Source organism: Lemur catta, chromosome 15, assembly GCF_020740605.2.
Source record: "Lemur catta isolate mLemCat1 chromosome 15, mLemCat1.pri, whole genome shotgun sequence".
In the NCBI taxonomy this organism is placed as follows: domain Eukaryota; kingdom Metazoa; phylum Chordata; class Mammalia; order Primates; family Lemuridae; genus Lemur; species Lemur catta.
Window position 1 is genome coordinate 42,092,461 of NC_059142.1, and position 71,161 is coordinate 42,163,621.

Below are 71,161 nucleotides of genomic sequence, written 5' to 3' on the forward strand. Positions count from 1 at the left end.
TTTGATTTTCAATTCACGGGTTCTGAATCTATTCTAAAGGATGTATTCTGGAAACCTGAATTAACTGTTGTCCTTACCTCAAGGAGACAGAAAATTATAATCAAAATCATCACTATTACAGTCACAGATATTGCCAAGATGAGTTTGTTGTTATAGCCATATCCTGGAACTTTTTTAGTAAGGTAAAAAAAGAAGAATGTGGGATCAACATTATTACCGTTCATTAAACTGCTTTTTTCAAATGAACAAGATGGAGACAAGCCCCTGAGTCATCTGTAAAACAATATAAAGACCCCCTCTCTTCAACCTGCATCCAACAATCCAACTTACACAAATAAACTGAGGAAACTCTATTTTCTGAAAAATTTATTACATGCAGAAATTCAAGAAAAGATTGATAAGGTTAAAAAGAAAGAAAAAGCTACCATGCTTATGCAGTCCAGCCGTTTAGGTCCCAAATTTAAATGCCAAATCTTTCCTAAAATATTGGAAACCGCGCAACCACAGGAAAACAGCCTGGCAGAGACTGAGGGTACAGGAAAAAGGCGGCAGAGGATGAAGATAGTCCTCAAGGGGCCCAAGTGCATAAGGAAAAACTCTTAGAAGAGGAGAGAATCAGGAGGAAACAGAGTGCCTGGCCAGTTGCAAAGGAAATTGCCGAAGCCAGAAGGCTTGGGAGACCAGTCCCCAGTGAACTGGAACAGCTTCCCGGGGTGCAGAGCCCCAAGAAGTTTGTGGGAAGCTCCTTGCACACCAAGCCTTCGTTCACGCAGGAGCATAAGGCAGCTGTCTCTTCTTTACTGAAACAGGGCTCTGTGGGCGTGCCTGCTGCTCCCACCACTGCAAAACCCCCACCTAAGGTTAAAAACAGATCAAAAGGCTTGACCGACACCATTTTTGTTTCGAAGACCCAAATGCTAAAATGAAAAGTATGAAGGCTGCTAAGCCAATTGTACACTCCAGAATAAAATACCACTTTCGTAAAACTCATTCCCATGTGGCCCATGGGACACCCAAGGGCAAACTAAGTCAAGAGGTCAAAACGGAAAGTTTGCTCAAAAGACTGGTGTTTGCAAACAGGCCTCTGTTCTCTCCAGTCAGGAGCCTCATCAATTCCCCTTCACGTGAAGCTTTTTCATCTTCAGGAGACCCGAGTCATCAGGAGAATCCTTTTCCAGAGTTATTTTCCCTTTCAGAAGTTTCTACAGAACACATTGGTACATCCCCTGAAGGAATTACTTTTAAGCAAAGATTTCTGTAGGAAGCACTGCTGTGCCCGAAGAAGCTGTCCCTGAAAGCACAACCTATGAGAATCCTTCCACTGCAGGGTCCACTGGGCCTGCATTCAACATAATGCCAACGGTTAAAGAAGCCAGCGACACCCAGTGGGATTACCACAACACCGGCACTGACTTCACCCCCATGCCCCACGACTTTAATTATCCCGTGAGCTCATCCCCAGGTGATCAGTTTGAAATGCAGCTAAACCAGCAGCTACAATCCTGCATACTCAATAACGACATGCGAAGGCTCATTGTTCACGTCATCCGGACTTTGAAAATGGACTGTTCTGAGAGCCATGTGCACTTGGCCTGTGCCAAGCTCATCGCTAGAACAGGCCTCCTGATGAAGCTTCTCAGTGAGCAGCAAGAAGTGAAAGTATCCAAGTCAGAATGGATCTAGATTTCCCTTCTAGAATCTTCTAGATTTCCCTCTCAGAAGTAAGGCAATATGTAATTTAGTGCACTAATAACATCGCTTTCATCATTGAAGCCCAGCGGCTCGTTCGTGAAGCCTGACAAGCTGATGCCATGTTTATCCGAGGGTGCCTCTGGCTCAATAGTCAGCTCAGTGCTGGTGTGCTTCTTTCGGGCTTGTAATACCTTCATGAGCGATCCTTCTGTATTCCCTAGAGATGCTTCTTCACCTGTCAAAAAAGAAGAGACTGGTTTTGATCATGGAAGACTGATGGAACAGCTTTTTTTCAGGCCACAACCATATATCCAGTCAAAGAAATCATCAGTCACCAAACAGGTGAGTGCCATTCAGAGAGGAGAAAAACTAACCCAAACTTAAACCTACGAGGCGGCCACAGCAAAAGGAGAAAGAGGCATCTTTTGAAACAGTGGCTACCTACTGAGAACATTTCATAATGTGAAATACAGCAACTCTATGTAGGATTATTCCACTGGTCCGCAAGGGCCCAGCACTCAGCCCAAGCCCAGGGCGGAAGCCGAGCGCCCCCCACTGAGGCAGCCTCTCTGCGGATCTGCTTCCTCAGGCTCCCCTAGCCCGTGCTGTCCTGCTCACATGCAGGGGGCACGCCTGCGTTCTCGCTGCCATCACAGAGGAACAGGACGAAAGACAGTCCCCTGAGGGGAGCGAGAGCACAGGCCCCACGCCCACTGCTGAGAGGTCCTCCTCTGGACGCGGCCTTCTCCGCCTCCCCGCCAGTTCCCCTGCGAGGCCCCTGCGGCCATGTGTACTGGCACCCAGGGCAGAAGGCTCTCTCCACACAGAAACCAGTAGGTCCATCCCGGTTCTTTCCTTAAATTTGGGCAGGGATCTCGGGTGGACGTGAAGAGAGTTTTAATTTGCCAGATTGTATGCCTGTGTGGAATGTTCAATAAATTGAAGGAGTGACAGAAATTTCTGGATAAACAGTACTTGAGGGCCGGGCGCGGTGGCCCATGCCTGTAATCCTGGCACTCAGAGAGGGCGAGGTGGGCGGATTGTTTGAGCTCAGGAGTTCGAGAACAGCCTGAGCAAGAGCGAGACCCCGTCTCTACTAAAAAAATAGAAAGAAGTTAGCAGGACAACTAAAAATATATATAGAAAAAATTAGCCGGGCATGGTGGTGCGTGACTGTAGTCCCAGCTACTCGGGAGGCTGAGGCAGGAGGATCGCTTGAGCCCAGGAGTTTGAGGTTGCTGTGAGCTAGGCTGACGCCACGGCACTCTAGCCCAGGCAACGGAGTGAGACTCTGTCTCAAAAAAAAAAACACCAAAAAACCATTACTTGAGGTAATTACTTGAGGCAGAAGGGAAAAAGCAACTTTTGTCAGATGCCTACTTTGCTTTTATTTCATTTCTGTAATTTCCACCTTTACTTGGGGTACCATCCAAAGCTTCTAACTGCATGAAGGACAAGTGTACCATGGTGTAGCTGGGTTTCTTTTCCAGAATTAAAAGTTTTTGTGGTGGTGGTGAGGGTCCAAGGAGTAGGTAAGCACTATGAGAAAGAAGGAACATGGGCTTGTGGAGAACCCAGAGTTGGGGACAGAAGACCTGGCGATAGGCTACGGCACTTAACGCCTCTGATCTTGTTTGTCCTCATCTGTAAAACAAGATTAAAAATGTTTGTTCTGCCCACCTCTGGGGAAGAATGGAATAATATAATACAGTTGGAGAAGAACTGTTGTAGAAAGTGAGCAACACTGTGTTTCTATAAGTAGCAAAGTGTTCTTATTGATTATCTGCCCCGTGTCACTGGTAGAGACCCATATTCAGGTTGTCTGGACATGAAAGCAGTCGCATTTTGGAAGTCATGAAGTTAGCGCTAATAAACCCAATATGTAGAAAAACACTTGAAAGCACCTGAGTGTTTGCTCTGTGGCTAGAAAAGCTTAAGATTCAGAGCAAGTTCAGAGTTGGACAGTCTAAGAACGGAAGAGCCCTCCATTCCGTTAGAAGAGCCAGGTAGCATTTTCTGGCTGTGGAACCAGAAACTCTCAGGTTCCAAATAAAACAGAGTCACTTTTACTCTTCTATAAAATTATAAAAACAAACAAACCAAAACCAGATCTACACCTGTCCTATAAGGCAGAGGGCACTTGAGATCTAATGCATATAAAACCAGTTTATAAACTGCGATGTGCTGTGTGGACAAGTTGTCACCAGGAGGCAAAACACCAAGCAAAGGGCACAGTACACAGTTGTGGCCAATAATGTTATGCCCTTGCCCTTCCATTCCTTCCTCCTGGTCCTTTATGGACATGGAACAGTTATATTATTAAGTTACATAATAATAACTGAGAACTTGACTTTCAGCAAGGGAGTAGTTCAGAAATTTAGGGAGTTTAACTCTGAATGAATGAATAAAAATAAAGCAATGACATCATTAGCTTAAAAACTATCAATTAACAATTAAAAATTAAACAGCAAATAAAAATTTAAACATTTATCATCAGGCAATTTAGACTCACGACAATCTGTGGTGCTTGTCAGACATGAATTCTCACACTGTAGCTTCACTGTCTTGCAGACAGTCTCAATATTACTTTTAAATTGGCAGAGGCAGCAGGCCAGACGGCTAGGTAAGATCCTATAAATGGAAACAGAGAATTAAATTAACGTAAAGTAGGTACCAATCTTCTGTTGGTAAAAGAGGCAGGCCAAGGCTACCACAGGCGTAGGCAAAAAGGAGTTCTTGAGGCATATGGCCTGGTCAGTTGTTGGGTAGGAACCAGATGGCCGATAGGAAGGACAGAGGTGGGTGAGCATGGCAGTGGGTATGGTATGCCCAGAATAAAGGTGATAGAGATTAGAGTTGCCAGGAATGGTAGCTTACACCTGCAATTCTAGCCCCATGGGAGGCTGAGGAAGGAGGACTGTTTGAGGCCAGGAGTTCAAGACCAGCCTGGGCAACATAGCAAGAACTTGTCTCTTAAAAAAATAAAAATTAAGATAAAATAAAAGGGATTAAAATTGGGTGATTTGATTTGTAGTTTAATTCAGAAGTTATCTTCTCCCAACTCAAAAGTCTCAATTTGGATTGAGAGTACACAGCAAGAAGACCGACTTCTAAGAAGAGTCCAAATAAGCCCCCAACTTCTGAAGTCCCTTTCTCAATTACTGTTGAGAGTGGTAAATATTAGAAATTACTCTGGGCATAAATAACAGCTTAGTTTAATCCATATCGTGGGGTTAAACAATAATGGAGATTGCATTGGCCAAACCTGGACAATTTGGGCATTCAAAAGAATAATGATGATAACAAGGTACCACATAATTACTATAAAGAAGAATCCATGAATTCACATGGATGCTGTAAAAGAAAAGGGAGGAGTCCTTGTTTAATAGAATAATGCCAACTAATAAATGTAGAAGAATGACAGAATTAGAAAAGTGTCATTTTGCAACCACCAACATAATAATTGATTTAGATGAGGATCACCACGGATGCACAGTTGGGTAAAAAGATGTTTGAGAACAGGATCTTCACTGATACCAAAGTATCACCACAGAGATTATTAATTACCAAGGGAAAAGATACTTTTACAATGGAGACATCTGGAAGATAACACCTTAATCAAGTGATTAAACTTAGCATCATGGGTCCCCTGAAGTCATGAGGTAGGAAGGATACATCGCCTATGTAGTATTCGTCCCAAAAATGTTTAACCTGAATCTAATCATGAGGAAACAGACAAATCCAGATCATGGGAGAATTTATAAGACAACTTTCTTAGACTATTCAAAAGTGCCAATGTCACAAAAGACCAAAAAAGGTAGAGAAATGTTTTAGACAAAAGGAAACAAAGACATGCCATGCAATGCCTCATCTTTGATTGGATCCTGGATCAAAACAAAACAGACTTAAAGAATAGTATTGGCTTCAGGCCAAGATGGAGTAATAGGGACATTGAGCCTTGTGCCTGAAACAACTAAAAATACCAGATAAAATATATTAAACGACAGGTTTCAAGACACTGGACATCAGGCAATGAAGAACAGTGATCTCTGTGAGATGGGAACTAAATGAAGTGCGACCTGTGACTGCCCTAGCTTACCGCTTTGAGAGAGTTTCCGGGCCGTGGTGCAGGGAGAGGAAACTCAGGCATAGACCGGTGGACTCTCTGATTAAGGAAATGGAGCTGAGAGTCTGGGAAAACCAAAGTGGCAAGAATTCCCACCTTGCAAAGTACTAGAGAGAAAAGAGGCACACAGACAGGGAATTCCGGGATAGGCAGAGGGATCGCCTTAGCATTCAGCAAAGTACTGATTGGTGCGTGTGTGTGAAGAAACTCCTTGAGCCTAGGAAAAGAACCACCCAAAAGGATTAGACAGAAGAATAATCAGATATTGCACAGGATTAGGAATAGTGCCCGTTACCACAAGCTAGACTGGAAAACCTCGTGATTCATGGGGCAATGGGTACTCTCAACAAACTCAAATTCACAATGTCTAGGATCAAATAGAAAATCACCAAGCATGCAAAGAAGCAAGAAAATACGACCCATATTGAAGGGAAAAAGCAATCAATCAAAACCAACTCAGAACCTACACAGATGTTAAAATGACCAGACAAGGACATTAAAACAGTTATTTCAAAAACTTAAAGACTAAAAATGTTAAGTAGAGGCATAGAGGATATAAAACAGACTGAGACTGAACTAGGTATTAAAAACTACAATGTCTAGATGAAAAATACACAGGACACAATGAATGGCAGATTAGACACTGCAGAAGAAAAGATCAGTGAATATGAAGGCATTGCAATAGAAACTACCCACATGCAACATAAGAAGCAGCAAAACAAAGCAACACAAACAAACACAGCATCAGTGAGTTGTGCAACAACTTATATTCTGGGCCATAAAACAAATTTCAATATATTCAAAAGGATTCACGTCATTCAATATAGGCTCTCTCTTCTCTGACCATAATGGAATTAAATTAGAAATCAACAGAAAGATCTGAAAAATTCCCAAATATTTGGAAACTAAACAATACATTTCTTTTTTCCCTTTTTATTTTCTTCAGACAAGGTCTAGCTCTATTGCCCGGGCTATAGTGCAGTGGCGTCATCATGGCTCTCTTTAACCTCAAAGTCCTGGGCTGAAGCATTCCTCCAGCCTCAGCCTCCCAAGTAGCTAGGACTACAGGCACGTGCCACCACACCCAGCTATTTTTTCTAATTTTTGTAGGCATGGGGTCTCGCTGTGTTGCTCAGGCTGGTCTTGAATTCCTGGCCTCAAGCGATTCTCTCTCCCCGGCCTCCCAAAGTGCTAGGATTACAGGCATGAGCCACCATGCCTGGCCTAAACAACACATTTCTAAGTAACCCCACGGATCAAAGAAATCAAAACAGAAATTAAAAACCATTTTGAACTGACTGAAACTGAAAACACAATAGGTGAACATGTAGGATGATGCTAAAGCAGTACTCAGTTTCTTCAGCTTCTACCTCAACAAATCAGAAAAGGAAGAGCAAATTAATCCCAGAGTATGGAGAAGAAAGGAAATAAAGAACAAAGCAGAAATAAGTGAAATAAAATGAAAAACAAAAAAATGAAATCAGGCTGGGTGCAGTGGCTCATGCCTGTAATCCCAGCGCTTTGGGAAGCTGAGGCGGTGAGAGGATCACCTGAGCCCAGGAGTTTGAGACGAGCTTGCACAACATAGTGAGACCCCATCTCTCCAAAAAAGTTAAAAATTAGCCAGGTGTGGTGGCACATGCCTGTAGTTCCAGCTTTGGGAGGCTGAAGCAGGAATTACTCGAGCCCAGTAATTTGAGGTTGCTGTGAGCTGTAATGATGCCACTGCACTCTAGCGTGAGCAACAGAGTGAGACCCTGTCTCACAAAAAAAAAAAAAAAAAAATTAAAGAAATCAGTGGAACAAAAAGATGGTTCTTAGAGAGGATCAATAAAATTGGTAAACCTCTAGATGACCAAGAAGAGAGAAGACGCAAATTATTAATATCAGGAATGAAAGGGATAACATCACTATAGACTTTATAGATATCAAAATGATAAGGAATTATTATAAAATTCTTTATACCAATAAATTCAACTCAAGAGGAAATGGACAAATTCCTTTAAAGACATAAATTACTAAAGTTTACTAAAGAATCAATATGTAACTTAAGTATCACCGTTAAGTTAATTGAATGGGTAGTTTAAAACTTTCCCACAAAGAAAGTTCAAATCCTATATGGCTTCACTGGTAATTCCATTAAACATTTAAGGAAAAAGTAATATCAATTCTACACAAACTCTTCCAGAAAATTGAAGAGAAGGGAATACTTCCCATTCATTTATAAGGCCAGGTTTTACCTCATCAAAATTAGACAAGAAAAAACTACAGAGCAATATCCCTCATGAACGTAGAGGCAAAAGTTCCAGACAAAATTTTAGCAAATCAAATCCAATATATACAAAGACAATATATTGTGATGAAGTGGTGTTTATCCCTGGAATATGCAATGTTGGTTTAATATTTGAAAGAAAGAAAGAAAAGTATGTATGTTAACAATTGAATCCACATGAAGGTCTCATGGGTGTACATTGTTCTATTCTTTCATCTTTCTGGTAGGTTTAATTTGGTCGAAATATAAATTTGGGCAAAAAAGATAACCAAGATAATTGATTAGCCTATCGTTGTGGTTTACTGGGGCAGTTTCAAGAAGATACAAAGTAACTGGAGTAAATTCTCAAGGTTAACCTTAAGCAGTATAGCATGGTGATTAAGAATGCAGACTCCATATTAGGCTCAAATACCAGCTCTGCTAATAATGTGAACTTGGACAAATTGCTTAATCTCTGTTCCTTAGCCTCCTCATTATGACAGCACCTACCTCTAATAAGCTTTGAGAATCAAATGAATCAATACCTGAAAAGTGCCTGGTGCACAGTGAATGCTCAATAAATGTTAACTGCTCTAGTTGCTCACTTGCAGAGACTGCCAGAAAAGTAATGATGCTCTCCTACCTTGGGTTGTTTGGGGTATTCTCTGCGCCCTCCAAAAGGATGATTTTATTAGGACCACATTAGGACCATGGAAACAAGTGTGTTTCATGCATACATATAAGGCTGTAAGTTGGGAGTATGATATATAGAGTTTTAGATTAAAACTGCATCCAGTAAGTTGGCCTGACACATCTTTCAAATGTATAAAGGATTAATTACAGGTGACTAATATGATTCCTTTGGGTCCAGTGGAAGCCTCTGATCTTCATATAAAAAGAAAGGACCCAGAACAGTAACCTAGCATTTTATATATATACCCTTCTTAAACTTGACACAAAGTTTTTGTTATTGCTTTCCTGGCTCCAAATTTTTATTCTGAAAATTTTCAAATCTACAAAAAACTTGAAAAAATAGTATAATGAACATCTGCATACCTTTCACCTGGATTCAACAGTTGTTAACACTTTGCCACATTTGCTTTCCATGTGTGTATGTCTATACATTGTCTGGGCAAACCATCGGAGAGAAAGTTGCAGACATAATGACCCTTCACCACTAAATACTTCAGCATGCAGCCCCTAAGAACCAAGGCATTTTCCTATATAACCGTGATGCTATTACCACCCAAAATGAAATTTAACGTTAATATCATTTTTTACTATATATAGTCCATACACAAATTTTCCCAATTGTCCTGATCATGTCATGGCATTTAAAGAAAATCCAGAATCCAATCAAACATTAAATATTGCATTTAATTTTCATAATTCTTTAGTCTCCTTCAGTTTAGAATGCTTCCCCATCTTTTTAAAATCTTTTATGGCACTGATATTTTTGAAGCAGTCAAGCCAATTGTTTTATGCAATGTTCCTCAATCAACCTGAATATAATGACAAGGGAATATTTTTAGCAAGGACACTTCGTAAGAAGTATTGTAGTTTTTATTACTCATTAAAATGTATGAGCTAGAAATTATACAAGTAATGATAAACGTAAAGAATTGTTTTACTATATACTGACAGATCTTTGAGACTGCAAATGACCTGAGCTATAGAGTATCCTTATTTGAGAATAATAATTTTTCAATATGCATTAAAGATCATTACACAGCTGGGCGTGGTGGCTCATGCCTGTAATCCCAGCACTTTGGGAGGCCGAGGTGGGAGGGTCACTTGAGGCCAGGAGTTCAAGACCAGCCTAGCCAACATAGCGAGACCTGTCTCTCCAAAAATAAATTAACTGGGCATGGTGGTGCGTGCTTGTAGCCCCAGCTACTCAGGAGGCTGAAGCGGGAGAATTGCTTGAGCCCAGGAGTTGGAGGTTATAGTGAGCTATGATCATGCCATTGCACTCCAACCTAGGCAACAGAGTGAGACCCTATCTCTTAAAAAAAAAAAAAAAAAACAACCATTACTCACAACAGTTAAGACTCACATGAGCTGGCCTACTTACTTTGTATATAAGTGTGTAAACTCCTGAGGACTTCCGATAATGAACTTCCACATGGCAGTTGCTTTAATCTCTTTATGGCCTTGGTGGCAAAGGGCTACAGAGAATGAGAACACTTTTCCTATCCACTACTGGTCAAGAAGAAAGCAGAGAGAACCCCACTACCTCGGACAACTGAGAAAGCTGATTGATGATGAGGACTTTGACAACCCAGAGAGGAAGGCATCTAGCTAATGTGGAAGACGCTGCAAGACCTTGAGAAAGATGAGGCTAGAGCAGTAAGATGGGCCTGACATGGTGAGGATAAGAGAGTGATCTGGCAAAAACGATTGGAGCAGAGTGCTAAATGCGGGCCTTTTTCCATACTAAGCTTGTGTAGTCTTCTCACCTAGCCTTGGAATAACAGCAGGTTTCTATTTAGCTTGCCTCCATATTGGGGGGGGTGGCGGCACAATTTAAGCTGCAGTAAGTTGTATACCAAACTACCACACAGGACCCTAAAGAAATAGTTTTTAAAACTGCAAAAAATTGAAATACATCACACCATACATGAAAATTAACTCAAAATGAATCATAGACCTAAAGATATTAATAACTATACAATTTCTGGAAGGAAACATAGGAGAAAAATCCTTGTTACTTTGGATTAGACAATGGGTTCTTTGACAAAAATGTCTTAGCTAAGACACAGAAAAGCACAAAGCACACAAGAAAAAAATTGCTAAATGAGAGTTAATCAAAACTAAAAACTTCTCTTCTTCAGAAAACACTTTTAATAGAATGAAAAGACAAACCACAACCGAGAGAAGATATCTACTAAACACATATCTCAAATGACTTATATCTAGAGTATAGAAAGCACTCTTAAAACTAAAAAAGAATAAATATCTAATTAAAATACGGGGTCAGATTTGAACAGACAATTCAGTAAAGAAGATATTTGCACACGAATAGACATTCCACATCATCAGCTATTAAAGAAATGCAAATTAAAACCACAATGAGATTCCACTACACACCTACTATTAGAAAGGCTATAATTTTTTTAAAAAAACTGAAATATAAGGATCTGCTGATGCTGTGAAGCAACTGCAACTTTCACACTGCCCATGGGAATGCAAAATGGTACAGCCACTTTAGGAAACAGTTTAGCAGTTTCTTAACAAGTTAAATATGCACTTAGCATGTGATGCAGCAATCCCACCCCTAGGTATTTGCCTGAAAGAAATGAAAGTATATGTTTCATGCATATGAGAGTTTTTAGCAGCTTTATTCATAATTGCCAAAAAACTGGAAACAACCCAGATGTCCATAAACTGATGAATGGGTAAACTGATATATCTATACACCTGGAATACTACTCAGCAATAAAATGGAATGAACAGTTGTCCCTCAGTATCAATGGGGGATTGGTTCCAGGACTCTCTGGAGATACCAAAATCTGTGGATGCTCAAATGCCTGTATAAAATGATATGCTAGTTGCATATAATCTCCAGTATACTTTAAATCATCTCTAGATTACTTAGAATACCTAATACAGTATAAATGCTATATAAATAGTTGTTATACTGTATTTTTAAAATTTATATTATTTTTATTGTTATTTTATATTTTTATTTTTTCCAAATATTCCCCATCTGTGGTTGGTTGAATCTGTGGATGAGGAGAGGACCAACTGTACTTATGGATACAACAACACGGATAGTAGCATAATCTCAAAAACCTTATGCTAAGTGAAAGAAGCCAAAGAGAAAAGGCTACACACTATTTGATTTCATTTATAAGACAGTCTGGAAAAGGCCAAACTATAGGAACAGAAATTAGATTGGTGGTTGCTAGGGGCTGGTGGTGGGAGGAGGGGATTGATTGCAGAGGAACATGAGAAGCCTTTTCAGGGCGACAGGAATGTTCTATGTTGGGAATGTGATGGTGGTTACATAACTATGCATTTGTCACAACTCTTTGAACTGTACACTTAAAAAGGGTGAATTTTACCCTTAGCTAAAGCAAGAGCGAGACCTCGTCTCTACTAAAAAAATAGAAAGAAATTAGCTGGACAACTAAAAATATATATATATAAAAAAATTAGCCGGGCATGGTGGCACATGCCTGTAGTCCCTGCTACTCGGGAGGCTGAGGCAGGAGGATTGCTTGGGCCCAGGAGTTTGAGGTTGCTGTGAGCTAGGCTGATGCCTGGCACTCTAGCCCAGGCAACAGAGACTCTGTCTCAAAAAAAAAAAAAAAAAAAAAAAAGGGGAATTTTATTACATGAAAAGTATACTTCAATAAACCTGACTTAAGAAAATAGAAACCTAAAAAAACAACTAAGTGAAAATTAATTTAAGAAAAAAAGTAACTTACAGTTTTTCCAACTCAAGAGTTTCCATGAGGATGTTCTCAATTGTTGTAAGTGAGACTTGTGTTGTTCCCACGTCTCTGAAGGAGAAAGCCCAAACAGTCATGATATGAACCCCAATACAAAAATTCTATACTTAAAAAGATATTTCAAAGACTTATGATCACTTCAATTTTGGCTTCTCTATAAAACAAGCCAGCTCAAGAGTTTATTTGCCATTGAAGATAATTCTAGACAGCTCTTATTGAAGAAATGTGATTATTATGTTCATTTGCATCGTCAAATGATGCAATGCCAATTAATGGCATTGAATAATAGAACTTACATACTTTTAAACCATTATCTTCCCATTTTAGTATTGCATTCACCTCTCTTGATCATTTACTCTATTTTTTCTTTTTAAAATAGTGAACACCTATTCCTCCTTGCTTTCTGGGATAAATGATGTTCCTACATGCATCTGTGCATTCTATATCTGTATGTGTTCTTCAGCACTGCTCTCTTCCCCTGCTGGCTGTCTTGCCCATCATACATCCTTTCTTAATCTCTCGTCATTGCCAATAACTTTTTTTCAATAACCTAGTTAAAATTTAAATTATGACTTTTTAGCCTAAAGTCAAAATATTTGATCTTTGATGCAAATAAAATACAAGAGCAGAAATCATCCCATGACTCATGAGATTACTGTAATACTTACAGATATTTTAATGCTGGCAATTTATAAAGATATGAATCTTCAACAGTGGCCAGAGGATTTTGATTGAGAATTCTGAAAAAATGCAATGGAATTAAAATTACCTGCATTTTCCGTGCGCACGAGACTACATGAAAAGTTGATATTCATTTTTTAGTATGAAACTTGTAGGTAAAAAAAAATCATTTTCTGTCTTTACCTATAAATCACCCTTAGACTCTGTAAAACACTCTTCCTTTGGGAACTACCCACATTTCTAAAAGATAAAATGGAGACGAGAAAGAGAAAAAATAGGAAAAAAAAAGTGGATAGCAAGGAACAAATATGCCAATTATCCTCCATAATTCGAGGTGCTTGCCTTTCATCTCTAGAAATTAAAAAAATCATGGTTTAATACACACAGTTAAGAAAAATGTGGACCAAATCCTTGGCTTTAGAGCTAAAGAAAAAGAGATAAATCTAAGAGAAGGGAACTCTCATCACATACTCACACTGGTATTCTTGTATCACATCACAGCCTTGGTTACTTTGCACGTAATCACCTGTTCACTTGTCAGTCTCCTGGACTGTCAGCTCCTTGACAGCAGGGACCACACCTTATTGTCATTGTCATACCCGTGCCTGGCACAGTGCCTGAAATTTACTAGGTATTTAATAAATGTTCATTGACAAATAATATTGTGTTTAAATATCAGTAACATGAATAAATTCATTTTTTGATGTAAATTTTATTCCAAACTGCTGGAACAGATTTCCTTTTCAATTCTTTAAAGCAAACAAAGAAACAAATAAACAAAAATAAAACAAAAGAAATGGGAAGGAAGAGAAGGAAATCTGTCTTTAGGTTAACTCTACTCGGCCTGGCGTGGTGGCTCACGCCTGTAATCCTAGCTCTCTGGGAGGCTGAGGTGAGTGGATCGTTTGAGCTCAGGAGTTCGAGACCAGCCTGAGCAAGAGCGAGACCCTGTCTCTACTAAAAAAATAGAAAGAAATTAGCTGGACAACTAAAAATATATATGTAAAAAATTAGCCGGGCATGGTGGCGCATGCCTATAGTCCCAGCTACTCGGGAGGCTGAGGCGGGAGGATTGCTTGAGCCCAGGAGTTTGAGGTTGCTGTGAGGTAGGCAGAAGCCAAGGTACTCTAGCCCGGGCAACAGAGTGAGACTCTGTCTCAAAAAAAAAAAAAAAAAAAGAATAATAGGTTAACTCTACTCAAGAATCATCAGTATACTGCAGAACAATATAAAAATAACAATTATTACAACTGATATTTATTGCGCTGCAAGGCACTGGTGATTACCATTTCACATTTAATCCTCACAGTAAGCTCACATGGTAGATTTATTATCTCACTTTATAAATGAGGATACTGAGGCACAGAGAGGTTATATAACTTGTCCTAGATCACCAAGCTAGTTAGAAGCAAAGATGGAATTTAAACTCAGTACTGACTCCAAAGCCTGTGTTTATCTTCTATGAAGAAAAGAGGTTTAAAATAGTTGTTATTTTAACCTTAATTCTGAGAGAACTAAATATAAAATCCCTTTTCAAACTTCACCCACTCATGGGGAGAAGCTCTTGAGAATTACAGTTCTCTTTTTATTCATTTTCCCTAATCATTTCCTGTGATTAAGTATTTGATTAGCCCATGATCATTGAGGCTTTAGAAATTTAAAACCATGTTGTAGGTGACATCAGTGAAAATGGTGGAGTAAAGACATCTGAAAATTCATCTCTTCATAAAAGCAACAACAAAAGATATGGCAAAAGTGTCCAGAATCAACTTTTTCAGAACTCCGGAAATTTGCCTAAAAGCTTACAGCAGCCCAAGGAGCATTTATTCAGGGAAAATGGCTGACTTTCTGTAAGAACAGTGAGATTGGTGTTGTTTTAGCTTGCCCTAGACCATTCCTCACTCCCCAGCTCAGTAGTAGCCTTGAAAAATGGCTCACATCCGAAGTACCCGAGGGAACAGAATGGAGCTGGATGGAGCTCCTTCAAAGCCTCATCCCCAATGAACTGTCATTATTTGACCTATCTGGTGGTTCCATGGAAGACCTTACTTGAAACGTTTGTCTTTATTTGACCCAACTATGAGCTGTCAGGTGCTAAAAGCCTCTCCCCAGAGGGTGTCTGTGGAAAACAATTCCAGGAAAAGTGTTTAACATCACAGGTGCATGAGGCAATGGATAAAAGTTGGGGCAAAAAAAGAAAAAAAGCCTAATTCAAAACCTTAATAGAAAACGCTGAGGAATAAGATGTCCATAGGGGCTTTGAAACACTCCAACGTATCCTTGGGAAAGTGGAAGACCATGAAACATATTCCTGGGAATCTGGAAGGTCATGCACAGGTTTAGGGCTGTGGGCATGGTCAGGAAAGACCTGAGAAGTCCCTAAACTCTCATCTCTGGCTGATCCTGAGGTTCTGCACAAGCAGTAAGGGAAAGCTAAGGTGGAGCTGGAAACTACCTTGCTGAGTGCTGAAGCTATGCCCTAACATGCACATGATGAACACAAAATCTATAAAGACGTATATGTGACAATAACAGTATAAAGGGAGATGTGAGAGTGGAACTTTAGAGAAGCAAAATTTTTGTATCCTATTGAAATTAAGTTGGAATTAATCTGAACTAGAGTGTTATAAAGTACGATTAAATGACTAGAATGTAATCCCAGGGCAACCAGTAAGAAAAACGACTCAAAAAAATATAGTCAAAGAAATAAGGGAATTGAAATGGTATACTAGAAAATATCTATTTAACACAAAGAAGGCAATAATGGAGGAAGTGAGGAATGAAAAAGACATAAGACATAGAAAAAACAAGTAGCAAAGTGGCAGATGTAGATCCTACTTCATCACTAATTACATTAACTATAAATTTATTAGATTCTCCAATTAGAAGGCAGAAATTGGCAGAATGGATTTTAAAAAACATGATCCAACTATATGCTGTATCAGAAACTCACGTTAGATTGAGAGACACAAATAGGTTGAAACTAAAAGAATGGAAAAGATATATAATGCAAACAATAGCCAAAAGAAAAGCTGGAATGACTATCCTAATAACAGACAAAATAGACTTAACACAAAAATTGTTGCTAGAAACAAAGACGGACTTTTATAAGGACAAAAGACTCAATCCATTAAGAAGATAAAGTGATTATACATATATATGCATCTAAAAACAGAACCCTAAAATACATAAAACAAAAACTGACATAATTAAAAAAATAGATAATTCAGCAATAGTGGCTGGAGACTTCAATACCCAACTTTCAATAAAGGATAGAACTAGACAGAAGATTAGCAAGGAAATGGAAGACTTGAACAACTATAAATGACTAGACATAACAGACACCTATAGAACACTTTCCAACATTAGGAACATTAAAATAGCAAAAGACACATTCTTCTCAAGTACACACAGAACATCCTCCTGGATAGACCATGTTAGATCATAAGACAAGTCCCACTAAATTTGAAAAGACTAAAATCGTACAAAATAGGTTCTCCAAGCATAGTGAAATGAAATTAGATATCAATAACAGAAATAAATTTGGGAAATTCACAAACATGTAGAAAGTAACATATTCCTAAATAACCAATGGGCCAAAGAAGAAATCATAAGAGAAAGTAGAAAATACTTTGACATGAATCAAAAGGAAAATACATACGTCAATACAATGGGATGCAGCTAGAACAATGCTCAGAAGGAAATTTATAGATATAAATGCTGATGTTAAAAGTCTCAAGCCAATCACCTAAATATCCACCTGAACAAACTGGAAAAAAAAAAAAAACTCAGTAAACTAAATGCAAAGCAAGAGAAACAAAGGAAATAATAAAGATTAGAGCAGAAATAAATGAAATAGAGAACAGAAAAACAATAGAGAAAATCAACAGAATCAAAATTGGTTCTTTGAAAATATCAACAAAACTGATAAACCTTTAGCTACACTGACCAAGAAAAAAAGAGAGAAGATTCAAATTATTTAAATCAGAAATGAAAGAGGAGACATTACTACTGACCTCACAGACACAAAAAGGGTCATAAGGGAAAACCATGACCAATTGTTTGCCAATAAATTCGGTACCCTGGATGAAATAGAAAGATATAGACTACTGAAACTGACTTGAGATAAAAACAGACAACCGACATTAGGATCCTGCATTTGTGCCTAGTGAAATCAAAACAGGGGGACACTCCATGTTGTCCTATTTCTTCCTCCTGCTGTAGAGCTTTCTTGTTTTCACTATGTCTGTGCTGGGGCAATGGAGGGAACGAGAGGGAACTGACACAACAACTCAAGTCTGGGGATGCTACAAGCAACTCTTTTCCACAAACCAAATGATATGAATGCGTTTGGATTCCCAGTGGATACTGTCTTAAACCATTTGCATTTCTGGTTCAATTCCCTCATTTTACACATAAACTAAGGTGCACTGACACCTAATCTACTGCCTTTTTGATATCTTTATGGGAGTAAAATGTGGCACGCTTTTTATTTGCTTCAAAGTTTAAGAAATATCACTCTAAATAATTTTTTAAAATATACCTTATTAGAAGAGGAAAACCTAACTCTTTCTGTATAAACCTTTTGCTGTACAACAATGAGACAGAATAAAGGCAGCTCACAAAATAAGGGAACATTTCTTACCTGTTATTTTTTTTTTCTCCAAATTCTTCTATACGGTCCACACAGATGGGCTACATTTCCACTCTATTAACTGAGGAGACACAGCAGACTTGAGGGCTGAGGCATGCCATCACGGCCCTGAATGTACTGAAATCCTAACAGCTTTAGCAGAACAAATGTCCAAAGCAGGCAGTGAAAATAAATTTTAAATAGGACAAACTCCAAAACTACCTATGCTAGAATCCCAAGGCAGGCAGGGAGAACCGGTTCCTTGGCAGAAGGTAGACAAAGAACGAGGCAGAGTGACCTAGACCCTGTTGCGGTATGTCTGAAGGACTCGGGGATGGAGTCACCCTTTCCTTCCTTCATCCACACGGCTCCATGAGCCGTGAGAACACGTCTCCCACGCGAAGCTCCTCAATACGGGACCTCTGACGGCATCACCTGAGCCCTTTCTCGGGGGAAAGTCTAAAGAATCTGAAATGGGGACCTGTACTTTAATCCAACTTCTGAGCATAGCCTTGGAGAGGACTCCTTGGCAGTGAAGAACAACGGAAGCAGCGAGGGCCCTGGAACCAGGCAGACCTGGGTTTGAATTCGGGCTCTGTCACTTTCTGGTGAAGTGACTTGAACAAGGACTATCTCTGAGCCTTACTGAGTAGCGTTCGCCTCACAAGGCAGGTTGGGGATGAAGTGAAAGCCCGTGAAGGCACCTAGTGCGGCGCTGGCCACAGGGCCGGTCTCCGCGGTGGGGATGTCGTACCTGCGCGGGACAGGGCGCAGCAACCCTGGGCATGCCCAGTGGCGGCGCGGCCGGGAGCTCCGCAAGCGTGCAATTCTCAGAGGGAAATGCAGCTCTCTGCTCTAAAGGTCCTGTTCAAGTTAAAAACTAACTGTAAGATAAAACGCACAAAAAGGCAAATGGTCGTCATTCAGCTCCTATGACAAGGGAACGAGGAACTGTATTGAAAATTACTTGCAAAGCTTGTAAGTGGTTCCACCACTTACTAAAAGGTGTGAACCTAGGCAAGTTATCCGATGTCACTGAGTTTCAACTTCCTCATCTGCAAAATGGGGATAACAATATGTACATCACAAGAGTTGTTGGGAACATGAAAATGAGAGATCACAGGAGGCAACATGTATCCATGTTTAGCATGTGCCAAGCCCTGTTCTAAGAACTTCAGGCATGTTATCTCACTGTATATAAGTACTTAGGTGCCTGAAACATAAACGTCACCTATTAAAGTTATGGGGAAGAGGAAGAAATAACTCAGCTTCCAGGAGAAGAGAAGATAGCTTGTTATATACGTGGGAAGATTAAGACGCAGCTGGGAGAAGAAAAGTATAACAGCTGCTGGGTGTGACAATCTCAAAACTTTTGAACGATTACAAATTAAACAGCCATGTTAAATCGCCCCAAAGGACAGACCTGAATTGTTATTTCCATCTTTAATGTTTACGCCGCTCTGAATCTGAGAAAAAGCCGCCAGGATTCCAGTACATACCAAGACGTGATGACAATATCCCAACGATACCCTGAAGTGTGTAAGCTTTTGTGCATCTACAGCCTCCAGAGGAAGCTGATGTTAGTGGACTGGGGGCAAGGAGAGCATTGATCCAATAGGGATGAAGCTCGGAGTTTCCTCTTATTCTTAGTGTTTCCTTTCTTGGCCCAAGGTTGATGTACCGCTGACATGTCAGCATGTGAACGTGCTCTATCTGAATAAGGCTTTCTACACTGTAGAGTCAGTTTCTAAAATGATGGAGCTTGTACTATTAGAACCAATGAAGTGACTAAAAGAATTTTTAAAAATAAGCCATCAGTCTGGACCTGTGTAGGTGAATGAAGGAGAAGCACTTTAAAGTCAGGAAAAAGAAAGGATAGTAACATTTAGGATTATCAACCACTGCTGGTTTTCCACTAAATATTTCATCGGAAAGAAATACGATTATTACCATCATTTCAATAGCAGTACTTTACTAATAAGCTCTTGGTATGTCTTTTTTTGTTTTTTTGTTTTTTTTTCAGACAGAGTCTCTCTCTGTTGCCCGGGCTAGAGTGCCGTGGCATCAGCCTAGCTCACAACAACCTCAAACTCCTGGGCTCCAGCAATCCTTCTGCCTCAGCCTCTTGAGTAGCTGGGACTGCAGGCATGTGCCACCATGCCCGGTTAATTTTTTCTATATATATTTTTAGCTGTCCAAATCATTTCTTTCTATTTTTTAGTAGAGACGGGGTCTCGCTCTTGCTCAGGCTGGTCTCGAACTCCTGACCTCGAACAATCCTCCCACCTCAGCCTCCCAGAAAGCTAGGATTACAGGCGTGAGCCACCGCGCCCAGCCCCTTGGTATGTCTTTGAGGTGGATTTCAGATTCAAAATAGACTGATCCTATATCACACTGCTGACTTGTTCACTCAGTGTTTGTCAATAACATAGAGGCTTCACCCAGGAGATTTCCTGGGTTGTAATTACCTGGAACCCAGGGGTGATTCTAGGCTTTGTGAGGCCTGAACCGTATCTAATTTGGGAAATCTTCTCTAATAAAAACACACAAAATTATGAATACAAAAACTGCTAGGGCCCCTCCCAGGATGTTGGAAGGTGCCGGTGTAAGCGAGGAGCCCTGAAGCTTAGGCTCCATTCAATTCATGATAAATCCACCCCAGCTGGGGCCTTTTTACAAACTTCTGCAGTGCTGGGAAAAATATTGCTTCAACTTGTGAACAACCCAGAACTCTGTCATGTTGGTCATGAAATTACCGGCATCTTCCTTTGGCAACTGGCCTTGGGAAAGAGATGCAATAGGCTTCTATCTCACTACAGCAAATAAGCTTTGTCTATTAGAAAGGTGTGACCCAAAACAAAGGAGCACAGCCCCCAACACACGCTTGGTAAACTGTGACCCTTGTGGCTATCTCTGAAAGTAACTGTGAACTAGGTGGAGGGGTACAGCTCTATTCAGATCCCATAACAGGAGCATTAATCTCTATCACCAGCTAGCTCTGGTTTCCTCATCACCGTGAAGCAAATGCCTTTTTCTGCTGTTTGAGATGAACACAGAAACTCGAGATAAACAAGTTGGTGCCTCCTCCACTGTGAGTCTTTCCTAACCCACCCCTCAATTCCTGTGCTGTTCCTTCCCCTACCTTGTCACCCGGCTGTGTAGACCCCAGCATGGCTCTCATGTCTTCTCATCATCATCCCTCTTTCTCCTGATATGAAAGCCTCTTGGGGACAAAGAGGCTTTGTCCTATTCCAACTTGCACCCCCAGCACTTAGTATAGTACCTGGCACACAGCAGGCATGACACTCATTAATTTTTACCAAACGTGATTCCGTGGGTTTTGTTTTTTTTCTGGTGTTGGCTACATAATTAGAGTGAAACTTGGGTTCTTATGAGGGGCTCTCAGTGTTATAAAATGTCCACTAAAGGTGGTGAGTTTAAGACATTTGTAAGAAGACTCCGCCTAAACCTCTTGGTGGAGGGATCCAATGAGTGTGCCCTCTGGTAGGAGGGCAAACAAAAAACAGACCGACAGGGTTCCTCCCTAAGTGAGGCCTCAACAAAGTAACAAGGGGACAGAGGAGGCCCCTGAAGTTGGGCGTTGGCAAAAACTGTTAATTCAGCCCCAGACACATCCTAAACCCCTTCCTCTAGCCCAAAATGAACTGTGGGAAATTAGACTTCTGAACCACAAGACAGGTGGACAGTCTTTTCCAGAGTCAGGTTTAGAGGAGGATCTTCACCTTGAGTCTAAAATCCCCTTCAGGCCACTGAACATACCCACTAGGATTTGCTTGTGTCACAGAGAAATCATGGAATTTTTGAGCTGAAAGAGAATAAAACCCACCCTTCTTGTTGAAGAGTAGTCAGGGAAGAAAGTATATGGAATTAGACTAGAGCAATGTATTTTCTTTACGAATATTTTTTGCACCGTAGCTTAACATAAATATTATCTTTTCCTACACTGCAAAGGTTCCTATTGCCCACAGATAATTCTTAACTTCTTAGGTATATACTTTTTGAAAAATAATGTTCTGGGTGATTGGGGAGAGAAGTGCCCTGTGGCAGGTTTTCAGGAATTCTTTCTGCTTTACCATCTAAAAGACACTGACACTGAGAAAGCATCCTGCACCTTTCACTCCCTGGAGGACTTTGTGTTAAGCTCCCTTCTTTATGGCTACATGTTGCACACATTTCAGCAGTTAGAAACTCTGCACATGAGGAGGAATCAAAGTCATATTCAAAAGGAGGATTTCAAGGATAATTCGCATAACAGGGCTCCCATGACAAAGCTAATTGGAGCATTACTTGCTTGCTGTCTCTTATTGCCCAAACTGAAGATGAGTACTGGGGAAAGCAGAGCCCATCATATGTAAGTTACACAAGTCTCTTGGCCTCTTTGGACCTTAGTTTCCTCATTTGAAAAAAATGGATGGATCTTAAGACATACTTTTCAGAGTTCATGATGAGCTTATACCCAGTTAACCAGTAACTGTAGGATGCTTTTACACACAAATAGTTTTTTTTACATATGTTCATCTATTTCACTTACAACGTCTGTAAAAATTGCATTCCATGCCAAGCCTGAAATGTTCCAAAGGTCACTTCTGTCAGTGAATTGCAACCAAGATTTCTACAAAAGAAGAGAGAGACAAGCCAAAGAAGAAGAAGAAAAAAGATATTGTTTGAGAACATTTATCATTTGGCAGTGATCCTAATTCATATATGATGAAACATGCCCTCAATACTTTCTCCATACACTAAAGAAATCTCACTGTAGAAGATATTGGCTTACGATTTATACTTTCATATTTACACATGCAGTGCATTAGATACAAAACAGTGAGTGCTCAACCAATACTTGTGTTAAGAGATCTTTATTTCTCCAGAACAGAGTTTTACAGCTTCAGTGCTGTTGACATACTGGCCATGTAATTCCTTGTCGTGGGGCTTTGTCCTGTACTTTGCAGGTTGTTTAGCAACATCCCTGGCCTCTGCCTCCCAGGTGTCAGTAACATACCCACAGTTGTGACAGACAAAAATGTCTCCAGGCATTGCCAAATGTCAGCTGGGTACAAAATACATTGGATGAGAACCACTGTTCTATAATGATTCACTCTGATCTGTGTAATGATTCTCACACTCATCTTTTCTAGAGATGAAAAGGATTTGCTATATAATTTTAGTAACGTTCTACCAGTAAAATTTCAATATTTCAAAATGAATAGCAAAGAGGTTTACAATAGGTTTAATAAAAATTCCAAATAGAATGAAGTTATATTTGTAACTTACACAAACTGCAAAAACGGTGGGGTTTCAAATGTACCTCTTTCAATTGACTGTATTTTATTGCATGATAAATCTCTAGAAAAAAGAAGATATTTCTTTGATGAGCTATTAGATATCAAATTAGCGGGAACAAATAGCAGAGTTTAGAATGATAATACTGAATAAGTAGTTTTTGTCTACAGTGTCAACCTTTGGATTTGTATTAGAACTTTCCAGAGCCCCTAATCCTGCCTATACCTCTTCTAGAATCTCACCTTCATGATTTTCATAAACATTTTTTATTTTAGTTTAGTTTTTTTTTTGAGATAGGGTCTCACTCATGCTCAGGCTGGTCTCGAACTCCTGAGATCAAGCAATCTTCCTGCCTTGGCCTCCCAGACTGCTAGGATTACAGGCATGAGCCACCAGCGCGTCTCGCCAATTTTCATAAATGAAATATGCAACTATAGATCTTGATAGATTTTGGATGAGATCTTTCCCTAGAGCAGGAGACTTGATTACATGACCTTCTGTAGTCTCATCAAATTCTAGATTATGAGCTCAAAGTTTTTGTCTTTCAATAAAATTTCTAACATGAGAAGAAATGATCTCACATTTATTCACCTTCCTGGTTTAATTCTGTTTTTCGAAGGCAGTTCAATACCAAAAGAAATAAAAGATATCCTTTCACATCATTTGAGAGGAAATTGCTCCTCTAATTAATATCTAACTTTGAACTAATTCAGAATTTTACCATATTAATAGAAATTCATTTTGGTTTTAATATTCCACAAAAGCAACTTGTTTGTTGTACAGTGATGGGACAACAAAAAACAACATGGAACTGGATTTTTATTTGAAAACACCCATTCTTGACTACAGTTGACTATTTCTGTCGATGCCAGCCTGTCCCTCACTCTTCACCTGGCTGGTATAACTCTGTCTGACTGGTGTCTCCATCTGTAGTCTCTTCCTTTCTAAACTATCCTGCACACAGTCACCGGATGAACTCTCCAGAAGTGTTCTCAAAGACCAGTACCTGGGAATTTATGGAAGCTGCAAATTCTCGGCCCTACTCTAAACTGACTGAATCCGAAACTGTGGGGGTGGCATCCGGAACCAAGGCCTAACAAGCCCTCCAAGTGCTTGTCAGGCAGGCTCAAGGTGGTCTTCAGCACTGCTGGTATAACATGGTTCCCCATCATGGCTCCTTTGCTTGGCATTCAAAGCCCTAGAAAATCTGGCTCCAGTCTCCTACTGTCCCTCCTTCTAATCTACAGGTAGTCACGGCATTCCTCAAATACTTTCTTGCGTCTTGCCTTTCTCCCCTTTTCCAAGTTTAGACTATTTTCCCAAAGATGTCTGTCTAAGGATACCCAATGGCCCTTTGAGGTCCTGTTCTAAGAGCATTGCTCTGGTAACATCTTCTCCGATCCACACTGAAGTCCTTTCTCCCTTTTCTGTGCTCCAGAAGCAATTTGTCTCTCTTAGTGCCCATGTCTATTTCTTCTTTTTGATACAGTTATCTTTGCATCCCATTTCTTCTGAGTGTAAACTCCTTGAATGCGTGGACTATGTCTGGCTCATCTGCATGGCCCGCCATGTTTAAAATTGACACACAAAAATCAAGCAAACTCAAATGTTTATAAAATGAATGAATAGCTGAGGAATGAACAGCACAAGAAAAGTAACTAGTTTAAAAGAAATATAATTTTAATGTTTGTGGTCCCTCTTCTGCACCTCTGCGGCACTTTGTCATCTACTTAGTGCTTGTTGCATCATGGTTTGAGCTTATTTGTTTGTTTCCCCTGTGAGATGTTAAGTTCTTAGAAGGGTAGGAACCCTGTCTTACTCATCTGCCTCCAATATTGCCTGCCTCCAATATTAGGCACAGTGCCTGGCATATTCTTTCTTAGCTTTTTCTTTCATTGATTGGCATCTTTTAAATGAATGAGAATAGATATGCTAACGTGAAATAATTAGCTTACAAAGTATTTCATAGTGGAAGTAATAAAGGGCCTCCTCCATTGAGCAATTCACTCATTTGCTTTTTTCCAAATGTGGCAGAGATTCCCAAGAAGACCAATACAAAAGTGGTCATCCCCTTAAAGCCTAGGAAGTTTGATAATTCAAAGGACTATTTGTAGTGTCATGTGAAGCTCTTTGTACCCACTTCCCTTAAGCCTTCTACATTTGAAAGAAGACTCTATTTGTGCAAGAGGATCATTAATTAGCTTTATGAGGATTAATGATGTACATACTTCTGGACCTCATGGACAAAGGATAAGAATCAAACTTTCATACCAAAGAATATAGTATCTTCTTATCTCTAAACAGATAGAAATACTATGCAAATATTCCCTCCTTGGCAACAAGGCTGGAGAGATTTTTATTTTGTAATTAGTGAAGAATTAGGAGCATTTCTGATATGCTTACTTAGTGTAAACATTTCTAGCTATACCACTTAACCATCATTCTAAACAACCGTTTTTAATATGAGTATAACAATTCCTGCAATAAAATCCTTAATACCAGTCTATTCTCTTAAATATATTTTAATATTCTTGATATTATTTATATTAATATAATTCATGTTATTTAATATTTAAATGTTAATTTAATTCATATCAAATTATGAAAACATTCTGGATTAATGGCATTCGAACTAGTATAGATGGTCCGTATTTTCCTTTCCTTTAGGCAATGACTTGAGGTAAACTTTAATTCCTCTCATTCTACTAAACCAACTTTTTCAAATCTTTTTCTGAAGGCTAGAGAGTGACTATTTTAGGCTTTATGGGCCACATACAGACTCTGTTGTATATCCTTGTTTCTATTCTTTTCTTTTCTTTTCCTTTTACAGCCCTTTGAAAATGTAAAGCACTCTTTACTTATGGGGTGTATATAAAAACAGACTGTGGATTAGATTGATCTATGGGTTGTAGACTAAACATAAATATAAGCAGATGGTGTATGAACACTTATAAAACAAGGTTTACATGGGTGTCAATAATTGCTCAGATCTTATTACTACTTTTTCCCTATAAGTGAAGTTCTTTTCTGTCTGTACCTTGTCTATATGATTTAAAAAACCGAAAATGCATAGGAAGTATCTGATGCTAGAGATGGGCTAAAACCCTACACAGATTTAGAGAACTGCAGAATTTTATTGCTGGAAGAAATTTTAGAGATTGTCTAATTTGAATCTCTTATTTATTTTGTAGATAATATCACTAAAGGATCATAAATAAATATGATTAACTAAGTAACTTACAAATACCGGAGGGATAGCAGGCCTTCAAATGAATCTTTGCGTAATTCCGTCAAATTGTTTTCACTGAGAATTCTGGAAAATGAAAAGGTTATTTCTGGATCAAAATGCAAACTAGCAACAACTATTTGCTACACAGGACTAACTCCTATCTATGGAGGAAACCTGGGTCACGGTGCTGCCCGAATGCCCTAATTCTGAATTAGTTTCAAGATGGTAATGTCTGCTCTGTTTCCAAACCTTATCTCATGTTCTCCTTTTTGTGTCCATCTCGCTCCAACATGCGCGCGCGCGCACACACACACACACACACACACACACACACACACACACACACACACCTCTACCCGCTCTTCCCACCAAATTTGTATTTAATGCCTACTCTTCTCTAGATCACAAAGTCCCTATTAGAATCCAACTCTGGAAGCACACCAAGATCAGCAGAACTGCCATTTTCTCATCTCTTTCCCTAAATATTATTATGAAAGCCCCACATGGACCTATGTCAGGGCCACAAACAAGCCATTAGGTTTTTCCCCATTAAAAAAATCTTTTTGAGAACTACAATGCACACAACATGCACATAACATAAATGTTCAGTTTAACAATCAGGAAGCAGATGCCCATGCAATATCATCATGTCAGGAAAGAGCACTGCGAGCATCCAGAAGCCCCGGGGGCCCTTTCCAATCACAACCCTCTCTCTAACCCCTACAGGTAACCACTCTCCTGGCTTTTATCGTAATTTCCTTGCGTTTAAAATGTAGTGTTACCTATTATATGTCAGCCATAAGCAACATACTTTAGTTTGCCTTTTCTTGAATTTTATGTAAACGGAATCTCATTGCATATATGACTTTCTATCTTGCCTCTTTCACTCAACATTCTGTTTGTAAATTTACGATGCTGTTGCACGTAGCTGAGGATGGCTCCTTTCGGTGCCTGTATGGCACGTCCCACAGGTCACCACTAGCTACATGTGGTTCCTGAGGTCTTGTGTGTGGCTCAGTGTGACTGGGCAACTGAATCTTTAATGTCAGTAATTTTAATTATTTTTAAATTTAAGAGCTGATACTCAATGCAGTTATTAGAAAACGTTTAAGTGCGTTTTTCACCAATGTGGGTATAGGATGCTACTTGTTTTTTTCTTTTGAGACAGAGTCTCACTCTGTTGCCCGGGCTAGAGTGAGTGCCGTCGCGTCAGCCTAGCTCACAGCAACCTCAAACTCCTGGGCTCAGGCAATCCTTCTGCCTCAGCCTCCCGAGTACCTGGGACTACAGGCATGCGCCACTATGCCCGGCTAATTTTTTCTATATATTTTTAGTTGTCCAGATAATTTCTTTCTATTTTCAGTAGAGACGGGGTCTCACTCTTGCTCAGGCTGGTCTCGAACTCCTGACCTGGAGCGATCCTCCCGCCTCGGCCTCCCAGCGTGCTAGGATTACAGGCATGAGCCACCACGCCTGGCCAGGATGCTACTTTCTAAACTGCATATTTTATGAAATCTAAATATAGATTAAGTATTTTTGATGAAAATTCACCAACCAAATTTAGACTTCAAAAGAGCATGGAAAAAATAATGTGAACTCTCTAATAATAATTTTAGGCTAATTATATATTGAAATGATAATTCTTTGGATGCAATGATATTTCATTTTTTGAAAAGTGTAGTACATGAATATAGTGATAAAATTCAAATAATACAGGTAAAATCAAAGCCTTATTAATTCTTTATTGACTTATTTATGCATCTTCCTCTATCACTGGTTTATAAGCCCCTTAAGTGCCCGAGGGGACCATGTCTTATTCTTTTCTCATTCCCAGAACCAAGCGGAGTTCTTGGCATATAATAGAGGATTGATTGTCTTGTTGATTGAGTGAATGAATGAAGGAATGAGTAAATAAAAAATGAAATTACTTTCTCCAACTGAAGAGACAGAGATAATACCTGTTGGGAAGGAGAAATGAAGGCTAACTTTTGAATGCTGGATGCTGAGAGGGAGACTTGCCCGTGTTGTGAGTCAGCGTGGAGTTTTTCTGGACAACCAGGAAGCCTCAGAAGGGCTCTGAGACCCTAGATAATACAGACAGCTGTCACCTGGATAACCTTGCCAGTTCTTGCTGGCAACCATTTTCTTTCATGCCACTGAAAAAAACTCTTTCAGGTGCCTTAGGCCTGTCCTCAGTTTTATTTTAAAATGTTATTCTCTGTATTTATAAAAGGCAGAAAAGACAAGAACTATGTGTACTTGCCAAAGTATAAAAGAATATGTAATTAAAGTAGATGACAATTTTGGGGGGATAGTAACCCAAACTCCGAGTTAGGTAAATAAATGTATTTAATACATAAATACATCTCTAATAATATGAATGCCCTCTCCTCTCAACTATATATTGACTTGTAGATCATTTCCTTCATCACTCTATTGGTGATGGGCTTTATGCTGTGAAATTCTCAAAACCTAAAGCTTATGGAATGGTCTCAATGTCCAAAGAGCACTAAACACTCATTACTCACAAAATGATACCAAGTAACTATTTCATAATATTTCCAGTACTATCTGTGATATCTGAGTGGTTATGTGAGATGGTCACTGCTTAAGCAGATCATAGTCCAAAAATTAAAGAATGTCTGACAGGTAATCATTTCAATCACAGGAAGTGGAGCCAGGATTGAAGAGGGTGTTGGACAGGCTACAGAAATGAAGTAGTATACCTGGAGTCACTAAGTAGAGTTCTCAGATTCAATCAAGGTTAAATCAATGAAGAAAGGAATACGGACAAGAAAAGGCAGCAAAGTCAGCAGGAAGTAGCCAGATCAAGTAGCCAATAAGGAACTGAAATGGTCCTTGAAAAAATGAAAGATGGTTGAATTGAGGCACAAGAGATCATTCTGTGTCTCTGGGAAAGTAAAATTGGTTGGCAGGTTAGTATGGAATCCGGTTTTTACAGTGCATTAAAAAAACATTCCCATGTTCTGGGAACTAAAGGGCGTTCTGAGTAGGCAGCTTGAGAGTAACGATGAGGATGATGATGACAAAGCTTCCTTTATGTTACAACTGGCAAAAAGAGTTTGTCATGCTCACACATTTTAAATCTACATAAAAGTAAATATGAGCAGAAATCTTCTGGTAAAGATTTCTTAAAGGGCAGCACAAAATGACATGGGATTTAGCATCAATAAGTTTGGGTTTGACCTCTAGCTTTCACAGTTCTTGTCATGAACCTTAAGCAAGGCACTTAACCATCCTGAGTTTGAGTTTCTCCATCTAAGGAACTGGAAGATCAGCGTGGCAATTTATCTGAGAGTATTCTGTAAACCAGAATGCCAGACAAACACTAGCATATTGAATTCAGCACTTCATTCCAGTGGAGCTAAGAAGTCCATATTTGGACCCACCTTCACTGGAGATTTCTGAAAAAGCTGCTTCCGGTCGCATGCCTTTTGGGCTCTATGGGCATCCCTTGCTGAATAAAACTTGATGATGGCATAGAAACCAGGACGAGCCACTGCAGCGTTTGGGAAGACCCGGACTGAATACAGAAGGCCAAACTGGGAGCATTCTGTGAAGAGAGACTTCCGTGGGTGGTCCCACGCCAAGTAAGTGCATGAAATCTCATGGCCAGAAAACAAAACTTCACGTCGCCTCCTAGTCCCCAAACCCTTCTCCACAGTGGGTGCAACTCGAAACACTTCTCATTTCATGAACAAGTTTTCCTCTTAAATTCTAAGCTTTAAGAAGCAGTAGAAGGCAAAATGTGCTGGCTGTTGAGAGGTGCCTCTGGGTCTCTAAAATCTGTTGGGGCCAGGTGACTGCTGGGGTCCGCTACCGAACCGAGAGCTGGGCCCCTCGGGAACTAAGAACCCGTCAGTGGAGGCTACGAAGCAGGTGAGGTGCTGAGGCAGGACTCCCGGGCTCCCAGTCACGGGTGGGCGGCTTTCTCCATCCCTCCCTCCACCCTGGCCCCAGCTTACATGCAAGTCCTCGGCCGTGGGTCCAGAGCTCAGCTCCCACACTAGCAAGGTTTTGTCACTCTTGGTGGGAACCGCAAAAGGCACCGACTCCGCCATCCAACCGCCACTATGCCTGCGCGGCTAAGGCTCAAGCAGTACTGCGCCTGCGCAAGGCGTGCCCGCCGGTTTTTAGAAACGGTCGCAGGCGAGGGGCGGGGCCGGTACGGCGCAGAGGGCGGGGGCGGGGCCGGCACTCTGAGTGCTCCCTCGCCCCTCCCACCCCAGGCCGCTCTCTGAGTCAATTCGCTTCCTCCAGCCAAGGCGCTCTGATCTCAGAGGTGTGTTTTCAGGGCAGAGGCCTAGATGGGCTTTCAGGATCGAAGGATAGGGACACCTTCATAGCAGTCGGCTTCATCTTTACTCCTGGAGGAGACTAGGGTACTAGGGAGTTAACACTACCTACTGATCTTGTAGGAAATAACCGCTAAAGGTGCTATCCTTTGACTTGAGTGTTTTCAGTTTTAAATACGCAAATCAAAGCATAACTCACTAGGCCATTAACAGTCGCATGAAATCCTTAAAAAGAACTCCCTGGTTGTCCTGCGCGATTCTGATAAATTGCGTATGTGTGTTTCAGATGGTGTGGGAGGTTGGGGGTGGGCAGAGTAAGAACGAAAGAGAGGTAAATTTGGGGACAAAAATCAAAAAGTGGGTCCAAATAGGGCACCAACACTGGAGCTGATGGTGCCCGAGAAGGGATGTTCTAGGCGTCACAATCGGCTACTTACTGAGAGAGAAAGAGTCCTAAGACTCTTTAAACTAGAATGTCAGAACCAGAAGAAACCCTGCAAAACAAGTCTCCTGTGGTTTTTATAAAAATAATAGTCCTCAGACCTGTGCTTGCCTGTGATGAAATTTTCACCTGTCCTCAGCTAAATGAGAAAAGGACAATATAATCAGGGTTTTTTTATTTGATAAAATAAAATGTATTCCATTTCATTCTTCTACAAGCATGACCTCCCTACAATTCTGACACACAAAAAAATGTGTTTTATGAAAAGATGCTGAAAAATAGAGAATAGTTGTTTTAATACACTTACTTGGGCATTAAAATTAAAAGTTGGAAATATCAGGTTTAATTTTTTTGACCTTTTACTGGCTTGTGAAATCCAAAAGTCTGGGAACTACTTATTGAATAGTCAAATCTTATAGCTGAAGCAGTTTGAGCGGCCAGAATAACACCCCAGTTTGGCCAGACATTTACTGACGATGGCTATGTGCAGGACATTCTTCCAACTGTCCCTTTTCTGCCTTTGCCTTGTCTTTAAGCAGTTCTACTCTACACCAGCACCCTCCAAGCAAACTGGATCCTATCCAGAGAAGACATTTTTGATCATCTAGATTCTATTAATAGCCCATCCTCCCAAACCACCCCAAAATCATTAGCACCTATCACCATTTCTCCATCTCACCACTCCTTTCTCCACCTTAATACCAGAGCCTTACCCCCAAGAACCTGATCAAGAGCAATAGTTATGTTTTATCTTCCTTCTAGTAGCCAGCACACTCCTATTGTATTAGGTACTCAAATATACATGGAATTAATAATGAATAAATTAACACATTCTTTGCACAGGCACTGCTTTAATAATTCAAAAACTATAGATTTCTTTATTGTGGTCCTCTTGGTTTTGCAAATGACAGACAGGAACCATGGGATTGGGCCTGGATGCCAACAAGGAGGAAGCCCGAGAAAACCATTTATTCCCAGGGCTCTGATCAGTTTTGCTCGTAAATGGGAAGGGAAGAAAATAACATGAAGCGGAGGCAAGAAGAAGAAGAAACGAAGAACCTCCAAGTGAGGACGGGAGTCCTGGAATGACTCTACAGTGGGCCTGCACCCTGTTTCATTCCAGGCGGCATCCTGTCATCCAGTAGGAGAGTGGCCGGCCTGAGCAGTGCAACCTCCATTCTACCCTGTGGGGAAAAAAGACACGGTTCTTGCTTCCCACTTAGTAGCATCTCCACACACACGACCCAGTTCTTGGTGAGTTTTCCATGCAGAGCAACACCCAGAATCCCCTTCGTTACTAGCCCTCTGGTCTGTCCTTCACTAGCTCCTCTGATTCTTCCAGTGAATGTCCCTCATCCCTGGTATTTGCCCTCTTCTCTGATCGGTATGCTTCCACATTTTCAAATCCTCATCTCCCTCTGAATGGGGAGAGAGCACTGTTTTACAGGGCTGAAAGTTACTAAAAAAACAAAACAAAACAACAACAAACAAACAAACAAAAAAGTGCAGCCATTGACTCTCCCTCCAGAGAGGCTCAGTTCTAATAATCATCAATGTCCCTTTTGTACAGTGTTTTGAGTACACAAAGCATTTAACTCCCTCCATGCTCACAATCGCCTGTAGAGGCAGCCATTTATGCTATTTATATACCTAGTTTGTAGCTCAGAGAAGGTAAGTGACATCCGAATGCCCCCCGTTAGCGAGCTGATAGCTTTAGGGGTGTCTGTCCAGCTGATGAGCGCCATGCTTTTAATAGAAAAAATTGCCAATCCTGGCAAGAGTGCTCCTGCAGTAGCCATGATTACGTGGCTAAACGCCTATTGTGCCAACAGCTGACTGGACCGAGGGGGAACACGTGGCCTAAGCTGAATCAGATTCTCCATCCCAGGAACTTGGGTGGGAACTGAGCGTGTTCAGACCCTACAGTCGTTTAGGACTTTAGCACACAAACTTGGGGCACACATAGTGTGTCTTGTGGACTGGGGAACAGAGGAAGCTGGACTGCAAAGTAGTGAAGCGAATGCACCAAAAGAAGCCAAAGCCTGCCAGGGAAAGCTTGCTGACAGTTTCCAGCCCTGATTTCATTCCCTTCCTGAGGCCCAGCTGCACCCCTTGAGTGGGCTCAGGGAGACACCTTATCCTCCCAGAATAAATTTCCCCCAGCTAGCTCAAGTTGTTTTCTGTCACTGCCACCGAAAGAGTTTTGTTTAATACACTATCAGAGAGAGAACCAGATCTCAGGTCTTCTAGCTCAGATCTCCAAGCCCATCAACCATCCCACATTTTTTTCAGATGTGGCAAAGGAGTGCCCACGAGTCCTTGCCTACTGCCCCTTTCTCTGCCATGTCCTCCTTCCTGGGGTTTGCCCGCTAACTTAGTCCCACCGTATCCTCCTCACCATTTGTTCATCCCCCCTGATCCGGACACAATCATTTTTGCACAGTGAATGCCTGCGAGAAGGTTGGGGCTCAGCAGATCTGAAAGGGAGAAAGAAAAAACCTGTGAGGGCAACAGAGGACAGTCCCCAAAACTGAGGCAGACACTGGCCCTCCCTGAACAGCCCTATGCCACCTAGCGGCTGAGTACTTCCAGTCCAGGCAAGGCCTCCCTCTCAGGGACCCATTTAGACATCTTTACAATGGCTGCTGGAGGTTGGGGGCAGGTAGGGGTGGAGGTAGGAGGCGGCAGGAGGACTGAGAATTGGGCCTGTTCGTTACTATTCTTCCTAGCCAGGGTAGATGGTGGTTCACTCACAGTTTGGGGGCGGGAGCGGGTTAGGAAGAGGAAATGCCAAAATAGACAGCACAGAGGCCATGGTAAAGTCCTGCTTAACTAGGGGGACTCTTCAAGCAAGGAGCCCAGGGACATTAGGAGGAGGTGAGGGACAGAGTCATGGGCCCTATCGAGCCTCCTGGATCAGATTTAAGGTGGAGAGTTTGCACTTGGCCTTTGCTCAGACTATTAACTGAAGATGGTACCACTGAGTCATTGGAATTGAGCCTTTGAAGCCACCAGTCTGGCCTTCAGTGCTGGTTCTCTTCATGGGCCTCAGTTTGCTCATCTGTAAAGTGGGGATCATAAATAGTTTGCCTGGAAAGTTGGGTGAAGTGAGCTATGCATGTAAAGTGCTTAGTGTGTAATGTCCTCTCAGTGGAAGTTTGCTGCAGCCGCTCTACTACCACTGGCTGTACAGAGCCTTTCTGGATCCTACTCAAGGCCTCTACAGAATCTCCTAACTACATGGGCATTAGGGCCACTAGTTCAACCCTCGGCTCACTAAAGGGATTCCCTAATTCTTTGGACCATCTCTCGGGGGGCATTCCCAGGCTGTGGGTGGAAAGAGAAGTCCTGTGAGCACAGCCTGGTCTCCTCTCTCACCTCTCCCACCCTGGGGCCCTGGCCAGACCTTGACAGTCCACATGGCAAAGGTTTTCCGAGTGACTCTTGTAATCGTTGCACCAGTAGTGGCTGTTGATCTGGAAGAGGCCATAGTCATAGCTGCCATCTGCATTTTCATTTACCTTTGATATGTTGAAGTTGCTTTCTATAAAAGTCAGGCACAGCCCTTAGAACGGAGAGAAGGAGGTCAGGATTTAGAGGGAACCAAGCCAAGTGAGAAGGGAAGTGGAGGAGAAAGGGCCAGGAGGGACCAGACGAAAGGGACAAGGCTCAAAGGGTAAATAGAGCGAGAGGGCTGGGAACGCCCATTGGCCTCCCCTCTCATCCCTCGGTTCATCCACCCATTCATCAGCACAACCACTCACCCAGCCTTCCATCCATCCATGCTTTCTGCACTTACTGAGCACCTACTGTGTACCAGGAACTGTGCAAAGCCCAGTGAGGGACATTCGGCTGGGTCAAACACAGATGCTGCCTTCAAGAGGCCTATATTACAAGAATAAAGATATGTACCTAAAAAAAGCCACAAAGCAAGATGAAAGGAGAAAGTGTTGCAAGACAGGTGTGCACAAATTCTGGGCAAAAGTGGGATAACCCTTCCTTGCAGGAGGATGAAGCCTTTGTACTGGCTGTTCCCTCTGCCTGGAATGTTCTTCCCCCAGACATTTGGGTGGCCAGGTTGTTCATTTCATTCAGTGCTGCCCAATGTCACTTCCCTATGTAGAACAGGGTCTCCTGTCACTCCCCCTGCTTTATTCTTCTTCATAGCATTTATCACAACCAGGCAGTACTGTCTATAACTGTGTGTTTATTTACTGCTGCTCTCTTCCCCTGGAATGTGAACACCATGAGGGAAGGGAACTTGTTGATCCCCCATGTCTCCAGCACCTAAGGCAGTTCTTGGTACATAATAAGTGCTCAGTTAATAACTGTTGAATGAATATGAAGCGTTGGGAAAGGCTTCTTGGAGGTGGGGGCTTTTTGAACTTGGCTTTGAAAGATGAATGGGAAGGAAAGAAGCTGGCTACTTAGGGCATGGCTAGGAGAGGAGGACAAATGGCAGGGAAGGGGCTGATGGCACTCACAGTCACTCAGGGAGTAGCCCTCAAACCCATCCATTTCCTCCTGGTGCAGCACCTTGGCCAAGTCACAGCGACGGATGAGACTGGCCTGTTTTAGGACAAGGAGGCAGCTGACCAAGCGGATGAGTAGCTCCCTCGTCATCCCTGGAGGGGAGAAGGTGCGATCAAGGGCCTATAGTTTTAGGGTCTCCCGGACTTCCTGCTGGTCTTCTCCGAGAGCCGGGGGAATCTGGAAAGAGCAATTAAATGGTCTTGCTTGCTCACTGCTTGCTACCTGGCTGTCCTCTCATTTACTATTTTATATATTTTTTTATCACAGAAAACTAAACACTTACAAAAGAAAAGAGAATAGTATCATGAACCTCCATATACCCATTTCCCAGCTTCAACAGTTAAAAATCAAGACCGATCTCATTTCATTTATAGGTCTGCTTTTAATGTGCACCCAGCTATGGGCAGCATTCAGGTGCTGGGGTGGGGAGTGAGGTTGACAAAGGAGATTAATGAAGACTGTGCTTCCCCAGCATCTGTGTGTGTCTGTAAGCATGTGCTTTCAGAAGGACGACCAGGACACTGGGTGCTAATCTCCCTACAACCCGCATCCTCAGACCCATGACACATGACTTTCCCCGAGGGCATACTCTGCCTTGTGCAATTCCTGGTGAGCTGGCCACAGAAATAACCTTCACCTTCACACTGTGTGTGTGTGTGTGTGTGTGTGTGTGTGTGTGTGTCTGTAGAACAGCAAGGGCTCTGGATTCACACTACCTGCTTTCAAATGCTGGGCTGCTATGTGACCTTGGGGAACATGCTTAACTTTTCTGAGCCTCATTTGTAAAACAAAGATATGCTAATTCCTACCTAATAGAGTTGTTGCAATAATTAAATGAAACAATGCCCAGATCTTGGTTTCACACTCCCCGCCAAAGGGGACCAAGATTCCCATATGGCTGATTCCCAGGCTGGAGCAGGAAAGGGTTATAAGTCTGGATTATCTTGTTGTACCAGAAAGTAAGAAAGTGCTTAAAATATGGATTGGCGCTTGTCAAATAGTCCTAAGAGCCAGCTCAAAAGGGGATGGAGTGGTCAAATAGGGAACAATATTTGTTTGTAACGGCTTTATTGAGATATAATTCCCAATATATAATTCACATACTGTAAATTAATTCAGTTAAAGTGTACAATTCAATAGTTTTTAGTCTATTTACTGAGTTGTGCAACTATCACCTCACTTGATTTTAGAACATTTTCATCAATCCAAACAAAACCCTGCACCCATTAGCACTCCTTCCCCATACCTCCTCCCCAGCCCTTGGCAACCACTCATCTGCTTTCTGTCTCTATGGATTTTCCTTCTCTGGCCATTTCATATACACAGAGTTACACAAAACATGGTCTTCTGTGTCTGGCTTTTTTAACTTAGCGTAATGTTTTCAAGGTCCATCCATGCCGTAGCATGATACTCCATTCCTTTCTGTAGTTGAATAATCTTTCGTTGTATGGACATACAATTTGTTTATACATACATCAGCTGATGGACTTTTGGGTTGTTTTCACTTTTTGGCTGTTATGGATAATGCTGCTATGAACATTAATAGTCAAGTTGTTTCATGGTTATATGTTTTCATTTCTTGGGAGTAGAATTACTACATCATGTGGTCACTCTGTTTAAACTTTTGAGACCTGCCAGGCTTCAAAAGTGGCTGCTCCATTTTGCATTCTTATCAACAGTGTATGAAGGTTCTAGTTTCTCTATATCTTCACCAACATTTGATGTTATCTGTCTTTTTGATCAAAGCTGTCCTAGTGGGTATGAACTGATATCACATTGTGGTTTTGGTGTGATTGTTTCTCTGATGGCTAGTGATGTTGAGCATCTTTTCATATGTTTGGCTATTTTTGTATCTTTGGAAAAATGTCTTTTAAGAACCTTTGGGCCGGGCGAGGTGGGTCACGCCTATAATCCTAGCACTCTGGGAGGCCGAGGCGAGTGGATTTTTTGAGCTCAGGAAGTTCAAGACCAGCCTGAACAAGAACGAGACCCTGTCTCTACTAAAAAAATAGAAAGAAATTAGCTGGACAACTAAAAATATATATAGAAAAATTAGCCAGGCATGGTGGTGCATGCCTGTAGTCCCAGCTACTCGGGAGGCTGAGGCAGAAGGATTGCTTGAGCCTAGGAGTTTGAGGTTGCTGTGAGCTGACACCATGGCACTCTAGCTGGGGCAACAGAGTGAGACTCTGTCTCAAAATAAATAAATAAATAAATAAATAATAAAAGAACCTTTGCATATTTTTACAGTGAGTTGTCTTTTTTCATTACTGAGTTGTTAACAGTTCTTTATATATTCTGGATACTAGACCCAAATCATGCATCATCAGATATATGATTTGCAGATTTTTTCTCCCATGCTCTGGGTTGCCTTTCACTTTCTTGATAGTGTTTCTTGAGAGCCCCAAAGTTTTTAATTTTGATGATGTCCAGTTTATCTATTTTTTTCTTTTGTTGGTTGTGTTTTGGGTGTCATATCTAAGAAGCCATCGCAAAATGGTTTGCAAGGTAATCTGGGACCATTAGAACATCAAAATAAATGATAATAACAGGTTATGCATTGAATGTGATAGGAACCCTTGAGTCTATGATATAATAAATAGACAGATACATATGGGGATGAAGCAGAGAGCTCTTCATGACAGTAAGATGCTGACTGAGAAATGCAGAGGCAGTCATGAAGTTGGAAAAACATAACCATTTTGCAACCATAAAAGATTGGTGTGAGTGAGAATCTTCAGTGCTAACTCCGAGGCAGTAGGCTGCCTGATGAAGGCCTGGAAACATCCACCTTCTTACAGGGTCTCTCTACTGATTGCACATTAGTTGCATGGAAAAAAAACCCAGTAACTATACAGTGGAGAAAGCAGATAGTATTTTGACCTTGCAATGAAAATTAAAATCACCAATGAGTAACAGAGTGGCATTATGTGCCTCCAGCCGTGACATCCCGAGAAGGACACAACGTGACTTCTGCAGTATTCTGTCCCCAGATGCATTAGCCTGTGCCTAATCCCAAGAAAACATCAGACAAAGAGAAACTGAGGGAAAAATCTGTACAATAACTGGCCTGTGTTCTTCAAAATGGTAAATGTCATGAAAATAAAGATGGCGGCTATTTCTGTCACTGAGGGGGTGTGAATCTTTCCCCTTAAGCCAGGTGTATGTTGCTGAGGACAAAGGCTTAGGTTCCTCCATCCACCGCCTGCAAGGTCAGGCAGCTTCGGGGCGGTGGCTACTCAGGTGGGCTTATTTCCTCTTATCTCTCCTGTTCTGGCTTTTTTTTTTTTTTTTTGAGACACAGTCTCACTCTGTTGCCCGGGCTAGAGTGCCGTGGCATCAGCCCAGCTCACAGCAACCTCTAACTCCTGGGCTCAAGTGATCCTCCTGCCTCAGCCTCCCAAGTAGCTGGGACTACAGGCATGCGCCACCATGCCCGGCTAATTTTTTCTATATATTTTTAGTTGTCCAGATAATTTCTTTCTATTTTTTTTTAAGCAGACACGGGGTCTCGCTCTTGCTCAGGCTGGTCTCGAACTCCTGAGTTCAAGCAATCTGCCCACGTCGGCCTCCCAGAGTGCTGGGATTACAGGCGTGAGCCACCGCGCCTGGCCAGTCTCCTGTTCTGGCTTCTAAGACTCGCTCCACACCAGCTTGGGCTGGGGCCTTTCTTTTCCTTCTCCCCCTCTCACCCCGAGTCACCAGATTTAGCAAATGAAATTATAAGATGCCCAGTTAAAACAGAATTTCAGACAAACTAGCCACCCCACCCTGACTCAGTCCCTCAGAGATAGTTGTCACCGAGCCTCGGGAAGCAGGGAGCCCCATGCCTGCCCAGTAAGCCCTCTCTTGGGGTTCCCTCGGGTGTGTTCCCACCCGCCTCTGAAGCTTACCTCTCTCCCATCTGTCTCTGACCCAAGTCTCAGCCGGCCCAGGGCTTTCTGTGAGGATCTGTAGAACAAGGCCGTTTGGGGTAGGAGCCTCCTCTTCCTCACCACCTACGCTCCAGCCCCGCCCCACTAACAGCTGTCCATGTTCTAAAGAAGCCGGGAGTGCCGGGCCTCCCCAGCCTTCTGGAACCCCAGTTCTGTGATGTCATCTGTCTCCTGGAAATACATTGGTTTTAACCATGCAAATTGGCCAGGCTTAGGCAGAAATGGCAGCTGGACAGGTGACAACTGTGAGGAAGACAGCTGGGCGGGAAAGGGCGGAGAGTGCTGGATGTTCTGCCTGCTCACCTCCCTTCCTTTCCAGGAGCAGCACCACCTCTGGGGGAACTCCTTTTCTCGTGGGGTTTTAGTGGGGGCCGCCAGTCACACGACCTGTCTCCTGGTGACAGGGAATGCCTGTGCCCTCATCAGTACATTTTGAAGTGGAATTCCGTGGAGCGGCTCAGCTTCTCACAGGAAGCCGGTGGGTATAGGGCCAGAGGCCGGCAGGTTTAAATCATGCAGGTGCAGCTCATCTGAGGGCCTAAGTCTGGGTAGGATTCCAGTCCTAGAGTCCACCCTTTCTGGGACCCAAACACAACCTTCACCTTCCCGCTATTCTGAGATCCAATAAATGTCCCTACTTGCATAAACCAGTTTGAGTTGGGTTTCTGTCACTTGCAACCAAAGGAGACCTGGCTGTTACAGTCTGCATTGGGTTAACCATCTGTGGAACGGTGGCCTGACAACCTGTCACCTCTCCATGGAGGCCACAACATTTCAATGTCATTAATCACCAAGGAAGTCTGGGAGAAATTTCCACCAGCCACAGCAACGTGGAAGTGAAAGATAGAGTTTTGTTACTGATATCCACTTCTCCTCTGAAACAGGATGGCAGGATTGGATAGCAAGAAAGTGCCAGGGGCTTCTAAGCAGGTAGCACTGCCTGTCGCCCCACCTCTGGACGTCCCAGCACATGGCACCCTGGGATAGGAAGCCAGCAGGGGCTGGGGGGGAGGCAAAACCCTGGCAGGAGGGCATTCTGGGGGTACCACTTTGTGGGGTAACCTTTTGTGGTCAAAAATCTACAGAAAAAAATTCATCTCTGTAGAGTGAGAGCCCTGGGCAGGAAAAGAGGTTTCCATAGCCCAGGACCACGTGTTAGAAATTTGGTCTGTCTGCAACGTAAAAAAATCTTAGAGGATCTGGCCAGGAGCAGTGGCTAACGCAGGTAATTCCAGCACTTTGGGAGGCTGAGGTGGGAGGATCACTTGAGGCTAGGAGTTGGAGACCAGCCAGGGCAACATAAGGAGACCCCATCTCTACAAAAAAAAATTAGCCTGGCGTGATGCACATGTCCATGGTCCCTACTAATCAGGAGGCTGAGGTAGGAGGATTGCTTGAGCCCAGGAGTTCGAGGTTGCAGTGGGAAATGATGATGCAACTGCACTCTAGCCCAGGTGACAGAGTGTGATCCTGTCTCAAAAAAACAAACAAACAAAAAAAAAAAAACTGTTGGCACACAGAGCAACATAGACAAATTTCAAAACAATTGTGCTGAGTGAAAGACAGACAAAAAAGTACGTGTATGATTCCATTTGTAGAAAACGCTAGGAAATGTAAACTGATCTCTAATGACAGAAAGCAGATCAGTAGCTGCTTGGGGATGGGGAAGTAGGAAGGGGCAGAAGGAGGGATCACCAAGAGGCACAAGGAAACTTTGGGGGGCGTGGATATATTCACTGTCTTGATTGTGATCATGATTTCAGGTGTATACATACGTCAAAAGTTATCAAATTGTACCTTACATATGTGCAGTTTATTGTATGTCACTACATTAACAAAGCTGCTTAAAATATTTTAAAGTTACTATCATGACACAAAGATATTTGTGAAATGGGAGTTTGGGGCGGGGCCGGGTTGAGAACAGCAGCGTTGGGTGGGTGCAGAAGGGAAAAGGCCCACCTCCCCGTCTTCAGGCCCGCGTTCTGTGCAATTTATACAATGGCCACTAGAGGGCAGAAGCGACCCATGTCCAGGAAGTGGGGGTTGCAGGGCTTGAATACTTAGACTTCCCTGCTCTGTGCTCCCAAGCCTGGGAATGGGCGTTAATACCCCCATTACACTCAGTTACAGCTGGAGTTCTAGCTGTGATCTCTTTGGCTCCTGATTCCATCTTGTTGGACCTCCCTGTGCTCCCAGATCCCTTTTTTTTTTTTTGAGACAAGAGTCTCGCTCTGTTGCCCGGGCTAGAATGCCGTGGCGTCAGCGTGGCTCACAGCAACCTCAAACTCCTGGGCTCAAGCGATCCTCCTGCCTCAGCCTCCTGAGTAGCTGGGACTACAGGCATGGGCCACCATGCCCGGCCAATTTTTTTAATATATTTTTAGTTGTCCAGCTAATTTCTTTCTATTTTTAGTAGAAACGGAGTCTCGCTCCTGCTCAGGCTGGTATCGAACTCCTGACCTCGAGCAATCCACCCGCCTCGGCCTCCCAGAGTGCTAGGATTACAGGCGTGAGCCACCACGCCCGGCCTCCCAGATCTCTTTAAAAGGGTATCCTGACCCCATTGAGACGGCAGCCACAGCTCCGGGTCTGGTATCGCACAGGGCTGCTATGGAGGAGTTAGAGATGTCACCAAAGAGCTGTGATTCTCAGGGTACCTTTGGAAGGCCTCCCACCTTGCCTGAAATCCTCAGTTATAAAGCAGGGGGGCAAGATTCCCTTATCAGACACTGCAACATCACAGGCTTGACTAACCAGGTTAGCATGTCACTGAGAAAATGAGACATTGAAAGGTCATTTTTATAAGAGAGAGAGAAAGCAAAGAAAGTTTAATGGGGGAGTGGGAGGGAGATGATGGTGGAGCCCCCACGGGGTGCTGCAACGGAAGCCTCCTGATAAAAGCAACTGCTGACACATGTTGAGTGTGTGCGGCATGACGCCGAACACTGCACGCAGGGAATCAGCTCATCTTCAAAGCACTCTTGCTAAATAAGCTGCAGAGAGGTTAAGTAATTTGCACAAAGTCACAGAGCTGGTGGGAGGCAGTGCGAGGATTTGAATCTAGGTTTGACACCAACATGTGGGCTTAGCTACCCACTGAAGATGGAGCTGCCTTTCCCTGTTACTTAGTTCATGCATGAAGTGGGTTGGTGGTGGTAGCAGATGGTGGGTTTTTAGTTTAACCTTCTGGAGAAAGCTTGTCGTGCTTCAAGAGAATGTTAAGCACCTGTGCTGGGCCAGGAGGAGGGCTCCCCTCCCCACCCCTCACCCCTTTATGTAGAACATTTATTAATACAATGTGTGAGGTTTCGTGCAAAGGCTGATGCTTTTACAGTGATGGTGTTTGAAGGGCAGGTGGGCAGAGGCCAGCGACAAGTAATTGAGGGGCTGGTGACATGGAGTCATCCAGTGACATTGTTCATTTGCACTCACAGGAGTCTGTCACAAGCAGCCCAACTCAGCTGGAGTCCTGAGCAGGTGACCAGATCAGGATGCTGGCCTGGGAAACTCCCCAGAAATCCCCAAGTATCAGAACGAGGTCAAGGCATCGTGGCAAGCAGGTAACTCAGCCCTTGGTGTGGGGGTGGGTGAAGTCCCCCAGCGGTTTCTCTCTTCTCGCTTGGCTGAGATCGTACAGTTTGATCCTCCAGGCAAAGTGCCTCGGGGAGGTGGCCCCTTCTGTTCTGGGTTCTGCAGGAGCCAGTGGCTCCGGGCTTGTGCCCATCACACACTCTCCCACGTATCTGACGCTCTTGTGAACACGCGGTGGGGCTGATACAGGCCCCAGGTAAAAACGAGGACGGAGCCAAAGGAGGCCAGAGTTAAACAGGAGTCACAGGCCCCCTGGGTCCCTCCATGGTTCCCCAGGTGCAAAAACCCAGGTCTGTGCAGGGGAAGGGACTCAGCCAAGGCCACACATGTGGCGAGGTGATGGCCGAGTCGGGGTGAGCACTCCCGGCGCTGTCTGTTTCCCCCACACTCTGCAGCCTTCTCTAAGATGGGCCTCATGGCTGGGTTCTTCTTTATCAAGCGTTGGTCACACATTCCTCTCTCTCTTTCTTAAAACATTTATTCTTTAATATCATCACATATTCGATGTTCAAATTTTCAATTGTTTTATGTCAAAAAGCATTTTCTAACAGTTTGATGAAATCAAGATCCCAGTAAGATGCACATATTATGATTAGTTGATGTCCCTTGTCTTTCAATCCATAGGTTCCTCTTTCATCTTTCTCTTTTCTCTTGCAGTGTATCATTGAGTAAGCCACATCATGTATCCTGCAGATTATCCACAGTCTGGACTTTGATGATTACATACCTGTGATACAGTTTAACACATTTCACTGTTTTCTGTATTTCCTGTAAATTGATAGTTGAATCTAGAAGCCTGATCAGATTAAGAGTTGAGTTTTTTGGCAAAAGCGGTTCAGTGTAGGTTTTGTGTTTTTCCACAGGAGGTACATAATGTCTAGCATCTTCCCTTTTGTGACATTAGCATCTGTTGATGTCCGATGCCTAGACCCGATAATGCACTGAGGGTTAGGATAGTGGTATTCTAACTCTACCATTCTGTCTTCATTTATTAGCTGGGTTACTTCCTACAAAGAGAAACTCACCCTCATCAACTATTCAGTTGCCTGGGGTATTACCTCATCGCTTCTGGGTACACAGGACCATCCCCACCTCCACGTGAGGACATAGGTCAGAGGGGCTAAAGGAACTGTCACCAGCAGAAGAACAGGCCAGCTGGCCCCAGTGAACCCACAGAATCGTAATAAATCATGAAAAAGTGGTTGTTTTCCGGCCCTAAATCAGGCAGGAGCCCCTGAAAGGCCAAGCCCTTTTCTCTCTTCGCAGGAGGGCAGACCCGGCAGAATCTTCAACAGCATCCAGTTCAGCTTTGTCACAAGCAGATGACACAGCCTGGACCAGGAGGTGTGGGGACTCACGCAGGTTGCACATATAACCCAGGCCATGGGCATATCCTTAAAGCAAACTCTTGAAAATTCCTTGTGAGCAGTTCCAGTGCTTTGCCAGTCTGAGGTCCTGGGCGGCAGCCTGTGCTGGAGGTACCAGGGCCACCATTCGGCCCTGTCTTGCTTCCTGTGCTGTTCCCGATGCCTGTAGTAGACGCTTGATGAATAACTGTTGAGCGTGTAAAGGAATGACGGTGCTGTTGTTCTGCACAGCAGGAACCGGCTGCTCCTGGACCTCTCCACTGGGGAAGCTGCTGCAGGCATTGGTTCTGCTGCGATGTCTGGAGAGCAGCCAGCCTGCCAGGCCCAGGCAGCAGCCAAGGATCTGGGGACGAGGGGACAGGGGCGGGGAAGCAGCAGGGCTCCTCCAGGAAAGCACTGGAGCAGGGCCTGGCCTCCACCCTGGCAGGAGTCAAGCCCAGTGCCACAAAATCCTGCTGGGTGGGCAGGTGGCCTGGCTGGAGGGAGGACCAGAAGGTGGCAGGGTCCAGCCGCTGAGCAGGGCCAGGGTGGAACTCCAGTCACAGGATGGAGCAAGCCACGGCCCTCATCCTCACACTGGGCAGGTGACCAAGGCAGGAACTCGGGCCCAAGGATCAAGTCAGAAGCTGTCTGTGTCAGGTAGGATTGAGTTGGGTTAAGAAGAGCAGAAACCCCCAAGTATCATTGACCCAAACAGGTACCGCACACCCAATATATCGCCCACTCTGGAGGAAGTTGGGCGGTGAACTCAATTTTGGCTAACAGGACAGGAGCTGATTCACCCGTGGTATGAAGTCCTCTTCCCTGGAATTTGGTGCCATACCATTTGGCTCCCTGGGCTGCTAAAGTGCCTCTGAGTAAGGGATGGATTAAGGGGTGAGCAAAGGAAGAATGGATCTCTTCCAAGATCAGAGAGCCCCGCCCCCGGCAGGAGTGCGATGCTGCCTTGGTTGTGCGCCAAAGGATGGGACAGGATGTTCCCTTAGTCGGGTCACCGGGGAATTAAGCTCCTGTGTGGACGTTCCTCAGAAAACTGACTCGGGAGGGAAGGAAGCGTAGTCCCAAGCATTGGAGGCTGGCAAATTTAGTCAAGATGTAACTTCTTGATCGAGCAAAGCAAAGTCAGGGTCCTGACAAGTGACCTGAAGTTTAAAAAAATCAACACTCTGGCTTGTGTTTCTCATGGGCGGTTGGGGATGACAAAATCCTGTATGCATTAAGAAATAGGCAGTGTCCCCACATCGGGGCCCTGTCCGTAAGTATAAGTAATACAAATGGAAGAGTGTGCTGGGCCAGGGTACTAAGGTAAGTGAAAATGGCCCCAGAGGGCATAGGGCATGAGGGCTTGGGGGAAGGCTGGATCTGTTCGATTTTTGTAACCGTCTGAGTGTGGGTGTGGTTGCCCAAAATATGTGAGGCAGTGGAAAGTTGCTAAATAGTAAGACAGAGATTTCCCCATGTTGCTCACACCACTGGTTGGGTAAAGCCCCATGTCTTAGTGGACAGGCACACCCAGCAGGTTTGGTTTGCCAGGGCAAAAGGTGTCTCGCCCATGGGTAAACACTTTTTTTTTTTTGAGACAGAGTCTCACTCTGTTGCCCAGGCTAGAGTGCCGTGGTGTCAGCCTAGCTCACAGCAACCTCAGACTCCTGGGCTCAAGCGATCCTCCTGCCTCAGCCTCCTGAGTAGCTGGGACTACAGGCATGTGCCACCATGCCCGGCTAATTTTTTTTCTATATGTATTTTTAGCTGTCCAGATCATTTCTTTCTATTTTTAATAGAGACAAGGTCTCACTCTTGCTCAGGCTGGTCTCGAACTCCTGACCTCGAGCGATCCTCCCGCCTTGGCCTCCCAGAGTGCTAGGATTACAGGCGTGAGCCACTGCGCCCAGCCAACACTTTATTTTTATTTATTTTTTTGTATAGTGTTTATTTTCCCTTTAGTTTTCCTCCCACCATTGTAAGCTCATGTCCCAGCTTGGTCTGGAAGAAACCACGCTGTGGTATCAGATAGTGAGCAGCCCTCCGTGATGCTTTTGGCACTTTAAGTACCTTTTTGTACTTATTACAAGATATTAATACAATGTTCATTGTGGAACATCTAGAAAATACAGATAAGCAAAAAGGAAACAAAATCAAAATCTCTCATGGTCCCCCCTTACAGAGATGAGCACTGTCCATGTTTCGGCATATATTGTCATACAGGTGAGCCTGTGCACGGATGTGTGTGTGTGTGTGTGCGTGTGTGTGTGCGTGTGTGTGTGTGTGTGTGTGTAGAAACTGACCAAAAAGGAGTCACACAGTACACATTGTTAGAGAATCTGCATTTTTATCACTTCATAATATATAGTGACCACCTTTCTGTGTCACTGAATATTCTTCTCTTCTCCAGACCTGTGTGCTCAGCCCTGAGCCCCCCAGCCCCACCCTCACCCAACCATCCCCCATACGTGTCCCCTCCCAGTGACAGCCAGAAACCTGCTCACCAGCCCCCAGGTCCGGGGACTCTGGAACCTCCCACCCCTCCCCAGCGCCTCTCTCCTCGCCTTAGTTCACCTTCATCATTACCTTTGTAAAAATTGAGATCAAATTCACATAACATGAAATTAACCATTTTCAAGTGGTTAATTTATTGGCAGTTCGTACATTCACAATGTTGTACAGCCACCACTTCTGCCTAGTTCCAGAACGTTCCATCACTCCAAAAGGAAACCTCGTACCTATTAAGCAGTTGCTCCCCAGCCCCTGGCAACCACCAATCTATGTTCTGTCTCCATGGATATTTCATATAAATGGAAAAATTTGAAAAAAGTGCTGTTTTCTTTTTTATCCAGGGAAATGTAAATGCCAGACTGACGCTGTGTCTCCCCTTTGACTTGGATAAAGTCCTGAGTGTCCTGGTGCCCAGCCACCTCTTCAGGCTCCTCTTGTGACACTCTGCCCCACCACCTCCCCATGCCTGGCCGTGCACTCCTCTGAGCCATTGCAAATGCTGTTCCTCTGTGGGGTTGCCCTTCCTGCCCTTCTCGCCTAACCTGTCCTACTTACCTTTTCCAATTCAGCTGTCCCTGTCACTGTTCCCCCAGCATGTCACACATGCTCAAAGGTGGCCAGGATCACCGTGTCCAGGACAGTGGGAAAGGGAAGCTGCCCCATGCAGGACGCAGGGAGGTTCTACTGTTGACCATAAGCAGCCCTGGTTTTACCTCTCACTCCTCTGCGGTCTCAGATACTCCCCACAGTGTCTGAGCTAAACAGGGAACCACCAACTCACCCGAGCCCTGTCATTAGGAGTTGGCATCTTGCTACGTCCCCCTGTTGTGACGGCTGGCAGTGAGGCTGGTGCACAAATGGGCAACCCAGAAGGATCTCTGTCTTCCTTTTTCCTTCCTCCAGCCTTGTTCTTTCTACTCGGGAAGCCAGATGCTTTAGCATTTAATTACATGCTGCAGTTGGAAGCACAGAATGTCGGAGCTGGAAAGGAAGGACCTTATTATAAATAATAGCTCCTAGCATTTCTTGAGCACTCACTCTGTGCCAGGCACTGTGCCAGGCTCATTTCCAGGCATTACCTCATTTAACCTACCAACAACTCTAGGAGGCAGGTGCCATCATCACCCCTGTTCTGCAGGGAAGGAAACTGAGGCTTAGGGAGGCCATAGAGCATTCCCAAACAGAGCTTCGTGGTACGAAGTGGCACAGAATATTAGTTGGTGTTAGCAAAAATATCTCCCATTGTCAAATGCTGCATCCTACATCCCCCTGGGAAATTCACAGTGCACACCCACATACTAAAGGTCCTGAGAAGTCCTGCAGCAAAGAAACCTGTTTAGGTCAGCGTCTCTTCTGTCACCTCACAAAACTACTGATCCAGAGAGCACAGTTTGGGGAGTGCAGATATTGACCAACCTCCTCATTTTAAACATGAGGACTCAGAGGCCCGGCCAGTACTTTAGGGGCAGATCAGGCACAGTGCTTGGGCCCCATGCTCTCTGCAGCCCACAGGAGGCCTAGAGCAGAGGAAGGCAGATGATGGCCCATCAGGCCACCACCTGTTTTTGTAAATAACGTTGTGTTGAAGATTTTCTGATCAGGCTCCCTTGGTTAATGGATGTGTCAATCGGAGCCCAGAGAGGATGGTTGACGTGTCCAAAGTCACACAGCCAATTAGGGGCAGAGGCAGGAAGAGATCCTAGGTCCCAAAATCCAGGTATTCTCTTGCAGTGTGAAGTTCCACGATACCTGTGACCCCTGTGACACCTCTCCACTGTGCAATGTCTACACAGGTATTGTCCCCTCTGTGCTACCAGAGACCCTCCTCCCCACCACACATTTCCTAAAGCCACCCTGGCCTGAACTGCCTGGGGGCCTCCCTCTGTCTCCCTGGCAGGTAAACCGAGCAGGGCCAATCCCGAAGTCTCATAGGGGGCAAAGGCTGAACGAAGTAATCGGGGTTTATTTTAATTCTGTACCAGATGCACTAAAATATCATTAACTTCCCCACCACCAATTCGAAATGTGAGATCATTTGGACCGAACTGGGTGCATGGGCAGAAGGCGACCTTTGCCTGTTCCAGAAGAGTTTGCCAAACCAATGAATAGTGTAAACAGGGAGTTAGCAGGGTTGTTTGAAATCACTTCAGAAAATAAATGATGTTCAAGGGCTCTTGGGCCTCCCGGAAGGGCACTGTCCCACAGTTTACATTTTCCCGAGAGGGGGACAGTTGAATATGCAAATAAAATCATTCTTATCTCTTCAGTAAAATGACTCATGCAAAGAACACTTTATGAACCTTGTTTAAAATGTGAGCCATTTAAAATACCTCCAGATTTAGGCATTTTTGGTCCAATAAGTCTATCCAGCAAGTGGCACTAACGAGGGAGGTTTATTAACCTCGGAATCTGGAGGAGGGGGCTTCCTAGTGACTCCGATGGCCAGAGCACGCCAGAGAGCTAAAGGTTCATCTGGCAACAGTTGCGGGGACAGCAGGGCATAAAGCCTCTGGGTAGTGGCTCTTCCTGGGGCAGCCAGACTGCCCAGATGGCCCTTCCAGAGCCAGGAGTGGCAGACTCGTCCCTGAGGTGGAGGGTAAAAATAGTCACTTACGGGTGGCAGCTGGGCCCAGAGGCACTGGCCTCCCTGTCTCTGGAGCAGGCGGAGGCAGCAGTTGACAGGCTCCTCCTCAGGGGCCTGAGGCCCCTCCCAAACCCTGGGGGCTGGAGGGTCTTTCCTTAACAATGAAGTACCCCCCCCCAAGAGCTAGGAGTTTGAGCTTGGTCATAAAACAGCTAAGGACTTAAATCCTGGCTGTGCTCTGCGATCTGGGGTGAGATGTGTCTCCTTTCTGAGCCTCTATTTTCTCCTCTGTCAAATGGGGCTAATGATTTTTTTCTACAAGGCTTGCTGTGAAGATTAAATGACAATGACAGCTAACACGTTTCACTCTAGAACCTCAGTTTTCTGTCCTTCTCCCTTCGACCAGTCGCTCACCTTCTGGCACCTTCTTCAACAGTGGCTCAGAGGCACCTTAGCTGCCGTCAGGAGGACACTCAGGCAGCCCCATGGACAGTCCAATGACAAGGAACTGAGGTGCCCCCTGCCAATAGCCAACGGGGAACTAAGGCGTCCTGCCAAAAGCTGCATGAGGGAGTCGCCTTGGAAGCCGGCCCTGGCTCCCCCGTCGGGCCTTCAGATGGCTGTGGCCCTGCCAGCACCTTGACTGCAGCCTCATGAGCACCCCAGAGCCACAGCCACCAACGATCTCCTCCCGGATTATAAAGGTCTGCTCAGTGCGGGGGTACATGCGATGCAGCAATAAATAACTAATGACTTGCCTTTCGGCGTCATTATAAGAATTAAGAGTTAATACACATCAAACTGCAACCAAACTTGCCGGGACCAGAGGCTCCAGCAAGGGCAGATGGGACAATCAGAAAGAGTAGGCGTCGGGCAGGGCGCAGCTGGCTGGGTCCACGTGAAGGAGTGTGACAGACCGAATAGGCAAGCGGACAATGGCCAGGACATGTATCAAAACAGAACTCTGACCCAAACCTGCAGCAACAGCCCAGGAAGCCAAAAACAACCCCCGTAGCAGTCGGCCCCGAATGGCCAGGACTTGATTAGAACTGACAGCTTCCCTAATTTTGTCCCCATTCCAATGGAGGACAAACTGGAGAAAGCCAGATATGCTCCCCTAACCAATCATGGGTCTCTGCTCTTCTAGTCAGCCCACCCACAGCACGCCCGGGCCAGCAGCCTCAGTCAGGACAGACCTGATCCCCCCTTTCCACAATGAAGCTTTTCCCCGCTCCTCTGCCTGCCTGTGAATCTCTGCAAACGCAAGTGACAGTGGCTGACTGCCTTGCTATAGTGATCTCTGGGTGACAGTGACTGACTGCCTTGCTATAGTGATCTCTGGGTGACAGTGGCTGACTGCCTTGCTATACTGATCTCTGGGTGACAGTGGCTGACTGCCTAGCTGTAGCAATCTCTGCATAAATGCCTTCCCTTGCTCTCATCTGGGTGGTCTTTGCTTATTTCCACATGCCCACATTCTGTCTCCCTTCCTGTTCCCAGGGCAAAGACAACATCTTCTTCTCCCCCCTGCTCCTCCTCCCTCCCACCCCAGGTACCCAAAGAAACCAGCTCAGAGACGATGGAAGAGAAGGGGACAGGAATAATTAAGGGCATAGCTTTGGAACAGGACAGATCTGCGCTCAGATTCTGCCTCCGATGCTTAACTAGCTGTAAGGTCTTGAGTGAGTCACTTACACTGTGAGCCTCTGTTTCCTCGTGTCAAGGGGATAGTCTGGCTGAACCCCAAGGGCTGGTGTGAGAGTTCAGTGAGGCAATGTATTTAAGGCACAGAGCACGTAGTAGGTGCTTAGCAAAGCGAAGGCCGGCCATCCAATCCACCTCTCAGAGCCTGCTGCCGGGCAGGCCCCTGTCCTGCTCTCTTACTCACCCTCACCCCTTTCCTTTGCAGCGGGCAGCCTGACTCCAGCCGAATGGAGTCAAGTCTTGGGCTCCAAGCCCAGGGGTCATCAAAGGTCAGGGGTTTGTCTCAGGGGAAGGATGGGCAAAGAACACCCCTGAGCATTTCTTGAAAGAAATCCAACTGGCCCAAAGCAGAAGACAAAATGGTCAGACCAGCTATGTGCGGCCTCCCAGTTCTATCCTGGCTGTAAGGGTGGTCAGAGCAGGGACACTCCTGCGCAGAAAACTGAGTGCCCTTGTGCCAGGCCAGCTTTCCCAGGTCGTTTCCCAATCTCCCTTGGTGCGTGTGTGTGTGCACGCGTGCGCGGACACACACATATGAATTAGTTATATGCGTGTGGGGGGGGGAATGTCTTAGTCTGTTTTGTGCCACTATGACAGAATACCTGAAAGTGGGTAATTTATAAATAATAGAAATTTATTTCTTACAGTCCTGGGGGCTGGAAAGTCCTAGATGGAGCAGCCAGCACCTGCTGAAGGCCTTCTTTCTGCATGGTGCCATGGCAGAGGGCATCACATGGCAGAAAGGCAAGAGAGAGAGGGAGAGAGCAAGAAGGGGCCAAACTTGTCCTTTTATAAGGAGCCCACTCCTGATACAATGGCATCGATCCACTCACAAGGGCAGTGCCCCTCCCCAAACATCTCCCGTTAGGCCCCACCCCCAACACCACCACACTGGGCATCCAGTTGCCAACATGTGAACTTTGGGGACACATTCAAATCACAGCAGGGGGCAGGAGCTCTGAGATGCTCATGTGCTAGGGGCATCCTGAATGCCCTCCTGCCAATTTTCCAGGCCTTTCCATGTCCCTTCTCTGTGACCTTCCCTACGACCTTCTCTATCACGGCTGAATTCAAGTCTCCAGCCACCACTTCTTGCCAGAGGCAGAGACTAAGTGCTTTCCTCAGTCTCTGCAACAAGCAGAGAATGAAAATCAACACAGGGGTGAGAAACCGCACCCCCCCCCCATCTCAGGCAAAGATTTTGGAAACAATGACAATAACTAGGATAAGGGTGGCACCTTCCTTCCCCACAGGGCAGAAGCATAAACTGGTGCATTTCTGGAGGGCGATTTAGGAGGATGTACTCTGATTCTGCAGGTCCATTTTTCAAAATACAATCTAAATAAAAATCACAGTTTCTGAACAAAGACTTCATTAGAAGGCTCTTTATGGTAATATTGTTCTGGTGCAAAAAAAAAAAAATAGAAAAGAAAAGAAAAAAAAGAAAAAAGGAATGATTCAGGTATCCAAAACCAGGAACCTTGGTTAAATAACACCATTCCTTTACCAAGAATGATGTAGATTAGTATTTTGAGATCACCAGGGAATTGTTAGAAATGCATATTCTGGGCCCCCCCCACCTACTGATTCAGAAACTGGGGGGGGGCCAGCAATCTGGGTTTTAACAAACCTTCCAGGCTGACAGAGCCACAGTCATAGAGGGCTGTCACTGGGAGAGAAACACTGTTAAACGACAAAAGGTTACAAAGTGGGCATGAGCAGTGGATCCTCATTTCTAATATAAATATATACATAGAGAGACGCACAAACAGAAAACGGCCTGGAAGAGTTTGTTCCAAGGTGGTAACACATCCACACTCTCAGGGTGGTAGGATTATGAGGTTGTAGATTTTTTTTTCATTTTTCTAATCCATATTTTCTAACTTGCTACAATGACTATGTTTTCATAAAAACTAAAGGAGAAAAAAGCCAATAATTTATTTTTTAATTAAAAAGATAAAAAAAAAATAGGGCCAGGTTGCAGGTGGGATGTAGGGAAGGAGGCAGAGAGCGCGCCTCACTGCGACAGCTGCTAGCCCGGGAAAAGCCGGGCGGCAGGATGGCCCCTGGCGACTCAGGGCCACCGCCCAGTGGAGCGGCCAAGGCAGCCACCCTTCTGGTGGCTAGGAAGGTTTACTAGGGCTCAAATACAGAGCAGAGCAGAGATTTACGGCAGACTTCTGCAAGAACTGGACTGCTAAGAGCACCAAATCCGGAAATGGGCACCTTTGGTAGATTTTCTAGCCCAGAACAGACAGCGGATGCCGGGAAGGGGTCGAACGTCGCCGGCTAGAGGACAGGGGCTTGCCCGGGGCTCCAGACCTCTCGGCCCTCGGACCCCGGGGAGACTGCGCTGCGGGCAGGACTCCCGTCCCCTGGGGCGCCGCGGGGCCGGGCGGGGCGGGGCCGGGCGGTTGCTAGGGGAGGGGCGGCGGGGCGGGCGAGGAACTCAGCTGCGACTGCGGCGCGCGCTCAGCTCTCCGGCTGCAGCTCCCGCGCCTCCTGTTGCTCCTCTGAGCCTCCGCTTCCCGCCGGGTGCCCAGGGTAGGCGGCCCGAGAGTGCCAGCTCCCGGGCAGCCTCCCGCCTTCCTCCCCTTCCCGCGCACGAGTCCCTCGGACGGCCCGGAGCGTCCCCAAGGGCGCGGACGCCAGCGAGCTCCAGTGCGCCGCGGACCGCGCGCCGAGACCCTGGGCGCCGCGCCGCGATGAACGCGACCTTCCTGAACCACAGCGGCTTGGGGGAGGTGGGCGGCGTGGGCGGCAGCGCCGGGGCCGCCTTGGGGAACCGCAGCCACGGGCTGGGCACGTGGCTGGGCTGCTGCCCCGGGGGCGCACCGTTGGCTGCCAGCGACGGGATCCCCGCGGGGCTGGCGCCCGACGAGCGCAGCCTGTGGGTGTCGCGCGTGGCGCAGATCGCCGTGCTCTGCGTGCTGTCGCTCACCGTGGTCTTCGGCGTTTTCTTCCTGGGCTGTAACCTGCTCATCAAGTCAGAGAGCATGATCAACTTTCTGGTGCAGGAGCGCCGGCCCTCCAAGGACGTAGGTGCCGCCATCCTGGGGCTGTACTGAACACCACCCCAGCCCGTACCCGCCAGCGCCGCTGCCGCAAGGAGAAGGACCCGGGAGACCAGGACTCTCGTCCCCCTCAGTGGGCTCTGCCGCCGCCTCCGGGCAGGTAGCTCAAGGGGCAGCGACGTGCCTCTGGGTGCCCGGGTCTGGGGACGCAGCGGGACTCGCGGCGACGGCGCGGGAAGGGACTTCCACGCCCGGCTCTGTCCTGTGTGCGCTTCAGCGTTGGAGGGTGGGAGGCTGGGGGATGAGGGTTCTTAACCAGATTTATTTAAAAAAAAAAAAAGTTTGAGGCACTGGGAGTGAGTGCGAGGCAATTTGGGGCTGAGGTCGGTAGCGTGGGAGTTTTGTGTGTCGGTGGGGGTGGTGTGCGGGCGGGTTCCAAGCAGGGTGCGGGGAGTGTGGCTGACGATCTGGAGAATCTGAGTCGCTCATCTTGTTCGGTCTGATTTTGCAATTGAAAAGAAATCTTGTAATAAAACTGCAACCGGAGGGCTTCGGGCGACCTCCCACCCGCGCGCGAGCCTCTGTGTGTGTGCGCGCGCCCGCGCGAGTGTGTCGGGGTGTGTGTTGGCGGGGGCGGAGGGAGGAGGGCGTGTGCCCTAGTGGCGGGCACTTTGAGCCCATCGGGAAGAAGCCAGCCCCCGCGTGGGACGCCTGGCTGGGGAGCCGCGGGACAGGTCGGGGCTCCTGGGGCTGGGCGCCGAGGCCGGAGCGCAGAAATGGAAAAGGAACTGTTGTCTACGCCGACAGCGGAGGAGGCGGGTCCCGTGGGGCAGCCAGATAGCTAGTGAGAGATTAATTAAACCACTGGAAATTTGACTTTTCTGTGAGATGAAACAAAATCAGTGAGTTGAGTCCAAAAGGGGGAAAACAGTACAATTAGATCAGGATAGTGAACAAGTAAAATTCAATTTGGCAGAAGGAGAAAAACTAGATCCAGTTAAAAATCTAACTATAAGGTCAAACGCCCCATCCAAGGGCTTGTTTTGAGCCCACTCTTATACAGAGCAGGCGGGTAGACTGGGAAGAAACCCCTTTGTTGCACGGGGGAGCGCGGGCGGTTCTCTGTGGTGAGGACGACTCAGGACACTTAGAAGGGAGAAAATGGCCTCCCAGTGCAGTTGTCTTCAGGGGTCTTGGAACCTCCTGTTATGAGATGCTCCCAGCTGCCCAGAAACCAGGCTTCCTGCAGGTGCTAACTTCCCTTAGCGCAGTGTGAAGCAGAAGGAACCTTGGCACTCACCCGTCAAAGGGGAGGGGGTTGTTCTGCTGTCTGCAAGTGTCTGGTCTCCCGGAGAGCTGGAGCTGGGGGCGCCCAGGGAGAGAAGGCTGGGCTTCCCGGCCTCTGCCTCACCCCTAGCCCTTGGTGCCAGCGCCACCCAGGCACCCTGGTACTTGGAAGACTGGAGGAGGGCATGCTAATAGATTTCTCTCTCTCTTCTCTCTTTTGCCATGGGTGGAAGTGAGAGAGAATGAGGAAGAAGATGGCCGAGTCCTTAGCTGGCTTTGGGAACAGAAGTGAACAAACGCTGTCTCCTGTTTTTGGCACTAGTTCCATTAGGGAGGGGGTTGGCAGGGGGCGTATCTCAAAAGCACAGATGGTCACCAACTATGAAGGATCTGGAGTCTTCCTGGCTCCTGAGCTCTCCTGTGTAGTCACAATCATCGTTATCAGGATGAGTCCCCTTCCTGTCCACCCTGCTGTCCCTGTCTCAGACCTGGGAGGATTTATTCAGTTGGACGGGCCTGGCCAGTGAGGTCAGAGGCCAGAGACTCCTTGTAAAGTGTCTATGGGGCGAAACCCCCCGTGTGGCGAATGTTCTATTCATGGTCTGGTGTGACTTGCAAGTAGCGCAGCTTGATGTGGGGACAGCAGCCTTTAATGCTTCAGGCACCCCAGACATCTGACACGTGTACGAACGTAGCACAGGTGTCTGCAGCCTGGGCCGCTCACACAGCAAAACCCGAAATGACCGGAAACAGGGGTTTTGGAAGGAGCACTTTGACACTTTTCTGCCTGGTCAAGTTACAGCAAACACTCCAAGAACTTTCCTCTAATAAGATGCATCTGCTACAAAATGTGACTGGGATGAGAGGAGAGTAATTCAAGAGTTAAATTTCCTGAATTTGCTGAAAAAGGAAAGCCTTAGTGGGGAAGCTTTGCATGATTTTCTCACTATTTAGGAAAAGTGGGGGGCAGTGAAGACATGTCTGTGTACTCACAGGCGAGTTTGGGTCCCCATGCCATGGTGTACAAGACTGCACACAGGGGCACGTGGGCGTGGTGTGCCCACACGAGCAGGCTCACACAAAGGCAGGCTCAGGCCTCAGGGAGGAAAATAGCAAGTGGGAGTGGGGTTCTGGGAAGGGGTGAGGGTGAAAGACCACATCTGTAGCCCATCTTAGATCTCCCTGAGCCCTGGAGGCCTGTAGGGTGTTTACTGAGCTGCCTTATATAAACCTCGGGACACCGAGTTATGTAAGACAGGAGCGAATGAGGAACACTGCTCCAGGGAAGGGGCAGACCGGATCAGAATCCGGAGCCACCAGAGTGGAGCACGAAGAAGAGGCTTGGTTCTCAAAAGCCCACCTCCCACCGTACCCCTGGGTATCGAGAGCTCTTCCCAGGATGCACGGGCCAAATCCCAGAGGGCCTTGGGTTCACAAGAGAGAAGGCCTGGGATCCCGGTCTTTGAAATCCTGGCTGCCCTGCTTCTAGCTCTGTGACTTTGGGGAAGTAGCACAACCTCTCTGTGCCTCAGTTTCCTCATTTACAAAATGGGAGCAATAGGGCCCAGAGCTCCCATGATGTGAGGTGTGTAAAATAGCCAGCACAGGGCAATAGAAACAATTATGATTATTGTTAGTTTTGTTGATTGTATGAACTCTTTCCCCATTCAATATAATTGGTTCTCTGCGATGAGATCCCCAGAAAAAAAAATAGTAGCTCATATTTGCAAAGCACTTTCGTGAGCATGATGAAAACAGTATCAAGTGTCTAATGTGCCAAGCACTGAGTTCCCACCCTTATGCAGGTTTCGCTACTATTGCCGGTTTACAGATGAGGAAACTGAGGCTCAATGAGGTTGCCCGAGGTGACGCAGCTAGGAAGGGGCAGAGCAGGATCCAAGCCCTGTGTGGCTGCCGTCTTCACCCTACATGATCTCCTTTGCTCCCCACAATGCCTCGGTGAGCAAGAGGAGCGGATGTTCTCCTAGTGTCGTGTTTTAAGGAAAGAAAACTAAGGTTCAGTTCACTGGACTTACCCAAGCTCATTCATTCCACCAGTGTCTGTTGCAAATCCTCTGTGGGCTGGGCCCTGTGCCAGGCACCTGGGGGGCAAGGGGATGGCAGAGCTGGAGTCTAGCCCTGGCCTGCAGTCCCAGAAGTCCTGCACTTTTCTCCCCAGGCCCACTAGCCCTGGGGTTGGGGTAGCTGGTTCTATGTGTCTCAGGGGCTAGGTCAAACCCCCCATATCCTGTCCTCTGAGACAGGGATGGTATTTCTGGGGTCAGATGTGCCCTCATGGGCAAGATTCCCCTGGGACAGGGAGGAGGACATCACCATATCCACACAGGGGTGCACGGCCGTGGCTGCTGGGAGTCGTCCTCCCCAGACCCCAATTCAGCAGTGGATCGAGAGCAGCCTCATGCATTAGTGGTGGTTCCAGAGGGAAAGAATGCAGCGTACCCTGTTTTTTCTGGGTACAGACAAAAATGGTCCACATCCAGTGTTCCAATTTGGGGGGAAAAGTATATGTGTGCACGTGTGTGCACAGATGCGCACACACCCAAGCATTTCATACAAAGGACTTTGGTGGCATTTCTGAGTAGCATCCCTTGAGTGCAACTCATGATCCTCTCTTGTTTTAAGATCACACCAGGCACATGTGGTGTCCAGAACACCCAACCCCAGCTCAGCAGGTGGGGCAGGTGTCCAGGCCTCTGACATGGTAGCTGGGGGAGTATCCCAAGGTGGCATCTGCTTCCCCTTGCGGTAGTTGCTCTGTTACCTACATGCGAGATTCTGTGATCGGTGCACTCCAGTCCACCAATAGGGAGAGTTTAATCCACGGGGACATTAGATTTCAGCAATTTTCAACAACAAAAAAAGCAACAAAGTCAGCAAGCCAGCTCTTATAAGATTGTCTTCTGGTTGTGTGGTTAGGAAATGGGCCCAAGGTCATACGCTCAGCTCATGGCAGAGGTGACATGCAAACCAATCTTACCAAGGTGCCAGTCAGTGCCAGTATTTATTAGGCATGTCGTACATGACTCTCCTGGTGCTAGGTGCTCAGGAGGTCTTTAAGATGAAGGCAACTTGGTCTCTGTCCTCAAGGTGCTAATCATACGACTAAGAAGACAATCGTCCCCATGGGAGATTTAGTGGTGCCATCCTTTGTCCTCAGCTATTTCTTTTTGGGTGGCCAGCACCAGCCTGTGGGGTATGGGGTTCGGTGGGGCCTTGCAGGCCAGCTGCCAACCTGGGTTTCCCCTGGGGCTTGTTTTGCAGGGAAAGGCCTGGGCAGAAAGCCCAGGACATGGAACCTGGGTGTTGACAGTGATGCAGCCAGATGGGCAGAGGCCAACATCTGTCACCGATGGTCACACTACACAGACTGCTGGTTCCCCACTGAGCTGGGCCAGGCTGTGGGAGGCTGACAGACATGGTCTCCATCTTGTGCTTCAAAGCTGAAGTTCAGCAAGGGCTCCAGAGACCCTGCGTACAACCCTCACTCTCTTGCTGGGGTCCTTTCCTGTCCCAGGGTCTCCTTCCATCTTGGCCAAGAGCCAGGGCTCCTTGCAGAGATGTCTTCCCATTATAGCTGGACCAGAAAGCAAGAAAGAAGAGAGAGGAGGAGGAGGGAGAAGGGCGGGGGAGAGAGGAGGAATGTGGAGGGAGAGCAGAGAGAAGATGGGATGGAGGGAGAAGGCAAGAGAGGGGAGAGAGGGGAGGGAGGCGAGGAGGCAGCAGATGGCAGAAGCAGCAAAGCAGGAGGCCCAGCAGGCAGCATGGTCTCCCCTCCTGCCCCAGCCCTGGGGTCCTGCACACAACCATCTGTCAGCTCTGGGTGTCTGCAGGAAAATAAAGAAGTGAAGTAGCAACATTGAGGGTGATGATGGTTGGGCTTTGACGAAAAAGCCGTTACCTGTCTTGGGTGGTCCCTCCCCTCCCTCTTGGGGACTGTGCCCTCTGCCAGCCCCACCAGCTCCCGGCCTCTCTGTATGGGAAACCCTTCCTCAAAGCCAGGCCGTTGGCCCTGCCCTTCTCTCTACTTCCTAGAGCTTCACCCTCAGCTGGGGAGGCAGAGGTGAACCAATAGGTGTGGCCTGGCACATAGAACAAAAACGTGCATGCCACAAGCGAATGGAGACCTGGGCAGATGTGTGCTGGGCAGCAGAGCTTGGGGCTTAAGCACAGCCCTTTGATTCAGGCAGGCCTGGGCTCAGGACCTCACTCCCACACTTTCTAGCCATTGGAGAAAGTCACTTAACTTCTCAAAGCCACAGTTTCTTGACCTGTAAAGTGGAGTACTCTAACTGACCTCTCTGGGTCTTTGGAAAGTTTAAATGAGAAAGTATATGAAAAGCTCTTGATAACTCAGTGAGTTAAGTGAATAAATGTTTTAATGTCCACATGCATCTTTGCCAGGGTCTGTGTGAGGTTCGAGCAAAGGACATAGTTAGGCCAGGCCAGTGTGAGATGCTGAATCACAGAGCCCCTAATCCAGCGCTGGGGGAGAGCTGGGCCATGCCAGGCCCTTGAATGGCAGCTCAGAAGAGACTGCAGAAACCATGGAGTTCATCCTGATGTTTTTCCTTTTAAAGTTATTGCATGAGTAATTAACATTTATAGCAACAAAAGAAAGAATAGTATAGGCAAAAAGTAGCCACAATTCTATAGTCTAGAAAGAATCACTATTAATCCTTTGGCATATATCCTTTCATATTTTTAGGGATTATAGAGTTAAAATGAGATTCTCCCCCAAAATGTTATAGCATATGTGCTGTTTTGAACATATATTGTGAAACTGTTTTTCCATGTACCAGGATATGGTGATAAAGTTTCATGTCAGTAATAACATCCATATGCACCATCATTTTAAGGATTGCACACGGTTCTCTTTGATATAAACATCACACTTTGTTTAACCGATCCCCTACTGTTGGGCACTATGTTTGTTGTTCCCAGGTCTCATTGTCCCTGCCTCACAGACTGACTCGGATGGAAAAGCTTAGCTGACCTGATGACCGATTGTACTTGGAGTCCTCATGTCCTGCTTCTCTTCCTCTGCTGTCTTGGGATCGTTTTTTGCAGGAAGCATCTTCACGTTCCAGGATGGACTCTGTAACCATTCAGAAGTGACGGGGAAGGGGTGGCGTGGGGCAGAAGCAACATTCACTGAATTCCATCCACGAGCCACGAGCGTCACAAACATTATCTCATTATTTGACTCTCACAGCAACCCTATCTGTCAGGGATGATCCCCATTTTACAGAGGAGGAAACGGAAACTCAGAGGTTAATGACAGCCAGGCAGCGGAGACCTCGGGCCTGATCCCATGTGTCTGCCTGCACATCTTGCGTCTTTTTTTTTCCGTCCCCCCTCCCCCCAGCACTGCCCATCACTGGGGGGCTGGAGCAGGGGTGGGGCTGCGGGATGCAGAGTGGGAGAGGGCAGGCGACGGGGGAGTGGGCGGGGTCGGGAAAGGTAGCAAGAGCCTCTCTGACAGTGGGAGAGGAGGGGACTCATGTGTCCTATAAACCCAAATCCTCAGTCCAGGCCTGGAAGTCCCCACAGAGTGGGCCGGCTCACTGCTTCCCAGTTACTCACCACCAAGCCTCATTTATCAGTTTTCGTCCCATGAACTATTCCCAGCCACTCGGCAGGAAACCAGTGTAACTCTGCCCACTCCTTCACCAAGGAGGGGACAGATTCTACCTTCACAGTGCCTTTCCTCTCCTGGCCACCTCCCCGGTTATAAGCCCTTGAGATGTTTGCCTGGGCTGTGCTACAGCCCCCTAATGGTCTCTGGGCCCCCCACTTCCCTCTTCCCTGATCCCTCCTTCACTGCCACCAAGGCAATTTGCTCAGAACATAGGTGGCATCATATCGCTCCCTCTGGCAGCCTGTGATGGGTCTCTATTGTCTACAGAGCTGCCCAGCGCTGAGCTGGTGTCCGAGCCCTCCCAGAGCCTGTCCCAGACCTCGTCGCCAGCCCATTCTCCGGTGTTTCTCTCCACCCCCACGTGATCCAGCCCCCACGCCTGACCCTGCAAGCCAGACCCTGTGGAGCTCCCGGTCCCCCCGCTCTGCTTCCCCCAGATGCTGCTCTTCCCCTCCTCGCCCTGTGAGAACTACTCATCCTCTGAGGTCAAGCTCAAATACAACCTCATCTATGAAACAGAATTATAATCGCTTCTCACACACCCCCTGCACACAGTCTTTGTATGTCTAGATGACCACAGCTAATGTTCACTGAACCCTTCTATGTGTTAGTCTCTATTGATGTATTAACTCTCCTATGAAGCGGCTTCTAGTATCCTTCTTGCTTTACATTTGAGGAAACTGAGGCCCAGCAAGGTCAAGAGACTTGTCTGAGGTTGCACAGCCAGGACGTGGTGGAGCTGGGATCCAAACCCAGGCAGACTGGTTTCTGAGCTCACACTCCAAACCCCCAGGCAGCGCTGCCCTCAGGCGTGGCGTGTGCCTCACTCCGCAGTGTGTTATGGTTGCTGTGTCCGTGTCTGTCTTCCCCACTACACTTCCCTTGAGGACCAGAACTGTCTTCCCTGTGTTTACTAAACTGTGCAGCCCCCAGCACAATTTAGTGCAGGAAGACCACAAACTTTAGTTGAAGACACAGCCCTGTTTTCAAGAGGCTTCACGCATTGTAGAGATCAAGTGCATTTAATCAAATAAACAAAACTTAAGGAGAAGGGAGAGCACTCTCTTCAGTTAGATCCAAATAAAATTCCATAAGAATTACTCCCCTCTGTGGTGCTAATAAGCACACTGGCCCTTTAGAAAGGGTCATCACATGCCAGGAATGGTGTGAAGCACTTTTCATACCATAATTCTTTTTGATTTTTCTCATCACCCCCATCTAATAATTCCTGCAAGGCAGATGTTGTCATCTCCACTTAATGAAGCAAGGCTCAAACTTCTTGAATCACTCATCTAAAACCACAGCTATAATTGATAGAACCAGAGTTCAAATCCAAGTCTAAGTTCAAAAGATAATTGGAAGGTGCATAGCTGGTACATCTCACACTTTCAATTAAAAATTTAAAATGAAACCATGTCTTGACTTTTCTGTCTCATTATTTTGGATGCTGGTGAAACATTTTTATGAACACTTCTCCCTTTTTTTTTTTTGGTTGCAGAACGGGATGGTGACCTCTTAATCATGAAATAGTGTTACTACTATCAATACTACTGATGATGATGATAAAGAAGATGATGAAAGAAATGATCCGCCCCATCATTAGACAGATTATACGCTGATTATTAAATTGTTATTTATAGACATTAAAAGTAGAGAGAGAAAGAGAGGGTTAGGTCAAGACGGTGGACTACTCACTCCAGCCTGCTGTGCATCATTATAAACATCAGCACAGATATGAAAGAAAAGCCATAGCATTGCTGGAAACAGAGGGTGCCCTCGGTGGACCAGAAACCATGAGGATTGCCTGGAAAATGGATGGCAGATTAGGTCATGTTGAAGAGGGTGCCCACAGTCCACAGGTCTGGAAAGCAAGGTTTGCCACAAAAGGTGGGAACAGCACCAGGAGTGACCCAAACTGGGGTGCAGTGGGCCAGAGAAGCAGGAAGGGCACCCCTGGGGTACTGCAGAGGTGGCAGGCAGAAGGACCAGCCTCCTCTCTCCTTGCCCCAGCACTTCTTGCCAGCACAGGCAACACTCGGGCTTTGTCATGAGCAGGCACTAGGGAGGACACCGAAAAGGAGAAACTTTGTGCCCACGATGTGCTTAACCACACTGAGCTGTAGAGATTAGGAGAGCTTTGCAACGACAGCGAGAAGACAGAGCTGCCCCAAAGACTGCTCTCAGTCCTTTCACTATGCCCTGGGCCCTGCCCACCCTAGAGGATGCCTTGTTATGCTCCTGGCTGAAGACTTGAATAATGAGATACTCCACTTCTAAAAAGGTGATTTTATATTCATTTGTCTGGGATATACATATGAGCAGTCACATGTGTACATTCCAGAGGGTGAATGACTCCAGTGAATTGCCATGGAGATGAAACCTGGAATGAGGTTGCCATGGTAAGTAAATTGTTTCAGAAAGGCCACATCACCTTGGGGAAGTAGGAATTGACTGTCAAAGACTTGCAGTTAGAGGCCAAATCACAGGCACTCCCGTCAGGGCCAAGTGCTCTTTCAGTGTCTTTGATTTCTCCTTTTTTCTTTTCTTCTCTTGTCATTTCCAAGGACAGGAGATTTTAATTTTGGAGAGCTTGATTTAAGGTCTGGCTGTGCCACTAATAAGTCATGGAGACCAGGTATTTGAGGGCCTTGAAGAGGTGTGAGAAGGCAGCTCCCAGCCCCCATCTCTGACTTTCTACTGACTTGCTTTGTGACCTTGGACAAGTCACTTCTCTTGTCCTGGGACTCCTCCCATGCAAACTGAGGATACAGACCAGATGGTCTCTAAGGTCTTTCCAGTACTTTTTCCTCTCTCCCGTGACATTCTTTGCCTGCCCACCTCTCACCCGCCCAGTAATAGGCCAACTGAGCTGTCCGTGGTGCTGAACCCCTGCCTGTTGTGCTGCTAGGCCATGCTCCATTCTCAACAGACCCCAGCTGTTCTCAGCACTTTTAGGGACTGCTGGTCTCAGGTCACTTCCACCAGAAGTCTAGGAACCTGTTTTCATCTGGAGAAGAGACTCTGAAGGGCCTTGGAGTTCAGGGAGCCCTGGAGGAGGAATATGGAGATGTGTCCTAGTCTGATTCTGACACTTGCTCTCAGTGGATTTTTATGAAGCCACACCTCCTCTGTGGACTTTTGTTTTCTCATCTGTGAAACCAAGGTGGGGACCATGATGGTACCCAACACTTGATGGGCCCCAGAAGAGTCCTGGGGGCTTACCTGGGATATGGGGGTAAGGGGAGCCCATAAAGACCCAGCCAGTCTCCATCAGTCCCAAAGCTCAGGCTTCTCCAGTGGTGACTGTGGGAGGGGAGACAAGCACACTTCCTTGTCAGGAACATATGTTCTTTTGTCTGGAAGAAAAGACAGGCAGCAAGCACATGTAGCATTTACATTTTCTTAAATGACAAGTGAATACTGAGGATGATTAGTGGTTGTTACAAAATGTATCAAAACGATAATAAAATCCCCAACTGTATCATCTGCCTACTTATCAGATCATCTTTCCAGAATCCACTTCCCTCTCTAGTAGCACAGGATGAAGAAAGACAAAGAGAGAAAAACTTAAAGGGACCTCATACTAGGAAGGCCACAGACATCGTGATTCGCCCTGAAATGTCTTGTGTTTTTCACCCCTCATCTCCCCTGCTTGGCAGTGGTTGGGAGTGTGGAGTCCATAATCAAGAAGCCCTTGTGTTTTTGTATGTGTGTGTGTTTTTTGAGACAGAGTCTTGCTCTGTTGCCCAGGCTAGAGTGCAGTGAGTGGTGTCACCATAGCTCACTGCAACCTCCAACTCATGGGCTCCAATGATCCTCCTGCCTCAACCTCCAGAGTAGCTGGGACTACAGGCATGAGCCACCACATTTTTCTGTTTTTAGTAGAGACAAGGTCTAACTCTTGCTCAGGCTGGTCTCAAACTCCTGCCCTCAAGTGATCCTCCTGCCTCGGCCTCCCAGAGTGCTAGGATTACAGGCGTCAGCCACCAAGCCCGGCCAGTTAAGAAGCCCTTGATTCAAGCCCTCCTTCTTTTCCTTATTAGCTTCATGACATTCTTTCCAAGCTTCAGTTTCTTTATTTGTAAAATGGAAGTTAGTTATACATATCTTTAAGTATTTTTGAAAGGATAAATAACATCATTTATGAAAACCATGCAAGCACAATGTCTAGCACACATTGAAAGTGACTGTTTTGATTATCTATAGTTACATAACAAACTAACTGCTCCCACAACTTTCTGGTTTAAAATGATCACAATTTCATTGACTCTCATGATTCTGCAGGTTGAGTGGGCCCAGCCAGGCAGTCCTGCTGCTGCATGTAATGTCCACTGCAACCACAGCCATCGAGGGGTCAACTAGCAAGTCTGGCACCTTGACAGGGCAGCTACAAGGCTTGGCTCAGTTGGGACGGCTGGACCTCTTGCTCCTCCTGCAGTCTCACGGCATCTCCTCTGTGTGGCTTCTCTATGCAGTCTGGACAGCAGCACAGCTATATTCAATACATGGTGGCTTTCTTCCCAAAAATGCAAAAGCTGACATTTCCAGGCTTAATATTTGGCCCAGAATCAACATATTTTTTCTTCTGTCACATCGTATTTATTAAAATGCGTCACAAGGCCAGTCCGGATTCAGTGTGGGAGGAGACTACCAAGGGCATGATACTGGGAGGTGTGGCTCTTGGGGCACATCTTTGGACACCAATTACTACATTGATCACTAAATATTTTTATTATTGGAATTCCAAGTATGCTCCCCTGCCTCAACTCTTTTTTAGAAATAACATCTTTTGTTGGATTTGCACAGTTATATATGAACAAATATTTGGTGACTAAATAATTTGGAATCATGTGGCCACCACCCTAACCATAGTCCCCAAGGGTAGGAATCGTGTTTCTGTTTCTCCTATATCATCCCTGCAGGCCTAGGACAGGTCTCTGCATACAGTTGGTATTAACTAAAGGCTACCTATTTTGTTGGATATTAATATTTCTGTATCAGCTTTATTTTTGGTTGGTTTCTTTCTCTTTCTTCAACTTGTTCCTTGCAAGTTTTCTTTTTTTTATCTTATTTTTATTTCAAAATATTAAGGGGGTACAAATGTTTTTGGTTACATGGATTGCTTTTGCAGTGCTTGAGCCATGGCTATAAGTGTGCCCATCACCCAAATAGTGTTCATTGTACCCATCAGGTAAGTTTTCACCATCCTCTCCTCTCCACTCCCTCCTACCTTGCAAGTTTTCTATGCCATTATGTTTAGGTACATATCATATAGCTGGATTTTTAAACATATATATATATATTATCTTTTTATTGGTGTTTCACCTGTTTTCATTTATTGTGGTCACCAATGTATTTGGATTTATTTCTACCATCTTATTTAATATTTAAGGGTTTCTTTTTGCCACTCTTTTCATTTGCTTCTTTTCTTCCTTCTTACATGCCTTCTACTGGTTTGGAAGTTACACATTTTATTTCTGTTCTTTTAGTGGTTACACTTCAATTTTTAACAGCATCTTTGTTGAAAAAGTCTGAAATTAACCAATATCTCTACCTTTGTCCCAGACAAAACCAGGACTTTAAATTCTGATCGCTTCTCCCATCTACCAAGTCATTTTTGTCCCAGTGTTTTATTCCCTCCTTGTTTTTTTTTTTAGCTGTCTACAAAGTAGTCATTATAAATATCTTTTATTTTTATTTTAAATTTACAGTGAAATTTACCTTTTTATGGACAGTACTGTAAGTTTTGACAAATGCTTAGCGTAGTGTAATAACTAACACAATCAAGATACAGAAAAGTTCTGTCCCCCAAAAACTCCCTCGTGCTGCCACTTTGTAGTCAAACCCTCCCTCCTGCCCTTAATCCCTGACAACCACTGTTCTGTTCTCTGTCCTATGGCTTTTTAAAAAAATTTCTTTTTTGTTCTTTTTTCGTTTATTAGGTAGTGCTTTTAGGCTTTTCTTTTCCTATCAAAGAAATGGAATCATATGATAAGTTGCCTTTTTGTCTTCTTACATACAGCTTAATGTATCCATGTGGTTTCATGTATAAGTTGTTCGTTCCTTTTTATTGCTGAGTAGTAATACTCCATTATACGCATGCATCACAGGTTTTTAAAATTTAATTTTTATTTTTCTCTACCTCCAGTTGAAGGATGTTTGGGTTGCATCCAGTTTTTAGATATTTGCATGTGGTTTTTTTCATGTATGTGTGAGCAAACGTTTTCATCTCTCTTGGGTAAATATCTAGAAAGGAGATTGCTGAGTCATATAGGAAGTACACGCTTAACTCTGCAAGGAACTGCCAAACTGGCTTCCATAGTGGCTGTTCCATTCTGCATTCCCACCAGCAACGTAGGAGCGCACTAGTCGCCTCACATCCTCACCAGCGCTTGGTTTCGTCAGTTTCTGTATTTTGTTTATTTGTATGTAAGTGTATCTTTCTAGCACGTGTAGTGGTATCTCACTGTAGATTTAATTTGTATTTTCCTAATAAATGATGATGTTGAGCATCTTTTCAGGTCCTTGTTTGCCATCCCTACATCTTCTTTAGTAAAATGTCTTTTGCTCACTTTTTTTTTAAAGTTGAATTACTTGTTTTCTTACTGTTGAGCTTTGCGAGATCTTTATGTATTTTGGATACAGGGGTTTTGGCATTACAGATACGCGATTTTGGAAATGGCTTATTCTGGTTGCCTGCCACTGAGTTTGGTCAGTGTGAGTCCGTCCTGAGAGGTTGACCACTTTGGGGTGTCCCGGCCCCACTGAATTCCTGGACCCTACTGCTGAGGACTGAACTGGACCATGGTAGCCACTCTGAAGTCCACCTTGTGAGGTCCTGGCTGAGGGACCCTCCTCAGATGGCCTTGGTCCTGCATCTGTCTCTTTCCGCTCAGTCCAGAAGGGGAGGGAAAAAGTCACCTCCAGGGCGGGAAGAATGGCTTCCGAGGACCTCCAGGGATGGGAGGACTCTCCACAGTTAGAGAGATGAAAGGGAAGCGGAGAGTTCAGGGGTGGAGGGTGAGACAGTAAAGGAGAACTCCTGGAATAGGAATAGTGCTCAAGGAAAGTGCTCTCACTTACTCCCTTCCTCCCATAATTCCGAGCAAGGGGCCTGCTACCCTTGGTAGTTGGCACGACAAGTTTTGGGTGTCCTCTACCTCATAAAGTGAGGGACAATCACACAGACAAAACATTTATAATATTCATAAATGGGTGGTTTTCTTCCAAAAATCTGGGCTTCCAAATGCAAATGAGGCTAAGCAGAGCCTTCCTCGCGCCAGTGATGTAGCTGCGCTGCCTTTCTTCTTAGTCCCCAAAAGAAAGATGAGAAACCTCTCCTTTCTCTAGAGATTTGAATGCAACCTGAGCTCCAGGATCTGAAAAATAGCTAATGGCTTTTGAGCGATACCAGACAAGGAGAAATAAATTTGGGGGGTGGGGAGGGTGGATTTAGGTTTTTCCAAAAAAGAAAGCAGAATGCTTTTCCTTTTTGAGCCAAGCTTCTTTTTTAAAAAAAAATTTTAAATCAGAGGTTACACATTTTGCTGTCCGCCTCTCAGCTCACTCTGTCAGTCTGTGGTTTGTCTGCTGGTAGGATGCAGATGACACTTCTGCTGCCAAGCACCCCCTGAAACACACACCGCCCCGCCATCTCGTGGCATCTCTCCCTGTCTTGGTGCCCATCACGTTCCTTGTTCTGACTCTCACCCAACCTCGGAAATGCCTCAGCCTCAGCCTTGTGACAGCTCTTTGAAGTAGATTGTATGATACGTTTCACTGAAGAGGAGACCAAGTGGTCACATAGCAAGTCTTGGGGGCAGAGCAGGCAGTTGTCTCAATTATGTCCTGTGTGAGCCTGTTATGGACTGGACCCAGTCTTCAGGCAGACTCAAGTCCCCAGAGCCTTTGACTTCCCAGGAAATTGGGTCCACCCCTCACCCCACCCCTCAGGAGACCTCTGGCGGCCAGGGAGAACTCCTGTCTGGCCAGAGCGGGGTGGTGGGGGGCGAGGCCCTGAGCTAGCACATCCTTCCTAGGTGTTCCACACCCAGGCTTCAAAGTAACTCATCTTAAGGCTCCTTCCAGATCCTGTTGCCAGAGGCTCTTGGCTTAGTCAGGTTCGGAGATGCCTTGGTTCCTGCCGTCAGCACTTCCCTCAGCTTAAGAATAAAAGGAAGCCATTCTCTGAGCCCCCACACACGTCTCCCACCCCCAGAGTCTTCCTTGCCAGCTCCTGCTGTTGCGACTGTCTTGAGTGGATTTTTGGGTAATTGTTGCCATGGAGATCCTGTCTTGAGTTATTGTGCGAATGTGTCCCATCTTTCTCCTTATTTGGTGTGCGATACGGATGCCTGGAAAATGTTGAGGTTGAAGACCCCACTTGTCTCCCTTGCCCTCCATGTGGGCTTACCTGGGCCAAGTCTTCTTGGCAGCCTGCTCCCCATCCCACCTCCTGAGACCCCCTGGCCAGCTGCTGCTGATGGAAGGCAAGTCCTGCACAGCTGAGGACAGGAGATCTGCTCTCCGTGGGTTATGGGCAGAGGGGCCCAGAGCCAATGACACTTGGCAGCAAATGACCCCTAAAGTGGCAGCCAACTCCTGGAGCCATCAGCCTCTTGGTAGGATTGAGCCAGAGCTCCCATCCCCTTTCTCCAACAGACAAAGCCTGTCTGAAAGTCGAGGAGCGGCTCCATCGGGCCCTCGAGTCCCTCCCACTTCCGTAGCCACACCCGCACACCAGCCCCGCTGCAGCGCCTGGCTGAGCGCCTCGCCTCCGTTTCCCCTGAGCTCATCCTCCCACATGCAGACGTCCAGATCATTAGCCTATTTTTATCATGTCTCTCTCCTGTCCAGATCTGGCCAATTTCCTCATCACTTTTCTACCAAATACAGATTCAACCCCGCATTCAAGGGCTCCCATCAATCTCCTCCTCTCCACCAAACAAACCAGCCTTCGTGTCCTCCCCGCCTATCCCCCCTCACCTGTGCTCCCTGGTCTCTGAGGTTCTGACTCGGCTCTGATGGGCAGCCTCGCCCACCTCACACCTGCCACCTGCTAATGCCCGGCTTCTTCCCCTCCCTGAACGGCTTTCACTGACTCTTTTGGGAATCCATCGCCTTATTCAAGGGTCTGCATTAGCATCCTTCCTCAACAACTGCTCATTGTGTAGCTGCTGTTTAAAAGGCTTTAGTCTTGGGGTGGAGGTGGGGGGATACAAAGATGGGGCAGCGTGTTGAAGACAGCAGACGGTCGCATCCTGTCCCACTGGCACTGCCAGCAGCAGCCCGAGACAGTAAACACACGGCCGCCCCCTCGGTGTCTGCTTGGATTTGACAAGCTTCCCAACAAAGGGATTCATCATTACTTGACAGTCGAGGAACAAGAGAAATAAGAAAAGCTCCTAAGGAAGAATCCTAGCACTATGTGGGCAGGGCATTTCTGCATTGCTGCACAGGAGGGGACAGGGTCTGAGTTAGACCATTGTAAGAGTTGTTGGACAACAGGTTCTGATCCAGGACTAATCTTATGAGCTGTCAATCAGTTTTTCTCTAAAGGTTAAGATGGATCCTTCTGCTAACTGCTTACTGTTACCCTTTTCCTCCCACTCTCCATCTCAACAGCGTTGTGGTTCAGACTCCATATTTTCTTGTCTTGCCAGAGAGGCTCCACGAGGCCTGGAGAGATGATTCTAGATTCTCTGATTCCTAGTCTGATGTGAGCAGACACAGCATCTGGATCTCAATCTAATAAGGGTGTTAGAGCTCCTGCCCTTCGGAAGTTCCTAGACTGATAGTGGAGACACAGCTCCTGTTCTAGAAAGTTCTTCAGCCCATTGGTGGGGGTGGGGTGGAGGTGGGTGGGA

At 45.4% G+C, this 71,161-nt stretch overlaps 2 protein-coding genes and 1 long non-coding RNA gene across 7 annotated transcripts; 1 reads left to right on the top strand and 2 right to left on the bottom strand.

Moving 5' to 3' along the window:
* Positions 1-351: 351 nt before the first annotated feature.
* On the bottom strand, positions 352-30,480 carry LOC123620556 (leucine-rich repeat-containing protein 37A3-like). Of its 5 annotated transcripts, XR_006728902.1 has the most exons (9): positions 30,357-30,480; positions 29,781-29,957; positions 26,383-26,454; positions 23,133-23,204; positions 22,393-22,473; positions 13,195-13,266; positions 12,503-12,577; positions 4,205-4,323; positions 352-1,927 (listed from the first exon to the last, which is right to left on the bottom strand). XR_006728902.1 is itself a non-coding variant. In XM_045525893.1 (7 exons), exons 3-7 carry the CDS (start codon positions 22,410-22,412, stop codon positions 1,716-1,718), a joined length of 498 nt encoding a protein of 165 aa, XP_045381849.1. In that variant the 5' UTR covers positions 22,413-22,473; positions 23,133-23,204; positions 26,383-26,647; the 3' UTR covers positions 352-1,715. The 5 variants fall into 5 exon arrangements, 3 of the variants coding, with proteins under 3 accessions (XP_045381849.1, XP_045381848.1, XP_045381850.1); XR_006728903.1 differs by lacking the exons at positions 29,781-29,957; positions 30,357-30,480 and adding an exon at positions 17,853-17,922 and having other exon boundaries at positions 26,383-26,647; XM_045525893.1 differs by lacking the exons at positions 29,781-29,957; positions 30,357-30,480 and having other exon boundaries at positions 26,383-26,647.
* Positions 30,481-32,075: 1,595 nt separating this feature from the next.
* Positions 32,076-33,889, bottom strand: LOC123620558. Its single transcript, XR_006728905.1, has 2 exons — positions 33,527-33,889; positions 32,076-32,312 (listed from the first exon to the last, which is right to left on the bottom strand). It is a non-coding gene; the product is annotated as an uncharacterized LOC123620558 (long non-coding RNA).
* Positions 33,890-53,796: 19,907 nt separating this feature from the next.
* Positions 53,797-54,920, top strand: RPRML (reprimo like). The gene has a single exon (XM_045525895.1). It carries the CDS (start codon positions 54,041-54,043, stop codon positions 54,401-54,403), a length of 363 nt encoding a protein of 120 aa, XP_045381851.1. The 5' UTR covers positions 53,797-54,040; the 3' UTR covers positions 54,404-54,920.
* The last annotated feature ends 16,241 nt before the right edge of the window (positions 54,921-71,161 follow it).

What these genes read in the sequence shown, in the direction of transcription:
- LOC123620556 (XM_045525892.1), bottom strand. Translation starts at nt 13,301, where the DNA reads ATGCAGGTAATTTTAATTCCATTGCATTTTTTCAGAATTCTCAATCAA. An exon ending in ACTCTTGAGTTGGAAAAACT is followed by an intron (nt 4,324 to 12,502) that starts GTAAGTTACTTT and finishes TTCCATTTATAG; the next exon opens with GATCTTACCTAGCCGTCTGG. An exon ending in GACAAGCACCACAGATTGTC is followed by an intron (nt 1,928 to 4,204) that starts GTGAGTCTAAAT and finishes CTTTTTTGACAG; the next exon opens with GTGAAGAAGCATCTCTAGGG.
- RPRML (XM_045525895.1), top strand. Translation starts at nt 54,041, where the DNA reads ATGAACGCGACCTTCCTGAACCACAGCGGCTTGGGGGAGGTGGGCGGC.